Source organism: Rhinoderma darwinii, chromosome 7, assembly GCF_050947455.1.
Source record: "Rhinoderma darwinii isolate aRhiDar2 chromosome 7, aRhiDar2.hap1, whole genome shotgun sequence".
NCBI lineage: Eukaryota > Metazoa > Chordata > Amphibia > Anura > Rhinodermatidae > Rhinoderma > Rhinoderma darwinii.
The window spans coordinates 68,439,499-68,511,587 of NC_134693.1; the positions used below are offsets into that span (position 1 = coordinate 68,439,499).

Sequence of the window (72,089 nt, forward strand, 5' to 3'; positions counted from 1 at the left end):
CTTGAAGATTATACTGACTGGCATCGACTATTTAGGAAAATCAGCGAAAAATAACATTTGCATAATAATTTGGAACGCGGTGTATATTTATCTATATTATATGCGTATAAAACAAATGTGTACAGCTCTGTAACAATTAGTCTTCTTCTCCCTCCGTCACCCTGGATCGCTGTGAGGGGAGAGTGAAGAGGGCTATATACACACGACAGTAAAAATATTGGCAGTCAACAACGGATCGACTGTCAGTTTTTCATGACTGTTTTGCATCAACGTGTCTCAAAATGTGAATCAATTTCCCGGCTGTCTGATGCTTTTTAACCGCCATTTGCCATCCGTTTTTCATGGACATTAAAAAAATGTTTGAATTTTAATTGTTAGAGGTTTTTTGTCCCAACCCACTGAAAACACCACAGTGCCCATGTAGATAGTGAAGCAATACCACTGTAGATAGTGCCACATAGATAGTATCTACTGTAAATAGTGCCACAGTTCTCCCTGTAAATAGTGCTCACATAGTGCCACACAAAGTGCCCATGTAGATAGCGCCAGTGTCCCTTGTAGGTAGTGCCAATATAATGCCACAGTGCCCATGTAGATAGTGCCACACCTCCTGTACATAGCACCACACCTCCTGTATGTAGCGCCACTACCTGCAAATAGTACCACCCCCCTGTACATAGCAACATCCTCCCTGGAGATGGCACCCCTTTCCTGTAAATAGCACCACTGTAGCTCTCTGTAGGAGCGGAATCCCTCTGGCCGGGAATTCCGCTCCTACAGGGAGCCCCTGATGTCTTTGTCCATATATGGACAGTGATGTCAGAGGTTAACTCTGAAAGCGGAATACCCTGCCAGAGTGGGGATTCCGCTCCAGGAGTAGCCCCTGACGTCAAATCCATATATGGATAGTGACACCAGGGGCATCTCCAGTAGCAGAATCCCCGGCCAGAATGTCGGCTGGGTATTCCGCTCCTAGAGAGCCACTAACGTCACTGTCCAAATGGACAGTGACGTCAGGGGCTCTCTCCAGAAGTGGAATCCCCAGCCAGAGCGATCTGACACCGGAGATTCCGCTCCTAGAGGGAGTTCCGGTGGCGCTATCTACAGCGGGGATGGAGAAACAGCGGGGGCTCTCTCTAGGGGGGAATTCCTCGGCCAGGGCGCTGGCCGGAGATTGAGATGCTGGAGGGAGCTTAGGTGGCACAATCTACAGAGGGTTTTGCGCTACTTACAGGGGGTTGTATGTGGCGCTATCTACAGTGGGGGGTGTATTCCGGGGCTCTCAAAGCCCCGGCCAACATGAGAGTGCGGCACTGCTCACACTGAAGCAGCACTGCACTCATTAAGTCCCGTTCCAGGCTGTCAACCTCTATAGACATGACAACTGCACGGGGCATCGGCAGTTGGAACGTATATAACCGTAAAGCAGTCATGAAGGGGTTAATAGTGCATTTAAAAAATATATATATACATTTGGGGTCTCCTTGTTTTTGGAACCAGCCAGATACAATAAAGCAGTAGTATTACCAGGGTGGGAAGGCCTAACTTTTATTGGGCCTTCCCATCCTAGTGATGCGAGCATGCTAATGCATTATTGTATCTGGCTAGTTCCCAAAAAAAGGGGGGACTCCATGTCATTTAAAAAAACAAACAGCCAAACTAGCCAAATACAATAAAGCAGAAGCAGGCTCGCATAACCAGCGTGGGAAGGACCAATTGTGTTAGGGCCTTCCCAGCCTTAGAATGTCAGCCTGAGGCCGCCCGAGTGAACAGTCATCACTTAAGATGGTCAGGTACTGGATTGTACCCAGCTCTTCCCAGTACTCCTGGTGGCGATGGGTACCGGGGTATTAAAGGTGGGTTAGGGCTAGCCTTATTTTTTTAAAGGGTAATACTAAGCCGCAACTTAGTAAAGATGCCGTCAATTAGACTACAGCCATTACGGAGGTAGCGCTAATAAAACGTAAAAGAAAATCACAAACACATGTGAAAAAATATTTTAACTCCTTAACGACTGCCCACCATCTTTTGAAGGCAGTCGGGGCATGTCCTTAGTCTACAGCGACGTCTTTTGGCGTCTCTGTAGAAGGGGTTGATGAGCGCTCCTGTGAGCTGTAACTTATAGCTACTGATCTCAGAGCAGCCTACTGAATACAGCTGGGGTAGGAAAACATTTGAACCCCAGCTGTTTAACCCTTTGATCGCCACGGTCCGTGACAGCGGCAAGATCAAAGGGAAATCCCTGCTTTGATCTCATCATTGGAAACTCGGTGACGTGATCAAACACCGGGGAATCCCTCTGCAGTCAGCCCTGGGGACATAGAAAGGACCCCAGGGTTGTCTGTTCAATAAGCCTGCTGTTTTGGCACAGTATGTGATGCCCTAACAGCAGCCTGTGTCATAGTGACACAGTGTAATGTATTAGCATACAGGAGTATGCTAATACATTACAAGTAAAAAATAAAGTTAGAAATAAAGTTATCCCTTAATGGGATTAAAATAAAAAGTTTAAAAAAAAGTCATTATTTTGCATAAAATATATTTTATTGCCCCTACACTAAATAAAAAACAAAAACCTACACATATTAGGTATCTAAACGACCGTAATAACCGGAAGAATTAATAGAATGGGTTATTTAACGTGAACGGGATAAAATCTAAACAAGAAAAACTATGCCGAGAATTGCTTTTTCTTATATTCACGCTGCAAAAATATTTTTTCCTATAACTATGAACAAAAAATGATACAATTTCTCCCGCATAAAATAAGGCCTCATATGGCCACTTCAATGAAAAAAAAAAAAGTTATGGCTGCTGAAATACAGAGGTACAAATGGAAAAATGTAGCTGGTCACTAAGACCTTTTCAAGCCTGGTCATTAAGGGGTTAATGAATAAAGAAAACCCGACACAAACATTAAAAACAAACAAACAGGTCATCGCCGTACTCCAAAAACGCTCCGTGGAACCTACGGAAAAAATAATTAAAAATGTCACTTCTCTTGCTCCTGCCCCCCTCCCAGGTAGTGCCACACAATTCTTCAGACGTAAATGGAGCCATTTTCCATGGACTCCATGGAAAACCAGCTCCATTTAACGTCCGTAATGGACGCAGCAAAAAGCGCCTCAACATGCCATTACGGCTGAAATTACGGAGCTGTTTTCAGCCGTTACGGACGCTGCCGTGTGAACATACCCTTACCGTGTTGACTCAGTCATCTGGCGGGAACCAAGCTGAGCAGAGAGCGCTAGTCCAGGTGGAAGCGGCTTCTCACCAACGTTACGCTGTAGTTCACATCGGCCCGACGTACCATGAAACTGGCACAACCAAGAGTTGTAGAAGATTTTTGTGAGTCTCATTGCAGCCACACAACAATACAGGGGGAATTACAGAATGAAAGAGGACAAGCGGGGGCATAGCTAAAGGCTCATGGGCCCCGATGCAAAAGTTACTATTGACCCCCCCCCGCGCGAACTTCTCATGGCCGACAGCCCACAGCTTTAAATTGCATAGCTGGGTCTCCAAAATGACCCAACAATGCAGCACTAGCAGCCAGGGGCGTCACTAAGGTCTTAAAATGTAAGGGGAAATAGCCCCAATATATATGTCGTCCCCCCCCCCCAAGAAAATGTGTGTGTGTATATAGCAGACAGCATATCTATAGCACTATGACCCTCTGTTACTATGGATGGGATTAGATACAGTGGCTGAGCAGAGAGTATCACACATGATTGGATTAGATACACAGCTCCGCAGACAGTATCACACATGATAGGATTAAATACAGTGGCTCAGTAGACAGTATCACACGATAGAATTAGATACAGGGCCAAGCTCGCTGACATTGCGGCTCCAGCGCTGGATTCAGGAAAGGTAAGAATAATAATTGTTTTGCTTTTTTATGTGTTATTAATTTTTTTTGCGTGTTTGTGTTATTTTACAGGTTCGGTCGTTGGACTACGTCAGATTCGAGGACTACTTCAATGACAGCGTTTTTTTTATTCTCACTAAAATGGTTAATGAGGGTTGTGTGGGTCTTATTTAAATACATATTTTTTTTTTACGTCCTTGTATTTTTTTCAACTTTATTACCACCTTAGTAATAGCTGCTGGCTGATTAACAGTGTCCTCTACTAAGGCGGGGCTTAATGCTATCCCGCTGCAGAGGCTAACACTAACCCCCATTATTACCCTTGTACCCACCGCCACCAGGGGGTACTGGGAAGGGCCAGGTACGAACCAGTACCTGACCATCTGTAGTGATGGCCGGCCACCGGCTGGTAGTATTAGGCCAGGAAAGGCCTAACACAGTGGCCCTTCCCACCCTGGTAATGCTAGGCTGCTGTGTTGTATCTGGCTGGTTAAGGAAAACAGGGGGGACCTCACATCAGTCTTTCCAATTATTATTATTATATATTTTTTTTAAATGACGTGGGTTTTTTATAACCAGCCAGATTCAATAAAGCAGCAGCAGGCTAGCATTACCAAGGTTGGGGGGGGGGGGGAGGAGGAGAAGGGCCGCTGTATCTGACCATTCCCAGCCTAATACCAGCTCGCAGCCGCCCCAGTATCCGACCATCATTACAGACGGTCAAGTACTGGATCGTACCCGGCTCTCCTGGTGGCTGTGGATACCAGGGTAATAATGGGGGTTAGTGTTAGCCTCTGCACCGGCTAACACTAAGCCCCGCATTAGTAACGGACGCTGTCAATCAATCAGCGGCCATTACTTAGGAGGTAGTAATAAAGTTTAAAAAAAACACAGACAGAAAACATATTTTATTGAAATAAAAAAAAAAACACACAACCCTCATTAACCATTTTATTGATAATAAAAAAAAGCCGTCATCGAAGTAGTCTTCAAATCCGACGTAGTCCAACAACCGAACCTGTCAGAAAACACACAAAAAACTATTAGTAACACGTGTTAGGCTTAGATACAGGGCCCATGTGTGATACTGTCTGTGGGAACCTGTATCTAAGCCTACCACAAGGTAGACTTAGATAGCGGGTCCAACAGACAGTAATCTTATACAGGGTCCAACAGACAGTATCACATATGGGCCCTGTATATAAGCTTACCATGTGGTTATGTAAAATGCTTAGATACAGGCCCCAGCAGACAGTAATCTTATACAGTATAAGATTATGGTCTGCTGGGGCCCTGTATATAAGCCTACCGTGTGGTAGGCTTATATACAGGGCCCATCAGACAGGATCACACATGGGCCGTGTATCAAAGCCTACTATGTGATTGGCCTAGATACACACAATCTGTGACCCTGTCTCATAGGCTTAAAGGGGTTGTCCAGTCCCTAAACATTGATGGCCTATCCTCAGGATAGGCCATCAATAGCTGATGGGTCGGGGTCCGACTCCCGGGACCGCACCAATCAGCTGTTTTGAGGGGGCCACAGTGCTTGTACGACAGCTGCTTCCCCTTCATTTCCCTCACTTGCTCACACTGTGAATCGCCGACACAGATTCAGTGTGAGTAAGTGACCGGAATGAAGGGGAAGCAGCTCTCCTACGAGTGCTGAGACCCAGTCAAAACAGCTGATTGGCGCGGTCCCGGGAGTCAGACCCCGACCTATCAGCTTCAGCAGACCGGGATATTAATCATACCCTCCTCTTCAGCCGCAGCAGAGGTACTGACTCTATCCAGGGTCGGGATGTTATGCGCGGCGCATAGCGCTGTGACGTCAGGACCTTCGCTGCACTCCAGAACCAGGCAGGTAAGTACTGTTAGTTACTATAGTAACAGGGACCCGCAGCCCCAGTTTCTATAGTAACTTTTTATTGATGTGGTGCGGGGGGGCCGCAGGCCCCCCTGGCTTCAGGGCCCGGTCGCAATTGCAACCGCTGCGACCCCTATAGCTACGCCACTGAGGACAAGAGTAAACATAAAAGGGCTATGCACGCACTGTCCTACCTAATAGAAAGAAAAAAAAAAAAGCTTCGGAGTTCTTCTTTAAAAGGGTTATCCGGGACGTGAATTTTTTTTCTTAAATGAAATGAACAAAAAAAAGTAATTCTTACCTATCCTTGACCCAGCGCAGTCACTATGCTTCAGCTAATCAGAGGGCTCAGCGGTCATATGTAGTATTTTTGGCATTATGCCAGAAATACAATTAGTCACCAGAGACTCCCGCTAAGCCCTCTGATTGGCTGCAGCAGTTACACGCTACGTGCATGTAAACAACCACCAGAAGTGCAACTGGAGCGACAGCGCTGGATCACCGGGGTCAAGGTGAGGTAAGAATTGCTTTTTTTGTTTAACTATTTCATTTGCAGCCCTTAAGAAAAAAATGTTCACTTCCCGGATAACCCCCTTTAAGAAAAAAAAACACCACTTTTTTTTTAGCGAAATAGCCTTTATTGTATAGAAGTGAACATAAAGAAACGCAGCAGCATGTCAATTGTATTTGTATTAAACGCGGGTATTTTATTTTATTTTTTTAAACAACAAATAGCATATGTTGCGTTTTTTTGCCACGGAAAGCAGCGATTCTGCCGCAAAAAAACGCAATTTAGAGAAAAACCCTTATACTTACCCAGAATTCTGTGTTTCTTCGTCCAGGCCGGCCTCCTGGGATGACGTTTCATCCCACGTGACCGCTGCAGCGCTCACGCGGGATGAAGCGTCATCCTAGGGCTGCAGAACATCAGGAGGGATGCGTCGCCATGGTAAGTATCCATTCTTTTTTTCTGTGCAGTTTTCCGTAGCAGACATTCCGGCTGAAAACTGAACCACAATTTGTTGCGGTTTTTCGGCCGGAATTCCCTGCGACACACAGGGCTGTGTGCTTTTACGCAACGTATCCGGCCAGTGTGAACATACCCTTACTGTTGAAGCAGTGAGGCAAAATGAAATTATCAGCACACTAATAAAAATGTATGAAAATACCTCATGTATTAGGAAACCGTAGGTAGAGATCGCTCAAACATGGAGGAGGATGGGAAAAGGCAGCGGGGAAGAGCCCACCGGAGACATTCTCCCTGAGCCCGGCACATGACCGGTTTCATACATACACATATATATAATACATACACATATATATAACACACACACATTTTCCCCTCCCGTTGCAGGCAGCCGGCACCCACACAGTACACGTGTCGCACAGGAACCACCCGCAATCACACTGCTACATACATACAATACAGGGCCTTGTGGAACGGAGCGTCTCTACACCCGCCGCACACTACTACAACCCTGGTACACTGCCGCAATCAACGAGGAGAGGAACTAGTGATTATCACGGTGTCTAGGCCAATCGGTCACGTTAAAATGATGTCATGTGCGTCTTTCGTCACGTGGCTACACGTCATCAAGGTCCTTGTCTTAGGAAGCGATGGCTCTCAAGGTGAGCGCGCATGTTTGCTTGTTTTCTGCACTATGTTATGCGTGGATCTGCAATGGCGGCAGAACGTCTGGCGTGGAGTAGGATTGTAGAAGTTGTATGAAGAAAGTTAAGGCCAGTGATTAACCTCGTATTTGTCACGTCTGTTCTATGTTGGGTTGTGAGTACAATGAGGGAGATACACAGTACAGTGTGTTCAGTTCTGCGGGATTAATGACAGTACGGTTTTGAGCGTAAAACGGCCGTCAATCTGTGGAACTGTGCGGCTTTTAACAATCAATTTGAAAGCTGTCAATTTGCGGTAAAGCCACATTCTACATGTGAACTCTGCCAAAGACCAAGCTCACACTTCGGGCCTCTTTTATCAAAACTAGGACCTGCTCAATTTGAACCAGAACAATTTTTAGTTCTATTTTTTTGCGTTTTAATTTACATTCACGTTTATTTTGACAGAAATGCAGAAAAAAAAGAAATTCCACTGAAGTTTTTACTTTTTGTTTTTTTCTATCGCAGACACTGATCATCGTAAATGATTTAAAGAGTAACACGCCTTCAACTGTGATTGGTGCCCCGAAAAACGTCTGAAAATACGGGGGCTAAACGCCTCCAAACATCTGCCCATTGACTTCAATGGGAAAAACGGCGTTCCGTTCCCACGGGGCGTTTTTTTTATGTGGACATTTTTAGAAACTGCACGTATAAAAACGCCCTGCAAAAAAGAAGTGCAGAACTGCACAATTTGGTGCAGTTTTTGGAGCCGTTTTTCATTGGATCAATAGAAAAACGGCTGTACAAAGCGCATCAAAAAACGCTTGATGCTTAAAAAATGCCTGAAAATCAGAGGCTCTTTTCCCTTGAAAACCTCTCTGTATTTTAGAGCCGTTTTTTGTTAAGCATGTGAACATAACCTGAAGCTGAAGATGACTTCCATAGAACATCTTTGCAAGCCGTCTTTAGCCTGACGATGAGCGCTGATCACAGCCGAAGGAGCAAAGCGCTCAGCTGAGCTCTTCTGCCCCTTGTTGCAGCAACGGTGGGGTCTCAGCACTCGGACCCCCGCCTTTCCAAATGTTTAATAAGTCTCTGACATATCAAAAGTTTGATTCAAGTTTTTAGTTCCTATTTACCGTATATGTCGGCGTATAAGATGACTGGGCGTATAAGACCCCCAACTTTTACCCTTAAAATACAGAATTTAAGATATACTCGCCATTTCGTGCAGGAGCGCTTCACTATGGCCATCGGCGGCAGGACCCAGGACTCTCTGTCTCTTTGAACTCGCGCATGCGCAGATAGGCTGCTTCATCGCACGAGATCTGAGAGGCAGGGAATGAGAGGAAAGGGCGGGCCAGAGGATCTTACAGAGATGTTCCCTGGCGGCTAATACCGGCTTCCCTCAGATCCGTGGCGGATTCCGTGCATCCCGGAAGCCTGTGTACCGGACTGCAGGCTCACAAGGTAACACACAACCTGTGTGTAGACAATATGTAGACTAGGGATGTCACGATACCAGAATTTGGACTTCGATACCGATACTTCGTTTAGTATTGCGATTTCGATACCAATTTCGATACTTTTGCCAACAGTAATAAAAAAAAAATTCTTCAGTTTTCTGATGTGAGGCGCGACGTGTGATGAATTTTGAACGCACCTCACATTAATAGTAATTAATCCCATCATGTTTCTCAGTCATATTGGGTTAATGTGCGAGGTACATGATGGGGTTAATTACTATTAATGTGAGGAACATGGAGGTTAAATTCATCGCACCTCGCGCCTCACATTAATAAGTGAATGAAAGCCGTGTTTATTTCATTTTTTTACAGCGTACACATCATAAATGATGCAAAAACATTGTTGTCCGCGCCATTACTGAATGTGTGAATATTTTATGTATTGAGACTTATTTTAATGTTTATTGTAAAAAAGGTGAAGGTGTATTTTTTTTACAATTTAACAATACTTTGTTTTTACTTTATTTTTAAACTTTAATGTACTGACATATATCAGATATATCCCAGTACATTAACCTGTGGACGGATAATACACAGGCAGTTGTTAGGACATACTTGGGTATGTCCTAACAACATGAAATATGGTAAGACACCCCTGGGGTCCGTCAATAGACCCTGGGCTGTCTGCCCATATATGGTATGGCCCTCGATCGCGTCACAGGAATTCCCTGTGACGCGATCCAGGGGCATCCCCCCTTCTCACTTTCCCCTGAATGCTGCAGTCAGCTGTGATCGCAGCATTCAGGGGAATAACGGCGGAGATGAGCGGTTTCTCTGATCTCCGCCGTTATAGAGCGGGGCTGCGGCTGTGTAATACAGCCATTGCCCCGCTCCTGACAGGAAGTGCGCGCGCGGTCAGCATGAGGAGATGCGGCCGGCGCTGCACTAATGAGCGGCAGTTCAGGCACTGAAGACAGAACATGGGGGTGTTTTGTAGCGCGCCCGCCATGTTCTGTCTCCAGTGCCGCCGCTCATTAGTGCAGCGCTGGCTGCATTGCATCATCCTGACCCCGCGAACTTATCATGACTCAGGAGTGGGGCTGTGGCTGAATTACACAGCCGCAGCCGCGCTCCCATACATTAATGTGTATTATACTGAGCTGTGCGGCTGCAACGTGCATCCCTAATGTAGACAATATCCGGCATATAAGACGACCCCACACTTTTGACATTTTTTTAAGGGTGTAAAAAGTCGTCTTGTACGCCGATATATACGGTAAATTTATTGTGCAGCTGTTACGATCGTGATGATACCAAATAAATATATATATATATATATATATATATATATATATTCTTGTTTTGGGACACATATAGGGTAATTTTTGATTATTTTTTTTAACTATAATGTACTAGCATATACCTATATTCCAGTACCTTAGAGCCTGTTCACATCAGCGTTGGCTTTCTGTTCCAGGGTTCGACTGCGCTATTGATTCCGTCATTAAACCGGCCGGAATGGTGACGAACGGAAACTATTAGCAATGTTTCCATCACCATTGATATCAATGGTAACGGAAGCTGTGGTTTCAGTTTGACTTTCCGTTGCAGGGTTCACCAGACGGAAACCTCCGACGGAACCCCAGAACGGAAAGCCAACGCTGATGTGAACAGCCCCTTAGACTGCGTACTGGCAGTACACAGGCAGTACATACCTAAATATGCCCGAACAACAAGAAATATATTCAGACGGTCCTGGGGTCCTTCGATGTACCCTGGATTGTCTGTCCAAATAAGGCATAGGATTCCCTGTGAGTCTTTCCTTTTGAATTCAGTGATCAGCTTTGATCGCAGCGTTCAAAGGGTTAACGGCGTAGATCAGAAGTTTCACAGCCGTTGCCCCGCGCCTGATTGATCGATACGGCAACGTCCTGCCGCCAATGAGGAGCATACTTGTCACACGTCGGCAACTAGTTTGTTCCTAGGGTTGTCATCTTTTCCACCCAAAAATACCAGCCAGTTTTATGGTGTATTTACATGTGCTGTTTTTTTCTTTAACACCTTCCCGACCGCCCACTGTCTTTTGACGTCAGGCGGTGCGGGTGCTTAGTCTGCAGAGACGTCTTTTGGCGTCGCTGCAGATCAGGCTGATGAGCGCTCGTGAGAGCGCTCGTCCTCTAAGCAGGAGCTGTAACTAACAGCTCCTGATCTTAGAGCAGCCTCCTGAACACAGCTGGGGTCGGCAAACATTCCAACCCCAGCTGTTTAACTCTTTGATTACTGCGTCTCCGTGACCGCGGCATGATCAAAGGGAATTCCCCTCTTTGATCGCATCACCGGGATTCCAGTGATGGGATCAAACACCGGGGAATCCCTCTGCAGTCAGCCCTGGGGACCTACAAAGGACCCCAGGGCTGTCTGTTCCGTGTGCCTGCTGTTCGGGCACACTATGTGCTGCCCGATCAGCAGCCTGTGTCATTGTGACACAGTGTAATGTATTAGCATACAGGAGTATGCTAATACATTACAAGTAAAAAATAAAGTTACAATTAAAGTTATCCCTTGATGGGATTAAAAAAAAAAAAGTAACAAAACAAATAAATAAATAAAAAAAGTCCCAAAAAGTGTCTTTATTTTGCATAAAATACATTTTATTGCCCCTACACTAAATAAAAACTAAAAACCTACGCATATTAGGTATCTACATGACCGTAATAACCTGAAGAATTAATCTAATGGGTTATTTAGCGTGAAACGTGAACGGGATAAAAAAGAAACAAGAAAAACTATGCAGAGAATCGCTTTTTCCTATATTCACGCCGTAAAAAAAATTTTTTTTACCACCAAACTGTGGGAAAAAAAAAATACTATTTCTCTCGCATAAAATAAGGCCTCATACAGCCACGTCAATGAAAAAATAAAAAAGTTATGGCTGCTGAAGCGCAGAGAGGCAAAAACAGAAAAATTGAGCTGGTCATTAACGTCTTTTCAGACCCGGTCATTAAGGGGTTAAATCATGACAACAAAACAAGTTAGTGACCGCCCCATAGTGTTTTTACGGCGGCCACTAACGGGCTTTATTCTGATGCATAAGCCTTTTTAAGGCGCTGCATTGGAATACATAAACAGAGCAGAACTAGCTGGGGGCAGAGGTAGCTTGGGGCTTCCCTGCTCGAACGGGTGAGATCGATATCCGTAACGATCTCACCTGTTTAACCCCCTCAGATGCGGTGCTTAACCCCTTCCCTCTTTAGCCACTTTTAACCTTCCTGATCGAGCCTCATTTTTAAAATCTGACATGTTTCACTTTATGTGGTAACTTTGGAATGCTTTTACCTATCCAAGCGATTCTGAGATTGTTTTCTCGTGACACATTGGACTTTATGTTACTGCCAAAATTTGCTCGATATGTTCAGTATTTAATTGTGAAAAACACCAACATTTTGCGAAAAATTGCAAAATTAGCATTTTTCTCAACTTAAATGTATCTGCTTGTAAGACAGGCAGTTATAACACACAAAATTGTTGCTAATTAACATCCCCCGTATGTCTACATTAGATTGGCATCATTTTTTGAACATCCTTTTTATTTTTCTATGACAACACAAGGCTTTGAACTTTAGCAGCAATTTCTGACATTTTCAAGAAAATTTCAAAAGGCTATTTTTACAGGGGCCAGTTCAGTTGTGAAGTGGCTTTGAGGTCCTTATATATTAGAAACCCCCAAAAAGTCCCCCCATTTTAAAAACTTCACCCCTCAAAGTATTCAAAACAGCATTTAGAAAATTTCTTAACCCTTTAGACTTTTCACAGGAATTAAAGTAGAGGTGAAATTTACAAATCTCATATTTTTTTGCAGAAATTAATTTTTAATCCAATTTTCTTTATAACACAGAAAGTTTTACCAGAGAAATGCAACTCAATATTTATTGCCCAGGTTCTGCAGTTTTAGGAAATATTCCACATGTGGCCCTAGCGTGCTACTGGACTGAAGCACCGGCCTCAGAAGCAAAGGAGCACCTAGTGGATTTTGGGGCCGTATTTTTATTTCAATATATTTTAGGCACCATATCCGGTTTGAAGGGCTCTTGCGGTGCCAAAACAGGGGAAATCCCCCAAAAGTGACCCCATTTGGGAAACTACACACCTCAAGGAAATTATCTAGAGGTGTAGTGAGCATTTTGACCGCACAGGTTTTTTACAGAAATTATCGGAAGTAGGCCGTGAAAATTAATATCTATACTTTTTCAAAGAAAATGTAGGTTTAGCATTTTTTTTTCTCATTTCCACAAGGACTAAGGGTATGTTCACACGGCAGCGTCCATAACGGCTGAAATTACGGGGATGTTTTCAGGAGAAAACAGCTCCGTAATTTCAGCCGTGATGGCATGTTGAGGCGCTTTTTGCTGCGTCCATTACGGACGTTAAATGGAGCTGGTTTTCCATGGCGTCCATGGAAAACGGCTCCATTTACGTCTGAAGAAGTGACAGGCACTTCTTTGACGCGGTCGTCTTTTTTACGTGCCGCCTTTTGACAGTGGGCCGTAAAAAAAATGACCGTCTGCACAGAACATCGTAAGACCCATTCTAATGATTGGGCAGATGTTTGCCGACGCTATTGAGCCGCTATTTCGGATGTAATTCGGGGAAAAAACGCCCGAATTACGTCCGGAAATAGTGTGTGTGAACATACCCTAAAGGAGAAAAAGCACCACCAAATTTGTAAAGCAATTTCTCCCGAGTAAAACAATACCCCACATGTGGTAATAAACGGCTGTTTGGACACACGGCAGGGCTTAGAAGGGATGGAGCACCATTTGGTTTTTGGAGTTCACATTTAGCAGGAATGGTTTGCAGAGGCCATGTCACATTTACAAAGCCCCTGAGGGGACAAAACAGTGGAACCCCCCACAAGTGACCCCATTTTGGAAGCTACAACCCTTGAGGAATTAATCTAGGGGTGTAGTAAGCATTTAGACCCCATAGATGTTTCATAGAATTTATTATAATTTGGCAGTGAAAATAAAAACAATCCTTTTTCTTCAATAAAACGTTGCTTTAGCAACAAATAAAGGAAAAAAAAGAACCCAATATTTGTAAAGCAATTTCTCCCGAGAACGACAATACCCCATATGTGGTCAGAAACTGCTATTTGGACACACGGCAGGGCTCAGAAGGGAAGGAGCGCCATTTGGAGTGCAGATTTTGCTGGATTGGTTTCTGGGCGCCTGTGGGACCAAAACAGTGGAAACCCCCCAGAAGTGACCCCATTTTGGAAACTACACCCCTCAATGCATTTACCTAGTGTGGTGTTTTGTAGAAATTAGTGTGCACTCCATGTTGCAGAGTGTAAATGGGATTTTTTCCATAGATATGCCAATATGTGGTGCCCGGCTTGTGCCACCATAACAAGAGAGCCCTCTAATTATTATGCGGTGTTTCCCGGTTTTAGAAGCACCCTACATGTGGCCCTAATCTTTTGCCTGGACATACGGCAGGGCTCAGGAGTGAGAGAGTACCATGCGAAATTGAGGCCTAATTTGGCGATTTACAAAGTATTGGTTCACAATTGCAGAGGCTCTGATGTGAAATAATAAAAAGAAACCCCTGAGAAGTGACCCCATTTGGAAACTGCACCCCTCAAGGCTTTATTAAGGGGTGTAGTGAGCATTTCACCCCACAGTTCTTTTCCATAAATGAATGCGCTGCGGATGGTGCAAATTAAAAAAATTTATATTTTTCCCTAGATATGCCATTTCAGTGGCAAATATGTCATGCCCAGCTTATGCCACTGGAGACACACACCCCAAAAATTGTTAAAAGGGTTCTCCCGGGTATGACGATGCCATATATGTGTAAGGAAACTGCTGTTTGGGCACGCTGTAGGGTTCAGAGCGGAGGGAGCGCCATTTGGCTTTTGGAGAGCAGATATTGCTTGGTAGTAGTTTTGTTTGAGTATTGCTGGTGTTTTTCTGTTTATAATGTGGGGGTACATGTAAGCTGGGCAGAGTACATCAGGGGCATAGTCAGGTGGTATAATAATGGGGTAAAAAAACAATAAAATGATCCATAGATGTGTGTTACACTGTGAAGCAATCCTTTCTGCACAGGCCGGTGTCGCACTGATATATGGCGTCCTTTCTTATGCCCCTTTTGGTCCACACTCCGCACCTTTGCAGTTTAGAGAATTTTGCTGGGAAAGTGTTGTCTTGGTATAATACGGGCACCCTCGCTTCCAGCGGACATGTTTGGGCTCTCCCTTTCCTGGTTCCCAATTTTTGGTCCTTGATAAATCACCTCTTCAAACAACTGCATATTTTTTATTTCCTGACTTATTGGAGCCAGAACTAATTTTATTTTTTCATAGACTTAGTTGTATGAGGGCTTTTTTTGGCGGGATGAGCTGTAGTTATTATTGGTACCATTTTGGGGTAAATGCGACTTTTTGATCACCTTTTACCTTATTTTTTGGGAGGCCAGGTAAACAAAAAACCGCAATTCTGGCATAGTTTTATTTAGTTTTTTGTATACAGCGTTCACCAAGCGTTATAAATTACATGTTAACTTTATTCTGCGGGTCAGTACGATTCCAGCAATACCTAATTTATAGGACTTTTTTTTTTATGTTTTACAACTTTTTGCACAATAAAGCTACTTTTGCAAAAATAATGTATTTTTTCTGTCACCAAGTTGTGAGAACCATAACTTTTTAATTTTTTTGTCGACGGAGCTGTATGAGGGCTTGTTTTTTGCGAGACAAGCTATAGTTTTTATAGGTACCATTTTTGGAATACGTGCGACTTTTTGATCATTTTTTGTATTCCAATATTTATAGGTCAAAGTGACCAAAAAACAGAAACTCTGGTATAGTTTTTTACGTTTTTTTTTTATGCGGTTCACCGCGTGCAATAAATAATATAATATTTTGATACCTCAGGTCGTTACGGTCGTGGCGATACCAAATATGTATGGTTTATATATTTTTTCCATTAATAAAAGGACTTGATAAAACGCAATCCCCCTTTTACTCTTATTTTATTACTTGCAACTTTTATTGTTTTCAAACTTTTTTATTTTTTTCACTTTTTTTTATACTTTTTTTTACACTTTTTCTCAAGTCCCACTAGGGGACTTGAAGGTCCAGCTGTCAGATTTATTTTTTTCTAATACATTGCACTAGATCTGTCAGTTATTCACTGACAGCAAGCCGATTAGGCTTCGCCTCCCGACGGGGCCTAAATCGGCTTCCGTAATGGCAGAGCAGGAGACCATTGTGTCTCCTGTTGCCATAGCAGCAGTCGCCAGTCCCGATTTTGTGTCAGGGCTGGCGATCTGCTAGTAACCGCTATGATGCAGCAATCGCTTTCGATTGCTGCTTCGAAGGGGTTAATGGCAGGGATCGGAGCTAGCTCCGGTTCCTGCCGTTACAGGTGGATGTCAGCTGTAAGATACAGCTGACTTCCACCGCTGATGACGCCGGATCAGCTCCTGAGCCGGCGCCATCTTGCCGGCGGCTACGGAAGCTGATCAGGCTCCGCCGCCGGGCGGATCTTGACCGGTTTCCGTGCTAGGCAGACCGGGAGGCCAGTATTAGGCCTCCGGTTGCCATTGCTGGGGTTCTGATGAGCTGCAAACACCTTAAGTGCAGCGATCGCGTTTGAGCGCTGCACTTAAGGGGTTAATGGCGGGGTTCTAAGCTAATTTCGGTCCCCGCCGTTAGTCGGATGTCAGCTGTAAGATACAGCTGAGATCCGTCGATGATGGCACCGGCTCAGCTTCTGAGCCGGTGCCAAACATTTGGCGTATGGGTACGGCAAAATGCGGGAAGTCATGGCTTTCCATGGCGTACCCATACAGCAAATGTCGGGAAGGGGTTAATAGCGAGCGCCACAGCTGAGTTGTTTTGGAGAGGAGGAGGGAGCTCCCTCTCATCCCACCAGCACCCGGCGATAAAATCTAATCAAGGCCCCCAGGTCTGCCTGTAGTGTATGCCTGCTAGGTCATGCCTGAAGCATGGCCTAGCAGATGCCTGTCCGTTTTACACGGACAGGCATAATACACAGCAATACAGAAGTATTGCCGTGTATTATAAGGGTATGTTCACACGGCAACCTCCGTTACGGCTGAAATTACGGAGCTGTTTTCAGGAGAAAACAGCTCCGGCATTTCAGACGTAATGGCAAGTGCAGGCGCTTTTCGCTGCGTCCATTACGGACGTAATTGGAGCTGTTTTTCCATGGAGTCCATGGAAAACGACTTAATTTACGTCTCAAGAAGTGACAGGCACTTCTTTGACGCGGGCGTCTTTTTTTCGCGCCGTCTTTTGACAGCGGCACGTATTTTCGGACGTAATTCGGGGCTAAAACGCCCGAATTACGTCCGTAAATAGGGTATGTGAACCCAGCCTAAATGTGATCGGGCGGTCGCATGGTAAAGTCCCCTAGTGGGACTAGTAAAAAAAAGTAAAATAAAATAAAATATGAAAAACCCACTTTTTCCCCTTACAAACTACTTTATTATTAAAAAACAAAATAAAGTAAAAAACTTACACATATTTGGTATCGCCGAGTCCGTAATGACCCCAACTATAAAGATATTACCTCATTTAACCCGCACAGTGAACGTCGTAAAAATTTAAATAAAAAACAATGCAAAAATTGCTGTTTTCTTTGAATCCTGCCTTAAAAAAAAATTAGATAAAAAGTGATCAAAAAGTCACATCTACTCCAAAATAATCCAATAAAAACTACAAGTCGTCCCGCAAAAAAAAAGCCCTCATACAGCTGCATCGGCGAAAAAAGAAAAAAGTTATGGCTCTTCAAATATGGAGACACAAAAACAAATAATTTTTAAAAAAATGCGTTTTTACTGTGTAAAAGTAGTAAAACCTACAAAATCGATATAAATTTGGTATAGTTGCAATCGCAACAACCCGCTGAATAAAGTTATTGGGTTATTTATACCACACGGTAATCTGCGTAATTTTAGGACGCAAAAATGTATGGCGAAATTGCTGTTTTATTCTCCGTGCTCGGACCCCCACCAATCCAAACTTCTGACATCTCACTATGACATGTCAGAAGTTTGTCGAACGTTTAGCTACACTTAAAATTTATTTTGTGTCGCCAAATTCTGAGAGCCATACATTTTCTTTCCAGTTGATTGAGCAATATGAGGGCATAGTTGTATTTTTACAATTTAAATAACGTTATATTGTAATAGTTATGACTTTTACAAATGCGTAAAATAGCAGTTATGTTAATTTTTTATTTTAAAACACCACTTTAGGGAAAAAATATGAAGGTTTTTTTTTTTAACTTCATTTTTAAAAAAACAATACCTTTAACAGTTTTTTTTTTTTTTTTTTTTTTTAGGGGACTTGAACAAGCGATCGTTGGGTCGCTTGCAATATATATTTTTTCCTGTTAAGCCATGCATCTAACCCTCCCAATGCCCACCCATACAAACACAGTTCAGCCCACACACAGTATCCTGCTTCCAAAGTGCCTCTCCACAGTATAATGCCCCATAGAACCCCCAGACAGTATAATGACCCTGTAGCTGCTCCCACACAGTACAATGCCCCATGGTGCCTCCCACACATTATAATGCCAAATAACTGCCCCATACAGTATAATCCTCCCATACAGTACAATGCCCCCATACTGTGTATTGCCCACACAGATGCCCCCATATCTGCACCCATGCAGTATAATTCCGCCTTAAAAATCACAATGTGGTGTGGTTTTTCAGACGGAATTTCCGCTGCGTAAAACAACGCACATACTTACCCTTTCCCTTCTTTGACGTCCGCTCCGGCCACCTATGATGACGTTGCAGGCCATGTGACGCTGCAGCCTGTGATTGGCTGCAGTGGTCACATGGGATGAAATGTCATCCCATGAGGCTGGACTGCAGGAAGAAGGAGGGCGTTCTGGGTAAATATGATTTTATTTTTTTTCGGCGTAAAGACCAGAGCTGCAGGCCTTCAAGTTAATAAAAGTGTAAAAATAAAAGTTTCAAGTTAAAAAATAAAAAATAAAAACTGCTTTTTTTCCTATAATAAGTCCTTTAATTATAGGGAAAAAAAAAAACGTTAAAAAAAGTACACAAATTTGGTATCAACACGTCCATAACGATCCAAACCATGAAACTATAATGTTGTTAGAGTCTCATGTACCCCAAAATAGTACCAATAAAACCTACGACCGTCCTGCAAAAAATAAGCCCTTGCACAGCTTTGTTGACTGAAAAGTAACAGTTACGGCTCTCAGAATATGGTGACACACAAAATAGATTATTTAAAAAAAATAAAAATGATTTTATTGTGAAACGCTGTAAAACATAAAAAAAACCACTATATTCATATGGTATCGCTGCAATCGTATCGACCCGCAGAATAAAGTAAAATTGTCATTTATAGCCCATGGTGAACACTGTAAAAAAAGAATAAAAAACATTGTCAGAATTGCTTGTTTTCGGTCACCTTGCTTGCCAAAAAAATGGAATAACAAGAGATCAAAAAATCGCATGTACCCCAAAATGTAACCAATGAAAGCTACGGATTGTCCCGCAACAAATAAGCCCTCACACAGCTCCGTTGGAGAAAAAAAAAAAATCTAACACCGCTTACATATGCCCCCACATTATAAACTGAAATGCCAGTAAAACCCCAAATAGAACAAATACCTAGTAAAATCTGAACTCCAAATGGCGCAACCTCCCTTCTCACCCCTGCAGTTTGCCCAAACAGCAAATACATCCACATATATGGTATCGCCATATCCGGGAGAACCCGCTTAACAGTCTGAGGTATTTATCTTCAGTTGCACAAGCTGGGCACACTAAAATGGCATATAAGTGTTAAATTACAATTTTTTTTTTACCATCTGGGACTTACGTGCTGTGCTAGCAAGCGTAATCTCGCGAGATCTCACTGTAAATGACAGCACATCGTGATCTCGATGTGCTGTGTGAGTAAGTCACACACAAACGTTACCAAGTGTCGGGTGTGACTAGACATCCCTTCCTGGTTGGACGCGATGTCCATTTACTGTCAAGACACTTTCGTAATGTTAATGTGTGAGTAAGTGACTGCACATAGTGAACAACGCAGGATCACTATGTGCAGAGTAAATGAATGGGGAGAAGTGTATGACGCTGATTGGTCAGTGTCATACACTTCTCTCCACAACGCCTACTTGGTCAAAAGTAAAAACACGCCCAGTTGCCTATTAAAAAAGTCATTAGCATGAAGCTAAAATAGGTCATAACGGTGAAAATAGATTGTTTTTCAAATAAAACACTGCTGTAATCTACATTACGGCGCCGATCACATTATGTACAAGATAGGGGACTTATAATGTGGTGACAGAGCCTCTTTAAAGTACAATGTGTCACGAGAAGACATTCTCAGAATCGCTTGAAAAATAAAAACATTCCAAAGTTATTACCATATAAAGTGACAAATGTCAGACTTGAAAAAAAAAAGGCCTGATCCATTAGGTGAAAAACGGGCTGTGTCCTTTAAGGGGTTAAAGAGGATCTGTCACTAGTTTAGTAATGCCCAATCTCCTAGCGAATCTAATAGGCACCATCCTGCTGATCGTGCTAGTGAAAATTGTGTTCCAAAAAGTTTATTATTTTAAAAGTTATGAGCTTTTTTTTTCTCAATATGCAAATGAGCGATTCTCCTGAGGTGGAGCTATGTCACAGTCTTTGACGCTGTCCTATCCGCATGAAGCTGCTTCACACAGTGAGAGAGACTGAGGCTGGAGGGAAGGGGATCACTTCAAATAGCCATATCTCCGGCTGTGGACCACCTAGAACAGTGAATCGCAGTTCTAGCTGTGAAACAACCAGAGGTATCACCAGTTGAAAGCACAGTAGGAAATGGAAGCTGTATACTATATGATCACCTGTGTTGCTGGGAAGGGGGAGAAGCTGTACGTTGATTGGGCAGCTTCATACAGAAAACATTACACCGCCCAGAGTGAAAAAATTCACCTCCTATTTGGCTTTTATAGCCACATTAGCGTATTTAGAAAAATGCACACAAGGCTTTGTTCACATCTGCACTAGGGCTCCGTTCCGTCTGAGCTTTCCGTCGAAACGGAGCTCTGACAGACACAAACGGATACCATAGGTTTCCATCACCATTAATTTCAATGGTGACGGATCCGGTGCCAATGGTTTCCGTTTGTCTCAGTTGTGCAAAAGTTCAATCGTTTTGATGGAATCAATAGCGTAGTCGATACGTAATAAACGTTTTTGAAAAAAAAAAAATACACTAGTTAGCAGTAGCAAAGCGCCTATTAGATTAGTTAGGAGATAGGGCGTTACTCAGTTAGTGATAGATCCTCTTTAAAGAGGCTCTGTCACCAGATTTTGCAACCCCTATCTCCTATTGCAGCAGATCGGCGCTGCAATGTAGATAAGAGTAACGTTTTTGTTTTTTTTTAAACGAGCATTTTTGGCCAAGTTATGACCATTTTTATATTTATGCAAATGAGGCTTTCTAAAGTACAACTGGGCGTGTTTAAAGTTAAAGTACAACTGGGCGTGTATTGTGTGTGTACATCTGGGCGTTTTTACTTCTATTCACAACGCCCAGCTAGTAAAAGAAGTGTATGATGCTGACTAATCAGCATCATCCACTTCTCTTCGTTACAACCCAGCTTCTGGCAGTGCACAGACACACAGCGTGTTCTCGAGAGATCACGCTGTGACGTCACTTCCTGCCCCAGGTCCTGCATCGTGTCGGACGAGCGAGGACACATCGGCACCAGAGGCTACATTTGATTCTGCAGCAGCATCGGCGTTTGCAGGTAAGTCGATGTAGCTACTTACCTGCAAACGCTGATGCTGCTGCAGAATCAACTGTAGCCTCTGGTGCCGATGTGTCCTCGCTCGTCCGACACGATGCAGGACCTGGGGCAGGAAGTGACGTCACAGCGTGATCTCTCGAGAACACGCTGTGTGTCTGTGCACTGCCAGAAGCTGGGTGGTAACGAAGAGAAGTGGATGATGCTGATTCGTCAGCATCATACACTTCTATTCACAACGCCCAGCTAGTAAAAGAAGTAAAAACGCCCAGATGTAACACACATAATACACGCCCAGTTGTACTTTAACTTTAAACACGCCCAGTTGTACTTTAGAAAGCCTCATTTGCATAAATATAAAAATGGTCATAACTTGGCCAAAAATGCTCGTTTTTAAAAACAAAACAAAAACGTTACTCTTATCTACATTGCAGCGCCGATCTGCTGCAATAGGAGATAGGGGTTGCAAAATCTGGTGACAGAGCCTCTTTAATGTAAGTGTCTCTGGCTCTTTGCTGCCTTGCCAGCTGCAATCTCCCACCATTGATCTCACACTTGACCTAGTCCTGATTCTGCTGATGTTCCTAGGGCTGGACGGCCTGGCATAGTAGGAGTATTTAATGAACCTTCCTTAATTGAAACTTAGATTTTACTTCCCACACCTACAAAGGGTCTTCTCCCTTAATTGTACTCTGGGTTGCTTCTAAATAAACCCAGCTTTGTTCTTGTTTGGGAGAGAGAACTTGATTTAACTTTCACTAAAGATGTTTCTTGCCTAGTTAGACGCTCACATGGCTTCTCCAGCTGTGTGCGGGTACAGGAGAACTCTTACAAGACGGTAACTAGATGGTATAGAACTCCAGTGTTTTTACATGCTTTTGTTTTTTCCTCCCTGCCTTCAAAAAGTCATAACTTTTTTTTTTTTCGTTGACCGTCATCTGAGGGCTTCATTTTTACGGAACAAATTGTACTTTCTGATGGTACGATTTACGATGTGTGATGTACTGGGAAGCTGGAAGAAAATTCAAAATTGGGTGGAATTTGAAACAAAATAGCAGTTCCACCGTTTTCTTATGGGTTTCATTTTTACAGTGTTCACTGTACGGTGAAAATGACACATTACCTTTTATTCTGCGGGTCTGTGTGATCACGGTGATACAAAATTTATATAGTTTTTATTATGTTTCAGTACATTTAAAAAAAAAAATAATTAAAATTTGAAAGAAACAAAAATATTTTGCATCGCCATATTGTGACCCCCCATAACTTTTTATATTTCTGTGTACAGAGCTGTGTAAGGTGTCTTTTTGTATGTGCAAAGATGTCGTTTTTATTAATACCGTTTTGGAGCATTCTGGCAATTTGATAACTTTTTATTCCATTTATCCATCCGATTCGGCCATTTTGACTTTTTTTTTTTTTTGTCTTGCTATGGCATTCACCTTATTGGAAAAATATTGGGGATACCTAATATGTTTATTTTTATATGTGATCTATGGAAAGGGTGGTGATTTTGAATTTTTATATATTTTTATTTTTTAGAACTTTGTTTTTTACATTTTTTTTAATTATATTTTTTTAGTCCCCTAGGGGCTTGAACCTGCAATCATTAGATCGCTTATGCCATAGACTACAATGGCAAAATTAGTGCATTGCTATTGAGACCTGCCACAGTCTCATAATCTAAGGGGTTAAATGCTTGCGATCAGAAATTTTTATGTGCAACACAGCAGAGACATCGCGGCTAAGGCGCCTGCTCGGCTTCTGAGTGGGCGCCATTTTTAAAACTTATTTCCGACGTAAATAGGCATATTAGCGACGGGAAAGCATTAAAGTCCCCATGCAAGTCTATGGGGAAAATACACAACAACTCTGTGGCGATTCCCCAACAAAAATTGACGTTCTCACCTCGCACAGACATGTACTATGGGTTTTGGGCATGCACCAAAATACAGCCATTCTGGAAAGAAATGGCATCTTTAATGCAACAAATAAGCAGATTTAAGGGGCTCCTGGGGCCAATGGAAGTTTTTTTACATGTCCAGCATGATGGAGGGTCAGATGACACAGAAGTAACCCACTTGCCCCCCATTACACATGCGGCATTGATGGTGGCAAAACGATGCATACTCCAGAAATGGTTGGTACCAGATATCCCGCAATCAAGTGAGGTTGTACAGGGGATTAAAAACCTATTCTATTTAGATAGAATGGATGTTCTAAAACACAAGGATGCACAAGGGGGGAAATTTTGGGGGAAATGGAAACTATTCATAACAGAGCATTTCTCGGGGGAGGAGGTATGCAAAATGATCGATCCATTCACGGGATCACCTTGGTACCTGATAGAGGATCTCAAGGGCACCTTAGGAGTGTTGGGAACGCGTAGAACATAATATCTGTAACTTTGAAATGATATTTAGGCCAACTCGGTTAGGAATGTAGCTTCATGTGGCTCCAGTTTAGGTTATTCATGTTTACACTTATATTAAAAAAGTTTTATATGCATTGTTCCTCAGGGATATTCATTGTTAACGCTGTACACCAAATGTTATGGAAATTCTTGTAATGACCTTCAATAACTGTCACATAATGATGTAAACAACTATGAGCTTAGTGTCATTGTGGGAATGTGATTTTCATACCATCAGCAATAGGTGATTATATTCCTGTAACAGTTTATTGCATATTATGTTATGTGAAAAATCTTCAGAAAATCAATAAAAATGTTTTAAAAAAAAAAAAAATTGACGTTCTGTGGATTTAAATTCAACACGGTACTCTGGGTGGAATTTTTCTGCGGCGTGTGGATGAGATTTTTTCAAATCTGATCCACTTTGCTGCAGAAGTATGTAAAAGCTGTGGATTTTCCGACCGGAAAAGACAGCCAGAAAATCTGCAACATATAATCCACATGTGCACATACTCTTAGGGTATGTGCACACGATAACTGCAATTACGTCTGAAATTACGGAGCTGTTTTCAGGAGAAAACAGCTGCTGAATTTCAGACGTAATTGCATGTACTTTCATTTTGCGGGGCGTCTTTTACGGACGTAATTTGGAGCTGTTCTTCATTGGAGTCCATGAAAAACTGCTCGAATTACGTCCCAAGAAGTGTCCTGCCCTTCTTTTGACGAGGCTGTAATTTTACGCGCCGTCTTTTGACAGCGACGCGTAAAATGACAGGTCGTCGGCACAGTACATCGTAAAGCGCATTGAAAGTAATGGGCAGATGTTTGCCGACGTATTGGAGCCGTTTTTTCAGACGTAATTCGAGGCGCAAAATGCCTCCATTACGTCTGAAAATAGGTCGTGTGAACCCAGCCGTAGGCTTCCTTCACACACTTTTTATTTTTTATTTTTTTGGGCTTGTAAGAAAAACCATGAATTGAATGTGTTTGGTTTTTTTTTTGTTTATTTTTTTTGTTTTCTGTTTTTCTTTATGTGCATTTTTTTGGGGACCATGATGGGTTTTTTTTTCCAAACGCAGCAGCCATTAAGTATAAAACAAATTTCAGGTATTTATTTTTCCATAGGCTCCCCTATAGTAAATTGAAAATGCCAGACACAGAAAAAAAAAGTGGCCCCTCCAGAGTCTCTACTAAAGAATTATGTTTTTTCCGTTTTTAGCAAGAAGGATAGGACACAGATTTGACATAGTCTCCCTGTTGTCCCCTCCTTGGCAGGCGCACGGTGTCATATTGCAAATGCGCCAATAGCGTCAGCTTCTGTCACCCACCAGCCTAAGGAGCACCTCTCACACTTTTCCCACCAATGTCCCCTTAGCAAAGGGTGCAACACTGAGGAGGTGCTCCTGCTGCTCACCTAATCTGGGAGAAGGAGAAAGAAAAGCGCTGAGCTGGAGGGTGAGTGTTACCTCCTTTTCCAAACTACTGCTTGTATGTGATTTAGGTCCACTGGAGCTTTCCATCGTCCGCACAGTGTTTTGGGGCTCTATGGCACTTTTTTTTTTACTGCTGTACGCCATTAAATTTATTATGGTGCTATTTTTCGTTACGTAGAACTATACAAGCAGTGAAGCAGTTCTCCCTATCCTCCAATCGCTCTTCTCTTTTTTTTTTTTCCCACTATCCCCTTATGGGGTCTCAGCCTACTACTCCGATTGGCCAGGCTCCTCACATGTCCGCCGGCAGCCATTCGCGACACTTCGAGGTCGGAGCCTATCTGTCTCTCCTGCATTTGCACAACTCTGCCGGGGACACAGGACCTCCTGACCAGTGCTACTGCATCTTTGTCTCTGCAGGGACATCATACATTCTGAAGTTGGGTAGGACCGGCCCTTGACCTGTCTCTCCTTCCCATACTGGTGCCCTAGCCTCAATTGGTGTGCTTATCCTAGCAGAACTAGGTGAAGACAGTCATTAGTCCCTAAAGAGGAGTATCTATTTCTGTGCAGTACTGAGTGGTTCCGCACTAGCTGTGATTGGTTTAATAACCCCATCTACTGTAATTATGCATGTTCCAAGTTCAGTACAAAATTTTCTTGTGGTCCGTCTACTTCCTTATGTGATGCATGCTGGCCTCCTAGCCAAATGCCTGTGGCTTTTTCACCCCTGCCCCCACCCGTATTGCTCACCTGGTATGGTGGGTCTCGATCCAGAATGGTCTCATTCTCTTTTCAGAGCTGTTGATAACTTAGAGAACATCACTCAGTTCATATTTGGCAGGATGTCTAATCGCCCTCCCCTGGACTCTTGTTCAGCCCGTCCTCCCCTGGAATCTACGTCCATGTCTCCTTCTCGTGGCAAACTCCTGAAAGCAGACCGGCTCGTCTACCTTCACTTACACAGCATCTTCTGTCTCCTCTCCCCCACTGGAGGTTAGGTTCGGTATGTCTTTTTGTAACTAGGTTGGACTAGATTATCTCAGGCTACGGGAGTCAAGAGGACACCTTCTTCCCCAAAGGTTCAAATAGACGCTTGTTTTCTGTCTTTTCGTGGGTTCACCAACACCACGTCTTCCTGACCGCAGTCTCACTACGATTAGAAGGCCAAACCTTTTTTTTTAATGCTCACCCCTCCTGGTGACCCCCCCAACCTCAAGCCGCAAGGGCTGGAGCCAGCTCTGCCTGAAGGTGGGCCCCCTACTTAATTCAGTTCAAGTGGGGGGCAGGCTTCTACACTTCAAGGACTTTTAGCTCTCTCACATTTCATACGCCAGGGTTGGGAAGGTGGTATCCTCCATATACAAGATCAAATTTACCAGCCCCCGTCCAGATTGTTTCTTTCAGTCCTCTGTTCCACAGTCCCCCTCCAGGGCGGCCACACTTTTTCGAGCAAACGACTCTGTACTCTTTCAAGGGTTCATCATTCTGGTACCACCGACCCAAAGGTTTCGGGGTTTTTACGCCAACCGTTTTGTCTTATCACAAATTGACAACTTTGTTCAGCCCATTTTGAATTTCAAGCACCTCAACTCTCATGTCAGGGTCTGTCATTTTCGGATGGAATCCCTCCGGTCTGTCGTTGCTTCCATGGCACACATCAAGGATGTGTATCTGCATGTTCCTATTTGCCAGACCCCTGTTTCCTACTCTTTGCAGTGCTGTCCCATCATTACCAATTTGTGGCTCTTTCCTTAGGTCTGGCCACGGCTTTTTACGAAGGTTCTCTCCCCAGGGTCGTTTCTTCCTACCACTGAACTAGCTGATTATCTTCATGGATCCTAGTCTCAAGGACTAGAGGAGGCACCTTTTGAATCTTACGGCTCAGGGGCCGTGGTCTCCACAAGAATCATCCCTTTCCATCAACCACTTGGAAATGAGGCTTATTTCTTTGCCTGCTGCACTTGACATAGTCACTGTCCAGACATCCGGTGCAGGTTCAAACGGACAATGCCACGTCAGTGGCTTGTCTAAATCACCAGGGCGGCACTTGCATCGTGCAGGTAATGGCTGAGGCCGCGAAGATTGTGGTCTGGCCGGAAAGCTCACTTTCCTGCTCTGACGGAAGTCCACATTTACAGGGTCGACAACTGAGTTGCAGAAAGGTGGATCCCGTAGAGTGGTCTCTTTACCAGGGGGTCTTCCACCAAATATGTCTCAGGTGGGGTACTGCCGGACGTGGACCTGATGGTTCCCAGATTCAATCAGGTCCCCTGCATCGTCGCCCGAGATCCAGAGCCCTGCACTATGAACGCTCTTGTGGCGCCGAGATCCAAATTTAGATTCCTGGTTGAGGGAATTCAGGCCATCATGATAGCTCCAGATTGGCCACGCTGGTGTTGGTACGTGGACCTCGTGTCCCTGCTGGCCAACATCCTGTAGCCCTTGCCTCTCTGTCCCTACCTTTTCTCTCAAAAACCTCTTCCACCAGAATTTTAGGTTGCTACGTTAATGGCGTGGCCTAGTCTGCCTTTCTGAGGGCTCGTGGTCTCCCAGAGAGTCATTCTCACTATGCTCAAGGCTAGGAAGCCTTATTCAGCCCGCATTTACCATCGTATCTTACATATCTAGCTCCCTTGCGTTTTTCTCTCTCCAAAATTCTATCTATTCTGCAGGGTGGCTAATCTATCAAGATTTGGCACTCTGCTCCCTGAAGGGGAAGGTGCCTGCACTTTCCATCTTGTCCAGTCGCCTGCTGGCGTCAAAGGCTGATGTCAAGACTAAGGATATTTATTAGGGGGGGGGGGCGGTGTCAAGGGTTGTGGTAAGAGCTTTAAAAGTCATTTTGTATTCTAAAATGTGTATTGCAATATTCTGTTTTAAAAGTGATTCTATTCCTGTAAAAAAAGACTAAGGATATTTCGACACTTCACATGAATCCGGATGTAGTTTCTCCGTCCTTTTATCCATCTCCCAGTCATCCGAAGGAGTGTTCCCTCCACAACCTAGATGTTGTCTGAGCCTTGCGGACTTACATTTCTGTCACTGCTTCCTTCCGGAGGTCGGATTCCTTGTTTATCCTCCCTGAGGGTCCCAGGAAGGGTTTGGTGGCCTCTAAAGCCACTGTTGCTTGATTCGATTGACTGTTCGAAAGGCTTATCGAGTTCGGGGCAAGGATCCCACTTCTCGTGTCACGGCCCACTCTACCAGAGTCATTGGAACTTCCTTGGCTATATGCCATCTGCCCTTTTAGTTGTGCAATGCACCCACGCGGACTCCTTTGCATACTTTTGTCAAGTTCTATCAGGTACACAGGGGTCCTGCTGGCATCTGTGAAAAAGATTACCATGTCCTGTATTCTGTTTCCATCCTTGGGGACTGCTCCTAGGACGTCCCACAGTCTTGGTCCCCCAATGTCACGTATTTGTATCTGCTTCTCCTACTGCTTGCAGACAGACTGAATAGCTTAGTGTCTGTAGGGGAGGTATATCCTGTAGCAGGGCCACTTTTTTATTTCTTAATTTTAAGCCACCTAGTGGCAACAGCATATACAGTCTGTGTCCCCCAATGAACTGGACAAGAAAAGGCTTTTATGGCGAGTACTCAAAAAATCCTGTTGTTTTTATTTAACAAATAAAAAAAACATATCTAAAGGTTGCTGCTTTTTGAAAAAACACCTTGGTCACAAAAATCGCACCAAATGTGAAAACACCACAACAAGAAAATGCTTGGTTTGTAGTGTGTTTCGTATTTGCCTATTGACTTATAGCAACCAACTGGCTACAGCCTTTTTATTTCTTTTTTAAAGGGTAACTAAACTTTTAAATAACTTTATACATTTCACAGTGACATTTCAGAAGTTTTAAAGTGTGGGGGGACTGAGCACTGACACCCCCTCTGATCGCTAAAATGCTTTGTTTCTGATCGGCTTTCCTCGGAAAGCCGAGTGAACAAGGTACCGACTCCATAGAAAGCCTATGTATCCGTACACTGCACGACTTTCCGTCAAAAGCAAATCAGAAACTAAGCGGCAAAACGCTCACTCGAGCGCTTCTGCTGCTTAGATTTAGCGCTTGGTGGGGGTCTCATGTCACTACACTGATTTTAACGCAGAAACCGCTTTGAAATCAGCGCCAAGAAACGCCCCAAATCGTCCTTATTTATTTCAATGGGATGCAAAGTCTTATTTTTATTTATTTTTTCCCTGGGAGGCTTTTGGCCGATCGGGGAAGAAAAAAAAGCATCAAACGCTGGCAATTTCGAAATCAAATTCTTTTCTGCCTGACAAAAATCGCCATGTGAATTCTCACTGTAATGTCCAAATTTTTTTTTAAAAAGTTTAGCTACGCTTTAAAATAAAAATAAAAAAATGCATCAAAAAAGCCCAGGAAGAAAACCGCTTGTTTCGTAAAAACATAGTACAGTGTGTTAAGGCACCCGAAGAATGGTTGTTTTTGGTTTGTTTTTGTTGTTTTTTTTCAAAACCACAGCATACACCTGTTACATAAATGTGAATTGGAGTTGTCACATTTTTGTTTTTGAAAATCATTATCTTTTTTTTTTTTTCTTTTAGGGCTTAGCTGTCTGCTGTTTTTCATAGAAGTAGCTACAGGAAGAGTTCCTAGAGTCTTTTCTTTAACCCATTAGTGGCCGCCAATACGCCTTTTCACGGCGGCCACTAATGGACTTTATTCCGATGCATTCGCCTTTTCACGGCGCTCCATCGGAATAAATAAACAGAGCGGGCAGTCGTTAAATCTCCCTGATCTCCGCTACCTCTGGTAGCTGAGGGCAGGGAGCAGCCCTGCTCGAACGGACGAGATCGATATCCGTATCGATCTTGCCAGTTTAACCCCTCAGATGCGGCGCTCAATAGCGAGCGCTGCATCTGAGTGGCTTTGGAGAGAGGACGGTAGCTCCCTCTCACCCCACCGGCACCATATGTAAGATCGCATGGTGTTGGTGATTTCTATGACAGTGGTTTCTAATAAAGGCCCCCAGGTCTGCCGCTAGTTATGCCTGCTAGGCCATGCCAGAGGTTCATACTTTTCCTCTCTTATGGATTTACATCTGGCTCTGCACTTTATAGACTGAATGATGTGTGGACCCAGCCCTACAACGTGTAGTTGCTGGCACCTATGTCGGGTTCAAGATTTGCCGTGCTGTTGTTCTTGTTAAATTGAATGTAATCTGTGATGGAACAATATAGTCTTATTGTTGACTTTTTATTTCTCTTTCCAGATGGCACAGAGGTTGATGTTAAGACGATTTATTTCCTCATTTGGGAGACATTTAACTGGATCAGTACAACCTTTCTCTACTTGCCTTTCACCGCCGTGCACACAAACACGTGGTCTGCTATCAACAACCTCAACAAAACTTGTCCTTGCCGCTGCTCAAAAGATTCATGAATCCCCTTCTTCTAGAGTGACATTCAATATTCAGAATAAAGACGACTTTCAGGATCGAGTTGTTGGAAGTGAAACCCCAGTGGTAGTGGATTTCCATGCACAGTAAGTTCGATTGTAATTTGTAGACCTACAGCATAAGGGGATTTCCAACCAATATAAGTTATAGCACATTGTTAAACTCCTTGCAATAGAAAACTTAGCAAAAAATGAACAGTTAATGTGGTCCAAGTTAACTCCCTGATAGATGAAATGAAAAACTGGATGAGGCATATAAAAAAATCAGGTTTGCTATGATAGAACAGTTCAAGAGGCTAAATATTCCATCTAACCCCAGAGAAAAGAGTGGTATCTTCTTCTTCCTCAGATTCAGATGATGATGATGTTCAAGTCTCATTTGATAGAGATTCAGACAACTCATCTGACTCGGAATATAAAAAGATTTCTTCTGATTTATATTAATGAACTTGTTAAAAGCTATTTAGGCTACTATTAACATTGAGGATGAAGATCCCTAGGTCTGCCATCTTTCTACTCCGGCAGTGCTTCATAGGAGACGGTCAGTATAGCGATATAATGCAATACATTAGTATTGCAGTATATCAAGCAAGCCATCAAACGATTGCTGGTTCAAGTCGTCCTACGGGGACTTATAAAAAACAGTTGAATAAAGTTTTTGGGTTTTTTTCATACATTAAAAAAATAAAATAAAAAGTTCAAAAAGCCCTCTCTTTACTATTGTTTCCCTAAAGTATTGTAAAACAAAAAGTTACATAATTGGTATCGTGGCGTCTGTAAAAGTCAGAAGTATTACAATATAATGTTATTTAACCCGCACAGTGAATGCTCTAAAAAGTTGCATGTACCACAAAATAATACCAATAAAAATGACAGCTTGCCCTGCAAAAAATAATCTCTCATACCGCTCAATCGGCAGAATAATAATAAAAGTTATGGCTCTCAGAATGTGGCAACAAAACACTATTTATTTTTTAACAAATAGTTTTCTCTTTGTAAAAGTGGTAATACATAAAATAACAATGTCAATTTGGTATCACCAGAATTGTATCCACCCGTAGAATAAAGTTAACATGTCGTTTTTACTGAACGCCATAAAAACGAAACCCAAGAACCAATGGCGGAATTGCTGTTTTTTCCCATTTCACCCCACAACAAATCTTTTTCCCAGTACATTATATGGTACATTAAATGGTACCATGAAAAACTAAGTGTTTCGCAAAAAACAAGCCCTCATACGGCTATGTCGACGGAAAAATGAAAAAGGGGCTTTTGGAAGGCGGTGAGGACAAAACGAAAATGAAAAATCGAAAATTGGCTACGGAGGGAAGAGTTTAAAGTTCATAGATCTGTTTATGTCTAAATATTTAGTCGGCCTGAACAGAGTAAAAAAAAAAGGCAGTACACAAAAATGTACATTAAAGAAGCGTGGAAAAGACCAGATAGTTTTGTGTTGAACACTTTATCAGATGTAGACTTTCGTTTGAAGAGGAGGATATAAAAACCTGGGTTATTTGTACTAAAAGTGGATGTACCCCATGCGAAAATTTCAAGAAATAGTTTACTTTTTGAAGACATTCATTGTTTGAAAGATCTAATGGTTTAAAGGTAGGTTTGTGAGGAAGACATGAAAAGCCGCATCTACATTATTTAAACCTAATGTAGGCAGAATCTTAAAAAGCTGGCTAACTCAGCTGGAATTACTGCTAAGAGGTAACACTCAGGATATTCTGAGTTCTTTCCCATTATTACAAAAAATTGGTTGATTTTCTGTTAGATGAACAGGCAGAGGATCATCTCATGGTCGTGGAAAAGGAATTTAGCGGTAAGACTAATTCGGTTTTATGTCTTTAATAAGCTAAATGGACACTAACTTTTTAAGTATTTTATGCTAATCTAATAATATTCCAGATATAGATTCGTTTTGGAATTTATTTACTTTTAGAATTTGCATGGATAAAACAGCTACATTTTGTGTGAAATTACTGCCACTAGGTAATATGCTGTCAACCTCCTGTCGTCAAGCAAAGTCCGTACTTAGTTACAGAGAAGAATTGACAGGCTTACGAAGGTGGGGGGTGTCATTTTACTGCCTGTCCATACAAGTCTATAGAGGGGAGGGGGAGCAGAGAGAGAATGTCAGTAAGTGACCAGCTTCATACAAGTCTATGGAGAAAGGAGGGGTGAGCAAAAGATTTAAGCAGGAGCAGAGTGATTAAGACACAGGCGCTGGTAAGATTTCTATGTCACCCCAGTGCTGGATTCTTGGCTACACTTACCTGTTCTGCTGTATCATCTCATCTATGCTGCTGCAGTTTCTTAATATGTGAAGACATGCTCGCTGAGCTACACAGCTACACTGTTTCCGTAAGTCCCATATACGTGAATGGCAGTTACGGAAACAGCGTAGCTCGCATGCTAGAGTGTTTCCGTAACTGCCATTCACTACTATGGGATTTACGGAAACCGCATAGCTCAGCGAGCTTCACTGTTTTTCTTTTTACATAGTCAGGAATCCCAAGCGTCAGAGGGAACAGAGTGGTAGAACAGGGTTTAGGGGGTCCTGTTATAGGGATAGCTGCTGGTACCAGAGGTGGGACCCGCATCTATCTGACATTTATGACATAACCTATGTCATAAATGTCCCTGATGGGAAAACCCTTTTAAAGCTCGCTTTGCATGTTGATACTTTTTTTAAGTAAAATTTAAAATCACTATTGACTATGGCATGTTGTATATTACAGCCAGCACCCACTGCTGATGTCGAAGGCACAGCTCCTGTGCCCACATCATCCATTTAACGTACTGTTACTTCTATTGTGAGAAGTACACCGCAATTTGGATGAAATAGGTCCAAATACATGAAGGAGTTAAAGGGGGCATTTAGACTGGATTCACACATTGAATATTTGGAGCAGATTTTGATGCAGTTTCTTTTTAACCAAAGCCAGAAGTGGATCCAGGAGGAAGGAGAATTATAAGCTGTTCCTTTTATATTTCCCATTCCTTTTGAAACCATTTTTGGCTTTGCCTAAAAAAATCTGCAAAAACGCAGTGATGTGTGAATTCAGCCTAATAGACTTAAAAAAGAGTTTTGAGGAGCCCGGACTTTTTAGCAACCATTTTATTGGTGTCCTTTGCGGAAGGCCTGCAATTTCGTTTCAACATTGTGACTACAGGTCATGTGCCTAAGGCCTTCACACACTTTTTTCAGCACTTTTAAACGTTTGTAAAAAGAAATGCCATAACTGTTTCCGCACCATGATGTAATATCACGTAGTGAGGGGGGGGGGTGCGATTATATGTGATGTACGCTGTGGCTGCCAGCTGTGTATTGCAGCTGACACTGTGACTAAAGGCCAGGAATAGCGATCGCGCTGTTCCTGGCCGTTTAACCCCTTAAATGCTGCAATGACGATTGCAATCAATGACGATTGCAGCATTTAAGACGTTAGAAAGAGGGGAACGCCCTCTGACAACTCATCGGCCCCCCGGGACGCAATCGCGGTATGCCAATGTTTGTTATGGCAGCCCACGGGCCTAATGAAGGCACCCAGGACTGCCTTTCTTCATCTCCTGTTAAGCCCTGTCAGGGCTTAACTGGAGCCTGTAAAAATTACATTATACTGCAATAAATTAGAATTGCAGTGTATAGTGCGCTAGGGGGACTAATAAACTGTGTCAAATAAAGTTTAATAAAGTATTTTGTAGTTTAAAAAAATTAAAAATAAATGAAAAGTTAAAGAAAAAACCTTTTCCCATTTATCCTCTAATGTAAAAAATAAACAAAATTGGTATAGCTGTATTATTTAACCCGCACCGTGAAAGTCGTAAAGAATTCAAACGCCAGAACTGCTGTTTTTTGGTCCCTTCATATCCCACAAAAATGTAATAAAAAGTGATCAAAATTTCTCATGTAGCCCAAAATGGTACCAATAGAAACTACAACTCGCGCCGCAAAAAATAAGCCCTCATATCGCTTCGACAGAAAAATAAAAAAGATTTGACTCAGAATATGGCGACAAAACACAAATGTAATTTTTTTGCATTATTAGTAAAACATAAAAAAAATATATGAATTTGGCATCGCCGTAATCATGTTGACCGGTAGAATAAAGTTAACATGTAATTTTTACCGTACGGTGAAAGCCGTAAAAACTAAACCCCTCAAGATTTTTTTTTTTCTATTCCACCCCACAAAGAATGTTTTTTCAGTTTCCCCAATAAATCTTATGGTATGATAAATGGTGCTTTGAAAAACTACAACTCGTCCTGCAAAAAAAAAAAAAAAAACCCTCATATGGCTTTATTGATGGAAAATTAAACATTTTATGGCTTTTAGAAGGTGGGGAAGAAAAAACAAAAACGAAAATCCCAAAAATTTCTATGGTCGTTTTTCCAATCTTTTTTTTTTTTTGAGCGTTTTTTTATTTTAAAATAGGCAATTTTTCAAGTCTTGTAGAGAAGCCTATGGGAAGAACGTAAAAATAAACACCATACTCGGAGCATACAGCATTTTGAAAAAAATGGCACTTATCCCAAAAAATTCCACTGAAATGCCACAAACCAAAACTATAGATGTAGACTTCAAAAACGCTTCTGCCAGATTTAATTTTAATCTAAAACGAAAACCGTAAAAATTTTGCAAACTAATACATTTTAAAAAAATACAAAGAAAATATATTTTATTGAAATAAAAATCCCATGCACAATGCTCAATAACTATTTTATTGAGAATTAAAAGAAAAAAGGCTGTCATCGAAGTAGTCCTCGAATCCTATGTAGTCCAACAACCGAACCTGTAAAAAAGGACACAAACGAAAAATAAAAACCCGTTCATAACAGACAAAAAAGCGAAACAATTATCATTGTTACCTTTCATGGGTCTGTGACAATTAACGAAGCAGTGACTGTTCTAAGCTGTCATTGGTTAGTTTACATCACTTGGTCCCAGGTTATGTTCTCCCCGGGTGATTGGCCTACTTTTAAAAGTAGGACAATGAACTGCGGTAACCAGGCACCACGTGATGTAAACTAACCAATGACAGTTTAGAGCTGTCAATGCTTCGTTTACTGATGCCTGTAAGGGGCACAGGATCGACCCGAGATGTGCCAGAAATCTGGCGCATCTCGGGCGTGTGCGCCACTGAAAAAACCTAGTGCAGATACAAAGGAGTCCCTGCGCTTGGAGTTATTAGCGGTCATTCACCTACTTTCAAAAGTAGGTGAATAATCACTAGTAAGCAGGTAAGACCCTGTTCACATCAGCGTTTTGCATTCTGTTGTTCTGCTCTGTCAGAAGATCAGAACAAAGAAAATGCCAGATATGCAGGAGACAACTGGCGCGAGACAGAATCCATTGACTTTAATGGGTTCCATCGGGGTGTCCGTGGTTTTACCGGAAACCATAGCGCAGCATGCTGCACTATTGTTTCCGGTATTGTCGGCGGAATCTTCGACGGAGACCCCTAAAGGAACCTCCAACGCAGATGTGAATTAAGCCTGGGAGCCTATGGGCCACCGATGCAACTGTATGCCATCCGTCACAGGTATAAGTTAAATGCATACCTCGGGGAGCTCCCGACATCACTGTCCATATATGGACAGTGACATTAGGAGTAGTGCTGGAGACCGTGGGCAGAGCGCTAGTGCCTAGTGGCAAATACGGGCCTGTATACAGTTCCCAGCAGACCATATCACACCATGTGTGATCCTGTCTGAGGGGGCCTGTATCTAATCCTTCTGCATGGTAGGCTTAGATACAGGGCCCATGTGTGATATTGTCTGCTGGACCCTGTATCCAAGCCGACTACATGATAGGCTTAGATACAGAGCCCCAGCAGGCAGTTATCTTATACTTGCCCTCCTCTTGGGCCCCGATGCAGCGCAGGTCTTGACGCCATTCGGCGTCCCGACGTTATGTGCGGCACACGTAGCGTCATGACGCTGAAAAACGTCCGGAGCGGTGCTCTGTTACTATAGTGACAGGGGCCAGTGTAGTTTATTACATAGGCCCCAGTTAGTATAGTAACTCTGAATAGACATAGTGCGGGGGGCCGCGGGCATTCCTGGCCTCGGGGCCCGGTCGCAATTGCAACACCCTATAGCTACTCCACTGCTAACGGCAGCTGCAAGGTAGCTGCTGAAGATTATACTAAGGCATTGGTCATAGTGCAATTTCCTGGTATAGTGGTTGCCAACAAAAGCTTTGCTTAAAAACAAAAATGAACAGTTTGAAAAGTGTGTTTTAAAGTTAACGTGCAGTTTTATTGCAAATCATCGTCATCGTGTCGTATGTCTGCTCGGTATCTTGGCTACTACGTGAGGCCTTATCCTAGAACACCATTTTTTTTACATTATTTTATAAAATAATAATGGGATATTTTAAGTGCTTAAAAGTCCTCTGTGAAGTTTTGTATACAAATACTAGTAGTAATGTCTTTTCTTTGAAATAGTGGTGTCAAATTTTATCCTAGATAGCAGATGGATAGGTAACATAGGTTATATTGTCAGCATTTATCTGTAAAACATTTTTTGTTTAATCAGATTCAGATGTCATTGAAAATGTTTTGTTTCGCATTCGTTACATTGGAGAACAAAGATTGTGGATATATTCTGTTGCCACTAGGAGGCTTGACACTAAGAATCAAAATTGTGTCTGTAGGAGTCAGACACTCCTGCTATTGCAGCAGGATCTTTACCATATTTTTTAATGCTAGTTTATTTTTATTTTATTTCTTTTTTAGCTGGGAAATAGCCTTGACATTAGTCTCCCTGTTGCCCCTTTTCAAGGTTTGCGCATAGTGTCCTCCTACAAATGGGCCATTGTCCCCTTGCCTATTAAGGCAAGCGGGACGAGAGCGTCAGCTCCTCTGTCACACACCAGCCTAAGGAGCACTAAGTCCACACAATTAATTTCGATTTTCCCAGCCCGAAGGCCTTATCAGAGGGGGAACTTTCTGATTCCTTTTTGGATCCAGAGAACAAGAAGTCTTCCAAACGGTCCACTTGTGTTGAAGTTCTCATTAGGGCATTCCCTAACAATTTACAGGTCACTGATGCGGTACCTTCTCCTTTCCCTGATTTTAGTTTCCTTCCTTCAGCCTGAACCATCCTAGAAGGTCTTTTCAGCTCCTTCTGAGCTTGATGGGTTAGTTTCCAAGGAATTGATACAGAGACAAAAAGTTTCACTCTAGCGGTTGGATTTTATGTATCCTTTTCAGGAAGGGATTTCTTCCAAGTGGGGTAAGTCTCTGGCAGTTGACCCTTCGCCCATGGCGGACGCAAATTCGTTAAAAGAATTTTATGGATCGTCCTGTGGATTCCTATGCCAAGTCTGCCTCTGAGGCTACGGACTATGTCTTACGTCCTATTTTTTGCCTCTCTATGGGTACACCAAATTCATCATGGTCTCCTTTCAGGAGGAATTGTTTGATCTGTCCCATCACCTCTCTAATGTGTTCAAGTCCCTGTGCAGAGCATCTATTGATGCTACTTGTCTGGTAGCTTGTGCTACAGCCTTCACCATTGCTATACGCAGGATGGCCTGGCTGAAATGTTGGTCTGTAAATACAGCTTCCAAGCAATCCCTGACTCCCCTTCTTTTTTCAGGTTCCCGTCTCTTTGGAACCAGATTGAACGAAATCATCTCTGAAGCTACTGGCGGCAAGTGCACTTGTCTCCCCCAGAACAGGGTCAAACGAACCTCCTCTGTCAAGAATGCAGGTTCTCTTTTTTTTTTGGTCCTTTTGTGGGTTCTTCAGCACTCCGTCTTCCAGACAACCATCCCACCAGGACCAGAAGGTCAAACCTTCTTTTAAGGATCGCCCTGCCTGCCGACAGTGACCTAAGTCCACGAAGCCCGGAGCTGGTAATCCCAACTCCACCTGAAGGTGCACTGCCACTCGACTCGGGTGGGGCAGACTAATTTATTTCGCCCACTTTTCGGGCGCCCGGGTATCCCCGGGATACAAAATCAAATTTACCAATCTTCCTCCAGAGCGTTTCTTCCAGTACTCATAGCTGAGCAGACACGGCAACACCAGCAGCGGGAGGAAGTGCACGGCAATGAGGAGATCCAGGAACCATACAGCGTGTACCAAAGGCGCCATATCCCGAATTCGAAAAGGAGTGATTCTTTTCTATACAATCCATTGGATATTACCTTTCACCGGAGGATTTAGTGTCTACCTGCCGCCGGTGTTTACTCCAAGGGCCAGCATACTGTATGCTACGAAGTGTAAAAGTTGAGTTGTGCCGATGACCTTTGCACATCTGTATAGGGTGAATAAACATTTTTACCAGCTATACTCCCCCATGCTGATGGGTTGCTATCTTTTTCATCTATTTATACAAACTGGACATACAATATCACCTTAGAGCATCGCCTGTTTTTTTTTTTTTCCTTTTCCCCCTCCTCTCCCATTCCCCCCTCTCTCCTTTCCTCCCCCACTTTTTTTCAAGACTGCATTTATCATCATACCTGGAAGACATACTTTTGTTGATGTGAGGATTACAATCTCCTTCCCTTGTGATTTTTTCTTTTCAGAGTTCTTTCCTTCCTCCAGGGTGGCCTAGGTCAGGATTTGGCTCTCGGCTCCCGTATGGGACAGATGTCGGCACTTTCCATTTTGTTAAGTCGCCCATTGGCCTCCAAGTCCGACGTCAAGACCTTTTTATACAGGGGGCTGCTCATGCAGTCCCCCTTTATCGTCCTCCCTTTCTTTCAAGGGATCTCAACTTGGTTTTGGAGGTTCTGCAATCTGCTCCATTCGAGCGTTTGCGTGAGGTCTCCCTTTGCCTTCTCTCGTGGAAGGTGATTTTCCTAGTGGCAGTGACTTTCATCTGGAGGGTCTCTGAACTGCCGCTCTAAATTCCTGACTGTTCAGGAAAAGGCACTGCTCTGCACGGTACCCTACTTTTTGCCTAAGGTCGTCACCTGAATGAGGACATCGTTCTGCCGTCTTTGTCCATCTACCAGTCATCCAATGGAGCAAAACACCACATCCTCAATGTAATCTTGCGGACTTACATTTCTGTAACTGCTTGCTTTCTGAGTTCAGATTTTTCTTGGCTATCCTCCTGGAGAGCCCCAGGAAGTGTTTAGCGGACGCTACCGCTTGATGGATTTGGATCGCTATTCGCAAAGTTTACCAGGTTCGGGAAAAAATACCCCCATGGCCTACTCTATAAGAGTGGTTAGGGCTTCTTGGGCTGTGTGCAATCAAGCTTCTGCTCTACAGGTGTGCAAGTCAGCTACATGATCATCCTTTTTGTCAAGCTCTAGAACAGGGGTCTCAAACTCGGCCGGGTAAGTGGGCCGCATATAGAAAAAATGGGAAGTTGACGAGTCGCATTACTTTCAATTTTGATACAATACAAAATTGTTAATCAATTAGTTATTTTAACTACTATAACACTATATTACTAGAATAAGAATACTACATTCCTCTGTAGATAAGGCCACAGTGCCCTCTGTAGATAAGGCCACAGTGCCCTCTGTAGATAAGGCCACAGTGCCCTCTGTAGATAAGGCCACACACCCCTAGATAATGCCAGTGTCCTCTTCAGATACTGTCACACACCCACTTGTAGATAACGCCACAGTGCCCTCTGTAGAGGCTGCCACAGTGCCCTCTGTAGAGGCTGCCACAGTTCCCTCTGTAGAGGCTGCCCCAGTGATGTCAGGGGCTTGCCCAGAGCTGGAGTCCCAGGCAGAGCGCTAGTAGGCTCTTCCTGGGACTCCAGCTGTGCTCCTGACATCCCTGGGACTCCTGCTCTGGGGAAGCCCCTGACATCATTGTCGATGTATGGACAGCGATGTCAGAGGCTTCCCCAGAGTCCCGGAGCAGAGCCTGTACTAGCGCTCTGCCCGGGATTCCGGCTCTGGGCAAGCCCCAGCCATCGCTGTTCATATGTGGACAGCGATGTCAGGGAATTCTAGAGTCTCGGAGCAGAGCCGATACTAGCGGCTCTGTGTCCCGCGGGCCGCAGATGACAGCCTCAGGCCGCGGGCCTCGTGCTTGAGACCCCTGCTCTAGAAGGTGCACACATTTGCTTCTACAGGCTCTTCCCTTGAACACAAGGTTTTGCAGGCATCTGTGGAGTAGGTCACCATGTCCTTTCTTCTGTTCCTGCTTTGATGTCCTACAGTTCTCCTACTGCTAAAGGACAGACCGAATTAGCTTAGTGCCTGTAGGAGGAGCCACAATTTTGATTTCTTAGTGTCAAGCCTCCTAGTGGAAACTGCATATACCCAGGGTCTGTGTCCTCAATGAACTGGATGAGAGAGGGATTTTATGTTGGGTATTTAAAAAAAAAAAAAACCCTGTTTATACAACCAACGAAAACACTTGTAAATCATTTTTAAAGTGAAATATTTATATTCTATTATTTTTCAGATGGTGTGGTCCATGCAAAATTTTAGGAACTCGTTTGGAAAAGGTGGTTGCTAAACACCAAGGGAAAGTTTTGATGGCCAAGGTTGACATAGACGACCATACTGATCTTGCTCTTGAATATGAGGTATGTTTTGCATATAGGGTTGTCTTATTTAGACAACCACTATCCATATGCCCTATATTAACCCCTTCCCGACATCCACCATGTATATATATATTCTGCACACGTTGGGTGGGGGAGTATAGAGCGGGTTTACTGGCTGAGCCCACTCCATAGAATGAACGTGTCGGCTGTGTCTTACAGCCTACACTAGGGTATCGAGCGGGATACCGCTTGTTTGACCCGTTAAATACTGCGGTCAATAGGGAACGTGGCTTTTAAAAGACTAGAAACAGGGGGGCGGCCCTCTGCAACCTTTCTCAAGCTTGAGAAAGGTTCAGGTGTGAACCGAAACGTTTCTCATTCTTTTCACTTTGTGGTGAATAATCCAACATCTCCCCAATTTTGAAGTCCTGGTGCTGTTACTTGCTCTCTGTTCTTGTTGTTTGTTCCATTCCAAGGAGTTGATTCATCCTTTCACTGGTAACGTGCATATGGCCTAATGTTCACCTTGCTTAGAGTGCTGTGTTTTCTTCATTTGTTTTGTGATCATAAAGTCTCATGTACCCCAAAATGGTACCAAGTGAAACTACAGCTCGCAGCACAAAAAAATAAGTCCTCATACCGCTCAATCGACGGTAATAAAACAGTAATGGCTCTAAGAATATGGCGACAAAACTCAAATTTTATTTTTAACAATCCGTTTTTTTTTCCTTGTAAAATTAGTAAAACATAAAAAAAAAAAAAATTTGGTTTTACCGTAATCATATTGACCCGCAGAATAAAGTTAACCTGTCGTTTTTACTGTACGTGACCGCAGTTAAAACAAACCCCCCCCCCCCAAAAATAAGGAATCGCTGTTTTATTTTCTATTCCACACCATAAATATTTTTTCCCTAATTTCCCACTACATACAATAAATGGTGCCGTGAAAATCTACAACTCGTCCCGCAAAAAACAAGCCCTCGTACGGCAATATTAATGGAAAAATAAAGTTATGGCTTTTGGAAGGTGGGGAAGAAAAAACGAAAGTGAAAATCAGAAAAATGGCTGCGGCGGGAAAGGTTTAATAATACTGTAATGATCAGGCACGAGTTGTTTAACACCTTAAGTACAAACTCTATTTTGTCATTAGGGCTTGCAATAATTTTTGTGATTGCATCGCCACATTCAGAGAGCCGGAACTTTTTAATTAATCCGTCGACAAAGCCAAGGACTTGGTTTTTTGAGGGATGAGTTGTATTTTTCAATGGCACCATTTTGGGATACAAATAACTTATTCTGATACTTTAATATAAATAACTTATTAATTAACTTTTATTAACTCTTTCTGGGGGGAATGGAAAAAATCCAGCAATTTTGCCATTTTTTCAGTTTTAAATTTACACTGATATTACGCGAGCATGCTTCTGTGTGTGTTTAAAAACAAATGTATTGACATATTTTAATACCGCTGGCATGTTAGCCAGCTTAAAAGATAGCAGACGCCTGTGAAATGACTATATAGAAACGCGTAGGGTCAGATGAGAGAGGGGGAATTGGTGTAGGTGACTGCATTACTTCGATCCTGGCACTGGTATGCTCAGGAAGCTTCCTGATGCTCCAGGGATGTTAGAAATCAGAGACTGCACAGTAGAGCAAGAGAAATGCATACCGTATCGCGCAAGTACAGTAATGTCCCCAGGTGGATTTATTGAAGAAAAAAAAAAATACTGGCAACAATCTAATGATGGATATCTAATGATGCAGTAAACTACTAATATTTTCCCTTTAGCCGCTCCTGCGTCTTCATCAGTTCTCCAGCTGCGGTTTAGTCAGTCACTGCTTCATGCACCCCGGCCTCTGCCCATTAGTGCGGCGCCTCAGTCAGTTGCGCAACTTATTACAGTATAGTCTGTCACTTCTCTGTGTGCTCTGGCTATATCTGTCTTTCCTGCACATAGTACACTCTGCCTATGCTCAGAGTGTACGATGTGCAGGAAAGAGCGCAGCTGTGACCATTTCTTCCACTTTGGGAGGGTTTGGGAATAAAGACTGTCGTGGAGCAACTCCTTTAACTATATGCATCCAAATTTGAAAAATGCAACTCTTCTACTATGGCTATGTCGACAGAAAAATAAAAAAGTTATGACTCTGAGGGGGAGTTCACACTTGAGTTTTTTGGCACGGAAACCGTTGCCAATGCCTCCCTTTGAGTTCAAGAAGGGACATGCCCTATCTTCGCGCGATTACACCTCTGACCTCCCATTGACATCAATGGGAGGCAGAGAAAGCGTTCTTTGAAGTGTTATATGCCCGCGGAGCTCAATGGCCGCGGGTGAAAAACGCCGTGAAAATCGGCGTGCAGGCAGAGGAAAATCTGCCTCAAACTGCTAAACGGAATTTTGAGGCAGATTTTCTGCCTGCAAAAAACTCGGTGTGAATGCAGCCTTAGAGCTTATATTGGTCTATGGGGCCGTGCAGACATATGCGTGATTTTTACTCCGCGTGAGTCCGCTGAAAAAAAGTCACGACATGTCCGTTCTTTGGGCGTTTTTCGCGCATCACGCACCATGAAGTCAATGGGTGTGTGAAAACCACACGTCACATGGAAATACTTCCGTGCGAACAGCGTGATTCGCGCAACAGCTGTCAAAAGGATGAATGAAAACCGAAAAGCACCACATGCTTTTCCGTTTACAAACATCCAAACGGAGTGTCCTAATGATGGCGGCTGCGCGAAAAGCACGCAGCCGCGCATCATATGCTGAGGCCACACGGAGCTTTTAAGAGCCTTTTGCGCAGGCAAAATGCCACGTTTTTTGCGTGCGCAAAAAGCACACGCTCGTATAAACCAGCTCTTCGAATGCGAAGATGAAAAAACAAAATAGAATGCTTTAGTCATTAAAGGGGTCGCCCAGTCCCTAACAATTGATGGCTTATCCTCCAGATAGGCCATCAATAGCTTGATGGGTTAGGGTCTGACTCCCGGAACCTCCACCAATCAGCTTTTTTGAAGGGGGCGCTTTTTTTAGGTCGCTTGTATGAGAAGTACGTGACAGAACTTGATGAGGTACACAGGCCACCATATTCATACAAGGATTGGAACAATAAATTATTAGGAAAGACTAGATATTTTGGTTTCCACTCTAGAAAAAAAGGATAGTAAAGGAAACTAAACAAAAACCATACAAGGGTTGTCTGACATTAGAAAAAATATGGTTTACTTTACTTCTAGAAATAGGGCCACTTGTCCATGGGCTCTGTCTGATCCTGCAGCTCACAGATTCAAGTGAATTGGGATTAGCTGCAATACCAGACACAAATATGGACTGGTGCTTTTTCTGGATACAAAGCAGGACTTTTCTTTATAATCCTAGACAACACTTTGAGTCCCCTATTGTGACTTGAGCAAAAACATTTTAACATACGTAGATATTGTACACTCCAAAAAATGATTACGGTACTTCCCTTAGCAAGCATTACGTAATAAAAATCAATGATTCTTTAAAGGGGTGCTCCCATCTCCGACATTTCCACAGGATATGCTATAAATGTCCAGTAGATGCGACCTGCACCTATCTCTAGAATGGGGCCCCCTGACCCTCATCCTACCTTCTGTCGCTGGGCTCCGGCCACTGAGTTACGAGGTGGCTGGGAGTACATGGCCGCACGGCACATTATCGTTACAATCACTGATATAGATTTTTTTCTGTATGCCATAAATGTGTAGCGGGAAAACCGGTTTAGTAATACGGATTGTGCAGCCCAGAAATAAAGTGCGCTGCTCTGTGTGCATGCTCTGCTGTTTTGCATGCATACACTGCTTTGTGTGGCAGAATTCAGTGTATGACTCTACACAGGATTACAGATGGAAGACGGGACCACGTTGTGTGCGCTGCCTTACTGTTTGCAATCTGTTCGTGTTTGTTTTTATAAAAATGTATTGCCAAATGTTCTGTATACCTAGTCTGAAAATGAATAACACTTGTAAAATGTATTTAAAGATATGTATTTTTTTCTTTTTGCACATCTACAGGTATGTGCTGTGCCCACAGTTCTTGCTATGAAAAATGGTGCGGTTATCGATCAGTTTGTCGGCATCAAAGAGGAAGATCAGTTGGAGGCTTTTCTTAAGAAACTCATTGGACCCTAAATACTTTCTGCAGCCCACCTATAACTGTGATTTATAAACTAGGACTTTCAGATATTTTATTTTCTTTAAACCTTTCTCGTCCAAGTGTGCACCCCAGTCCAGCCTTTTGTCATGTTATCTTGTGGTTTTTTTTTTGGTTTTTTTTTAATGTGATGTAATAATGGAAGTTAATAAATCTAAAACTTTGACAGTACAATTGTTATTTTTTTAGTCATTATTACTCCTAATAGACCATTATAATGACACATTCATGGTTTCTCAACTTTCACGGCATTAACACGTTTTTACGCAAAATTAATGGTCCGTGTTGAAGTGTCATTATCGTCAAAAGTAACTTTGCATGTTTGTTTAAAATAACTCAAATAAAGTAACTGTATTCCTTTATTGCCAAGGGGGTCTCCATATTCAGCGTTTTCGTGTGCTGAATATGTTCTCTGTAAGGTTGAATTCACACACTGCATTTCTTCACATTTTTAGTGGCTTTTATTGATGGTGTTTTTTGCCGGTTTTTTTTTCTTCCCCCAAAAAATGCTCCAGTCAGATGTTACTATAAGTCTTTAATAAAATATGGACCTATATACATTTTGGTTTGTGGTGTTTTTTTGGGGTTAGTAAGATTATTTTTTTTCAAAGCTCATCATGCTCTAGGTGATTTTTCTGGTGTTTTTCTCATTGCCTTTTCTATAGTATTCAAAAACGCCAGAAAAAACACCTGTACTAAATAAAAAAATAAAAAAAAACACCAAAATCACAGGTTAAAAAAAAATTAAATGCTTGAAACACCTGTCATTTTTTAACATGCATTTTATTTATTTTTTTAATTCTTTATTTAAAGAAAGATTTTTTTTTAATATAGAATAACATACATTGAGACACACTTATGATCCCATTTGTCAGCAACATGTTGGGTACATACACATAGTGTAATTGCAATATCAAGTACAGCAGTGGAAATCGCAAAAGGTAACAAAACAGAGTACAAGAACTATATACTTAAGAAAAGTACTGTGCTCATATATTGGAAAGAAAAATAAGGCGTTCATGATATAAATACGATTCGGTCTAATTCCAAAATTAAATTTAGGAGATAGGAAGATAAAAGGTCATCAGTATAAAGGTAAATTGCCTCCAAGGGCCCCAAACCTCTTCAAATCTGGCGTGTTTCCTGTCTTCCCAACTGGCGAGCTCCTCCATCCTATACAAATGATCCATTTTATCAACCCACATTCGAATGGAAGGTGGATCTGTAGACTTCCATTTTAACCCCTTCAGGACTGAGCCTGTTTTTGCCTTGTGGACGCAGCCAATTTTTTCAAATCTGACGTGTCCCTTTATGTGATAATAACTTGGGAATGCTTTTACCTATCCAAGCGATTCTGAGATTGTTTTCTCGTGACATACAGTACAATATGTTAGTGGAAAAATTTGATCAATTCAGTATTTGTGAAAATCACCAAACTTTAGAGAAAATTTGCAAAAATTAGAATTTTTCTAAATGTAAATGTATCTGCTTGTAAGGCAGATAGTAACTATTGTTAATTAGTAATACCACACACGTTTCCCATATGTCTACTTTGTTTGCATCGTTTTTTGGACATTCTTTTATTTTTCTAGGCTTAGAATTTTAGCAGCAATTTCTCCCATTTTCAAGAAAATTTCCAAAACCTATTTTTATAGGTACCAGTTCAGTTGTGAAGTGGCTTTGAGGGCCTTATATATTAGAAACCCCCATAAGTCACCCAATTTTAAAAACTGCACCCCTCAAAGTATTCAATACAGCATTTAGAAAGTTTCTTCACCCTTTAGGTGTTTCACAGGAATTAAAGCAAAGTAGAGGGGAAATTTACAAATGTATTTTTTTTATTTTTTTTTTTGTGTGGTTTTTTTTTGATCGGAAAATCCATTTTAATCAATTTTTTTTTCTGTAACACAAAAGGTTTTACCAGAGAAACGCAACTCAATATTTATTGCCCAGATTCTGCAGTTTTTAGAAATATCCACAAGTTGCCCTAGTGTGCTAATGGACTGAAGCACAGGCCTCAGAAGCAAAAGAGCACCTAGTGGATTTTGGGGTCTTTTTTATATTCGATTATATTGTAGGCACCATGTCCGGTTTGAAGAGGTCTTGTGATGCCAAAACAAAGGAAACACTCCAAAAAAGACCCAATTTTGGAAATTACACCCCACAAGGAATTAATCTAGGAGTGTAGTGAGAATTTTGACCTCACAGCTGTTTCACAGATTTTATTAGAATTTGGACGTGAAAATAAAAATGTTTACATTTTTCCAAGACTATGTTTTAGCTTAAAACAAAATAAAAATTCCACCAGGAATAAATTAGAAAAAGCTTAGAAGGGAAGGCGCCAAATTTGGGCAGTGAAAATAAAACCAAATACATTTTTCCCAATAAGACGTAGTTTTAGCTCAATATTTATTTTAAATTTTCTCAACAAATAAAAGGAGAAAAAGCAGCCAAACATTTGTAAAGCAATTTCTCCCGAGTACGGCAATACCCCATATGTCGTCATAAACTGCTGTTTGGGCACACAGTAGGGCTCAGAAGGGACGGAGCGCCATTTGACTTTTGGAGTACAGCGTTTGCTGGATTGGTTTCTGGGCGCTTTGTCGCATTTGCAAAGCCCCTGTGGGACCAAAACAATGGTAATCCCCCAGAAGTGACCCCATTTTGGAAACTACACTCCTTAAGGTATTCACCTAGGGTTGTAGTAAGAATGGTAACCCTGCATGTGTTTTACAGAAATTAGTGTACACTCAATGTTGCTGAGTGAAAATGGCAATTCTTCCATTGGTATGGCAATATGTGGTGCCAGCTTGTGCCATCATGAAAAGACAGCTCTCTAATTATTCTGTGTTTCCAGGTTTTAGAAACCCCCTACATGTGGCCCTAATATTTTGCCTGGAAGATTGACGGGGCTCAGGAGTGAAAGAGTACCATGCGAAATTGAGGCCTAATTTGGCGACTTGCAAAGTATTGGTTCACAATTGTAGAGGCTGTCATGTGAAATAATAAAAGAAACCCCTGAGAAGTCCCTATTTTGGAAACTACACACCAAGGCATTTTATTAAGGGGTTTAGTGAGCATTTTCACCCCACAGGTCTTTTCCATAAATAATTGGTGCAAAGTAAAAATGTAAATTTTTCCCTAGATATGCCAATTCAGTGGCAAATATGTCATGCCCAGCTTGTGCCACTGGAGACACACCCCCAAAAATTGTTAAAAGGGTTCTCCCTGGTTTGGCAATTCATATATGTGGAAGTAAACTGCTGTTTGGGCACATTTTAGGGTTCAGAAGGGAAGGAGTGCCATTTGGCTTTTGGAGTGTGGATTTTGCTTGGTAGTAGTTTTGTTTGGAGTTTTACTGGTAGCTTAGTTTATAATGTGGGTGCATATGTAAGCTGGGCAGAGTACATCAGGGGCATAGTCAGGCGGTATAGTAATGGGTTAAAAAAATAAAATCCATAGATATTTGTTACGCTGTGAAGCAATCCTTTATACACCGGCCAATGTCGCACTGATAAATGGTCCTTACTTATCGACCTTTTGGTCCACACTCTGCAGCTTTGCAGTTTGGGGAATTTTGCTGGGAAAGTGTTGTCCTGGTATAATACGGCCACCGTAGTTTCCAGCATATATGTTTGAGTACTCCCCTTCCTGGTTCCCTAATTCTAGGGCCTTGATAAATCGATGCTAGAAACAGAAGAAATGTTCCCTGCATATTTTTCTTTTCTGAATGGCAGCCTTAACTTATTTTATTTTTCATAGACGTAGTGGTATGAGGGCTGCTTTTTTTTTCGGGACAAGTTGTAGTTTTTATTTGTACCATTTGTACTTTTTGATCACTTTTTATCCTTTTTTTTTTTTTTTTTTTTGGGGAGGCAAGGTGGCCAAAAAATAGCAATTCTGGCATAGTGTTTTTTTTATATATAGCGTTCTCCACGTGTTATAAATTACATGTTAACTTTATTCTGTGGGTCAATATGATTCTGGCGATACTTAATTTATAGCACTCTTTTATGTTTTACAACTTTTTGCACAATAAAATTACTTTTGTAAAAAGAATGTGTTTTTTTTCTGTCGCCATGTTGTAAGAGCCATAACTTTTTTAATTTTTTTCATTGACGGAACTGTATAAAGGCTTGCTTTTTGCGAGAGGAGCTATAGTTTTTATAGGTACCATTTTTGGATACATGCGACCTTTTTGATCACTTTTTTTTTAATTTCAATATTTGGAAGGCATAGTGACCAAAAAAACAGCAATTCTGGCAATGTTGGTTTTTAGGATTTTTTTACGGCATTCACTGTGCAGGATGAATAACAATGTTTTTATCGTTCAGGCCATTACTTACGCGGCAATACTAAATATGTATAATTTATTTATTTTTTTCAATAATAAATTACTTGATAAGGGGAAAAGGACAATTGTGTTTTCTTTTATTACTTGAAACTTTTATTTTTTACAACTTTTTTATTTTTGCTTTTACACGTTTTTTTTAGTCCCACTAGGGGACTGTTTGAGATTGCTGTTCTAATAGATTACACGAACTATGTAGTGCAGTGAATTAGAAATTACAGTTTACTGACAACAAGCCGAGTAGGCTCCGCCTCTGATCAGCACCTAATCTGCTTCCGTAATGGCAGACCAGGAGGCCATTGTTGGGCCTCCTGTTGCCATAGTAGCAGTCTGCAGCCCTGGGATCGTATGGCAGGACTGGCGATTTGCTACAAACCACTAAGATGCAGTAATCGCTTTTGATCGCTGCATCTAAGGGGTTAATGGCAGGGAGCGGAGCAAGCTCCGTTCCCTGCCGTTACAGTAGGGTGTCAGCTGTAAGATACAACTGACACCCACCACTGATGACCCCTGTTCAGAAGCTGAGCCGGCGCATTTTAGGCCCCGCCTCCGAGCGGAACATAGGCTTCCGTAGCTGGCAGACCGGGAAGTCAGTATTAGGCCTCCGGTTGCTATTGCAGCCACTGGCAACCCAGCGAGTACGTTGCTGGGGTGCCGGTAGCTAAAAACCCCTCAGATGCTGTGATCTCTATTGAGAGCAGCATCTGAGGGGTTAATTGGCAGAGGTTAGCTCCAGTCCTAGCTGTTACAGCAGGGTGTCATCTGTAACATATAGCTGACATGTGATGGTGAAGGCTCAGCTCTTGATCACCGCAACATAATGGTACTGCGCTTTGCGGGAATCCCTGCCCGATCTCGCTCTCTCCTATAAAGAGCCATAAAAAGTGAGGATGGTTGTATTTTGTAATGAAGAAAATGGAATAATAATAGAATAATTTATGCAGTTCCATGATAAACTGTATAAATCAGAATGTAAGTTGTCTAGATGAGAAATAGAGGCCTATTTAGATAAGGTTAAGTTACCAGCTATTACACCGCAGATTGGATATATTTGCTCCGATTTTACTTCTAAAGAGGAAATAACGTTTAGAGACACTCCCTCCCCCCCCCCCCCCCAACTAAAAAGGCAGTGGGGACTAATGGACTTCCAGGGGAATGCAGACCTGACGGGCTTTATGCCTGCCACCTATAATATCAGAAGAGTCTTTCTTAATTTGTTGGAGGGGAAGTGTTGGGGCGGAGGAGACTCGGCACTGCTCTTTCTAGACGTGAAAGCTTTTGACCGCGTCGAGTGGGAATGTATTTGGGAGGTGTTGAGCAAATTTGGCCATGGAGAAGATTTCTGTACAAAGGTGCCTGCGCAACATTCCGGGTATGTTCACACGTAGCGGTTTCAGGCATATTTCGGGGTGTTTATGCCTAAATGAAACGGAAGCAGAACACCTACAAACATCTGCCCATTGATTTGAATGGGAAATACGGCCTTTTTTACTCATTTTCAAAAAATGGCGCGTAAAATGACGCCTGTGAAAAAGAGGTGCATTTTTATCACTTCTTGAGATGTTTTTGGACCCGTTTTTCATTGACTCTATAGGAAAAACAGCTCTAAAATCAGGAGTGGTTTTCCCTTGAAAGCAGCACCGTATTTTCAGACGTTTTTGATTTTGCGTGTGCACATCCCCTCAGTATTAATGGTAATGCATCAACAGTGTTTGTATTGCAGAGGGGCATACGGCAGGGGTACCCACTGTCGCCACTCCTGTTTGCCCTAGTAATGGAACAATTGGCTGAGATTATAAGGGCAAGAAGGGATATAATGGTTTGGCAACTTTGAAGCCATTAAACTAAAATTCTCCTATATGCAGATAACCTGATTATCTTTTTGAGAGAGATAAATCAGTTAAAAAAATGAAACTAATTATTGAGGTATAAAAATTAATTTGACAAAGTCTGCTCTATTGCTGGTAAATACAGAGGGAATTACAATACAGGTGCCCTCCAATATTTTAGCTGTGGCTGAATTTAAATATTTGGGAATAATTATTGGAAAATTGAGGACTTTCTGTCCTTGAACATTGTACTGTGGATTCACAAGAAACTAAGAGCGGAAAATTAAGGTGTGGCGTAAATTGCTAATTTCTATTTCAGCTAGAATACTACCAATCAGCAAAAATTATAGTTCTCCCACAAGCACTATATATTATTCAAAATTCACCGCTTTAGACCATGTGGACAGGTGAGCTGATCTCAGGGAGAGCTAGAGGTGGAAATTCCCAAAGGGGGCATAGCTTCTATATTCCACCCCTGTATATAGTTAACATCCGGGTCTGTATTGACCTAAATTTCATTAATTGAGACATTACGTCATCTTAAAATTATCTCCTGGAATGTGCGGGGACTTAGTGACAAATTTAAAAGGTCCCTAGTTTTTAATTTTCTCCAAATACAATCCGCAGATTATACTTTTTCAAGAAACTCATTTAATTGGTCCCAAATTGCGAGCTCCTGCACGACTATGGGTCAGGCATTGTTATCATGCTTCTTATTCGAATTACTCCTGCGGGGTCTCTTTGCTGGTTCACAAACATTTACAATTTAATATTACATCTGTTAAAACTGATCCTAGTGAGAGGTTCAGCATGTCATATCCATTTTACGTCCTTTATTATAGTTAATGTCTATAATCCCCCTCCGGCCACCGTCAAATTACCCATTGATAGAATGATTCTGGTAACAGAGTTTGGTCCTGCTCCCCTTCTGCTTCTCAGGGATTTAAATCTTTTGATGTGCTCTAAATTAGACAAATTGGGGGGAGTCCGGGCCGTGGTTACCCCTTAGCTAACTAGGCTACAACATATCGTTTAAGGGAAATTTGGCAGGCTCGCTACCCTCATTCTACAGGGTGGGCCATTTATATGGATACACCTAAATAAAATGGGAATGGTTGGTGATATTAACTTCCTGTTTGTGGCACATTAGTATATGGGAGGGGGGAAAATTTTCAAGCTGGGTGTTGACCATGGTGGCCATTTTGAAGTCGGCCATTTTGTATCCAACTTTAGTTTTTTCAATAGGAAGAGGGTCATGTGACACATCAAACTTATCGAGAATTTCACAAGAAAAACAATGGTGTGCTTGGTTTTAACGTTACTTTATTCTTTCATGAGTTATTTACAAGTTATGGGTGATATTATGGGTGTCAGGTCCGAGCATTCCTAGATGAACAGTTTCCTGGAAAGTGGATTGGTCGTCGTGGGCCAGTTGAATGGCCCCCTAGGTCTCCCGATCTGACCCCCTTAGACTTTTATCTTTGGGGTCATCTGAAGGCAATTGTCTATGCTGTGAAGATACGAGATGTGCAGCAACTGAAACTACGGATACTGGAAGCCTGTGCTAGCATTTCTTCTGTGGTGTTGCTATCAGTGTGTTAAGAGTGGGAGAAGAGGGTTGCATTGGCAATCCAACACAATGGGCAGCACTTTGAACACATTTTATAAGTGGTCAGAAACTTGTAAATAACTCATGAAAGAATAAAGTAACGTTAAAACCAAGCACACCATTGTTTTTCTTGTGAAATTCTCGATAAGTTTGATGTGTCACATGACCCTCTTCCCATTGAAAAAACTAAAGTTGGATACAAAATGGCCAACATCAAAATGGCCGCCATGGTCAACACCCAGCTTGAAAAGTTTCCCCCCTCCCATATACTAATGTGCCACAAACAGGAAGTTAATATCACCAACCATTCCCATTTTATTTAGGTGTATCCATTTAAATGGCCCACCCTGTATAGCTTATTCGTGCCACTCACCTGCCTATAGGTCCTTTTGCAGAATTGATTTGGCGTTTGGCCATGACGCTTCTTTAGTATTTGTGATAGACGCACAGTACCTCCCTCGGTGAATCTTGGATCACTTTCCCCTTATGGTCACTTTGGGATTACCTAAAGCTGCAAAACATAAAATCTGCAGATTGCAACCCCAGTACAGGAGAGCCATAGGGGACTCAATCTCCTTAGAAAGAGAAATTACAGATTTTTGGAATATTAATTCAGGTTAGCAATCTGGTATTGTATGCCTTCAAGGCATATATCAGATGGGTGGTTATACGTTCAATATCCTCACAAAGGAGGGGCCTGGCTAAGCAATGTACAGTTTTGGAGGCTGAATTGGTTGCAGGGGAGGAGGAATATCTCAGGACTAGCGACTTTTTCGGTTTACTACCTTCTCCGCAAAGAAATGCAAATAAACAGCTCATCAGGAAGAAAACGTACTCCCAACAGAGGATTTTTGAGCAGGGAGATAAGAATGGTCTTTTGCTGGCTTACTTGGCTAGAGAGGACACCACCCCAAACCCCATTTTGGAAATCACCTCTTGTACTGGGATGAGTGTTAGTGACCCCTGGCCATCAATGACATCTTTGCTACATTTTACTTCATTTATACTCCTCTAATGTCTCAAATAATCAACCTGACCTAGAGGCATACTTAGACACTATTGTCTTCCCCACTCTGGACAGAGAGGATGTTGATTTTCTGGAGGCTGACCTGACTATGGAGGAAGTTACTGAGGCTATTAGCTCCTTTCCAAACAGGAAAACACCGGGTCTAGATGGTTTTTAGGACGAGGGACGACTAGGCCCGAGGAAGCATAAGGTGGGCCAGGGCGTCCCTGATGAGGGTGGGTATAGGAAGCAAGGGATATAAAATGGTGCTGGCCACATGGCCAATGGCACCAGCATGGCTGGAGGGGGAGGGTGAACTCATTGTTCACTGTGAGATAAGGGGAGTGATAGTGGAAAGAACTATAGGAGCGCATAAGTAATGAGGATAGGGGAGGGGGAGCAGGATAAGGGTTTATAAGTCCAGAAAGCAGAGAGGTAAGACATTACTTACCAGGAGAAGAAAAGAACCACACAACCCTCCCTTGTTAGAAATGGAACCGTCCCAAAAGAAGTCGTTTGGCGAGGTTGTCGCTGGAATGGAGCTGATGGCTACTGCTGGAGCAAGTCCAAGGCGGAAGACCGTGGTCTCCAAGCGTCTTCAGGATTCCATTAGGCCGGGTAAGTCGGTCCCATACCGTAAGCGTTCTTCTCTGGCCCCCTGCCCCACGCCAGTCCCAAGGGCCCCATTATTCTTCCTCCCACCCCATCTCAGCCCAATTTTTCCCAAACAACCCCCCCCTCACAACATGTAACCATGTCACCCCCACTCACATAGGTTCCCTGCCACCCCCCAGCAGGGTTTTATTCTTTTAATGGGCCGCAGGTACACAGGGAGGGTAATTTTCAAGGTGGACCTATGGGCATGCTAAACCCTCACCAATTTAATAGTGTCCCCGGTAGTTTCTGGGAAGCCAGCAGACCCGGTAAGCCAGAGGTACAACGGCAATTAGGATCAGGTGCCAGCAAGCTATATTCAGCCTAGCCGGGGGGTGGTGGGGAGGACATGGATATTTCTTCCCTTAAGCCGGGGGGGGGGAGGGGGTTTAGCAATGGGCTATGGGGCCTTTGAGCGATGGAACAGTAAGGAAGCATTATCACAGAGCCAAGGGGAAAGGTCACATAGGAACACATACTCGCACAATATCTTTTGTTGCAGGGAGCGAAGCAGCGATAGAGCACAACAAGCACAGGAGGGATTGCAGCAAGCCAGCCCAGCGACCAGCAACCTAGGACAGAGTCATTACGAGCCTGGAAGCCGAAGTATGCAACAACTGGGTGAGTCTGATTCCAATGCATCGGATGGCCATTATTTGCGTTCAGATGAGGAATAATGCAGTAATTAAGGAAAAATGCTCAACATGTAAAAATAAATTAATAAAAACATTTAAAGGTAGTGAAGGGAAGAGCAAATAAGTAAAGAATTTGTTTCTGTAGGGGGTGTAAGAATTTTTCTCTTCCACCCTCTTTACTGGGTTAGACTTTAAGGGTAAGTGCAATAAATGAAATAAGAGTGATGTATAAAAATGTATTGTTTAAAGGGAATGTGTTGCCAGCAAAACATGTTTTTGTTTTTTTTAGTTAAACAATTAGTGTGTAGGTGATTAAACATTGTTCTAATTTTTTTTATTTTTTTCACGAGTCAGGAAATATTATAAATTGGATTAAATTTATAATATTTCCCAGCACTGGTCACTAGATGGAGCAATTCCCAAAATTGCAGCATTGCATGTGGTAAAGCAACCACATTGCTTCATGCTGCAAAATTGGGAAAAAATCCCTCGCTCTAGTGAGCTCTCAGAATCCCCCCTCCTTTATCCTGGCTAGTGCCGGGAGAAACGAGGGGTTTGAATGGTCTAACCTCCTACACTGTGTGTCGCCATTTTTTGAGCTAACACACAGTGTAGAAGGTTTACATACACTAGTAAACACCCACTGAAACACGAACATACATAGAAATCACTTACCTGCTCCAGACGCCGCCGCTCCGTCTGCTGCCGCTGCTCCATGTTCACAAGTCCGGAAGCCGCGACCGGAAGTAGTAATCTTACTGTCCGGCCGCGACTTCCGGTCCACAGGAAAATGGCGCCGGACGGCGCGCATTTCAAATTGGACTGTGTGGTAGCGGCGCATGCGCCGTTCCCACACACACGGTGTACACCATAGTGGATGGAACGGGCCCCGTTTGCATTCCCTATGGGACTGGAGCTGCCGTATTCCATGTCTGTATGTGTCGTTAATCGACACATACAGAAATGGAAAAAAAAAATGGCAGCCCCCATAGGGAAGAAAAAGTGTAAAAATAGAAAAAAGTAACACACAAACACACAAATAATTCTAAACATTTTTAATAAAACCCTAACATAAAACTGATATAAAAAATTTTTTTTTGGTGACACTGTTCCTTTAAAGAGTAAAATTACTGTTGCAGTTGTTCTGGGATTTATATTGAGATATGTACACAGGGACAGTCATGAGCAATAAACTTTACAGAGACACTTTTTGTTTATCATCAACAATAGTTCTATTGTCCACACTACTGGTTATCATATGTAGGAGATACCTGTGAATGTCTGGGTCCTTTGTTGGGAGAATCAGATTAAATAATAGGTGTCTTGCATACTGATGAGACACATTTCATTGAAACATGCGACCCTCCATCTTTGATTCATTCAAATAAAATACACTATATGATATAATATAATATATAACATTATATAGGCCTTCAAATTCAAAATCTTCATTTGTACAGGCATGGGGGGTTCAGAACAGTGATCTAGTAGAAAAAGGGCTAGCGGCTGGGGAAGCAGGATACCTATGCCTGTTCAGTGTTGCCCACATATGCAGATTTACCACAACATTTTATTTATTTTTTTTTGGGAAGGGTTAGAGAGGAAACGTATGTGGTTGTCTTTGTTTTGTCTAAGGAAGTGGAGGTAGCTAAGGAGAAGGGGCTTAGCAAGGCAGATAGATAACAGGAGAAAACTATTGTGGAAGGAATTAAGGTTTTTTTCTGGTGTATGCCAGAGTGTGGGTGGATGGTAAGCCAAGCAATATGTGGATTTGTTAAATACATGGATCTGGTGGTGAACGCACATGCTACTTATAGTGGAATAGGGTGGTATGATAGGGCCTTCAAAAAATAAAAAATAAAAAAAAAGATGGGGAGGGCAAATGTTTAGCTTGGTGAGAAGGATTTGGATCTGTAGTCAATATTTAAAACGATGCAATAGGGAAGGAAGTGAGCGAGGTAAATTATCAGTCATTTGAGTCAGCGGTAGAAAGTGTAAGAGGATGGGGAAAGGGGGCATTGATGTCCAAGGTAGATATTGAATCTGCTTTTAGATTGTTACCATTGCATCCAGAGAGTTTTAAATAAACAGGGTGTCGTTTGAAGCATTCAGTTTATTTTTGCATTAGGGTTGTCAAAGAGTTTGTGGGAGGGAGTCAATTGCCCACTACCTGGGTGATTTTTTGTTAGTAGGGCCAGCAGGGTCAGAAATTTGCCAAGTAAAGTTTATAGCGCTACTTCAAGATTTGAGGGTACCCATAGCACAAGAAAAGGCAGTGGAGCCAGTAACAAAGTTGTCATATTTAGGCATCGAAATAGACTTATTAGAAGGCCAATGTAGATTACCTGTCGAGAAGGGAAGGCATTGTTGGAGGAGGTAAGGGAGGTGAAAGCCAGCGAGAATGTGACATAAAGAAAGATGCAGTCGCTCTTGGGTTCCCTTAATTTTGCGTGTAAGGTGATTCCAATGGGCAAAGTATTTTCCAGGCGTTTACAGCTGAGTATGGCAGGAGTCAAGGCAGGACAACATAAAATTAGAATAATGAGGGCATTAAGAGAGGATCTGCAGTTTTGGGAAAGTTGCCTGGTGAACTTAATGGAGTGCGGATTTGGCTACGGGAACCATGCTCCAATCAGAAGTTGAGATTGTTCTCAGACGCTTCAGGGTCAGTTGGCTTTGGATCCTTTTTTGACGGAAAGTGGTGAGCAGGGGTATGGCGAGACGTTGGACAGAAAGGGGTGGTTGAGGAACATGACATTGATTGAACTATTCCCAATAGTGGTAGCAGTGGAATTATGGAAGGAATAGCTGAGGAACAGGTTGGTAATTGTTTGGCCAGAAAATATGAGTGTGGGGTCAGCGGTGGACAATCTATCCAGTTTCTCCCCCCCCCCCCCAGTGTTGGCACTATTAAGATATTTGGTAGGGAAGTGCATGGAGTGGAATATCAACTTCAGAGCTGAACATGTCCCAGGAGTCAATAACTTGATTGCAGATGCTTTGTTAAGGGGGAAGTGGGAGGTATTTTTTTTTTTCAATTGGTACCAAATGCGGAGCGAACAGGATATGTGTGCCCTAACAATATTTGGCAGGTACTGACTCGATTCTAGAAAAACTGGTGGAAAAATCGTTGGCGCCAAACACATGGATGACCTACATGAAAGAATGGAAGAAGTGGGAGGTTTTCAGGAGGAATGAAGGCGGGAGTACGGTGCAGTGTTTATGGAAGCTGCTGGGTAACATGTGGAGGGATGGCGCAGCAAAAGGTAGGGCCATCACCTTGGTGGCGGCAGTATCATTTATTACGAAGGTAAGAGGGGAGGAGGACCCTACAAAGGTTTTTTGCAATTAGACGGGTGATGAAGGGTTGGTCAAGGTCACAGCCACGAGGAGTAGACAAGAGGGAGCCATTAGACTCAGGCAGAGTAAAGAGGCTGGTGGCAGCATTGGGGGCCACATGTAGGGACAGGCACGAAGTGCTGCTTTTAAGGCTGCATTCACATTGGCTTTTGCGGGTGCTTTCAGGTTAGGGGAATTGGTGTCCACTTCAAAGAAGGGTAAAGATGGGTTACAGCTCGTAGACATAAAATGGGATGGCACAACCGTTAAGTGCCTTATCAGAAGGTCCAAGACTGATCAAAATGGGAAAGGGACATGGGTGACTATGGTAAGGAAAGGGGGGGCAATTTGTCCAGTGGGGGCAGTGAGGGATTATTTGGGCTCACGATGAGCAGAAGTAGGAGCTTTCCTTAAGCACAGGGATGGTAGCGCCCTGTCCAGGTTCCAGTTTTGTCAGATGCTTAAGAGGGCAGCAGTGGCAACGGGGCTAGAAAAGGACAGAATTGGTTCACATTCTTTCAGAATTGGGGCGGCATCAGAAGCAGCAGCGGCGGGATCAGATGTGGGGAGCAATAAGCGTTTGGGGAGATGGAAATCCATTGCCATGTTACTGATTGTATGTTGTCTCTCCCACAGAAGGAAAAAGCGTATGGGTGATTGGAAATTCCTTCATGTACTGGGCCGCGGAGAGGGCAAGGATGAGACCGTATGGATTACAACTGGGACTGCCGGGCGACGGGGTCAAGGTGAAGTGGTTCGGGAGACGTGGTCTTCGATGGTTCCAGATGAGAAAGCTGGTGGAGGAAGCGGCAGAATGGGGGCGCCTGCAAGTGATCGTGATACATACCGGGGGGAACGACTTGACGAGTACCAAAGCTTGGGTACTAGTTAACAGGATGAAGGTGGATGTTGCTGCATGGAAAGAAAGGTGGTAAAGTTTTTGTGGTCAGAAATTATTCAAAGGCGGAGTTGGATGGGGGCAACATCAACAGCGGCCATTGAAAAGGTTAGAAAGAAGGTCAACAAGGCCATGAAGGACTTTATGGTGGAGATGGAAGGAGTTTTTATTCAGCACAAGGACATCGACTTTGGGTGCCAAGGAATGTACAGGAATGATGGCGTACACTTATCTGATGTAGGACTGGACATATTTAACATCAATCTGCAGGAAGGACTGGAGGACTGGTGGTAAGGAGTTTTTATGGGGTAAAAAAGGTAAGATCGGCAGAGGAGCCTACCTTTTTTGGTGGCGGATCGTGGCACTGCACTCCTCCTAAGAGCGGTTTCGGTGGTGGACCACGGCGAGTTACCACTAGTTATACGGCGGGGTGAACTCGCACGTGGAGGGACACTAGTTATACGGCAGGTCCCCAGGATGTTTTGGGCCTGGGCAGTCACGAAAGCTGGACGACGGTCCGACGGCTGCCTGGGGGGACAGCCGTGGCAGGGGGCACGGCTGTCCTTGTTTACAGGATGCGAGCTGGGGGCAGGCGGGCCCCAGCTCAGGGAGTGCCGTGTCGCGATTGAAGTCAGGCTCCTCTTGCGCTGTATTGCCTATGGTTAATGTGTTTTTAATAAATCGTGGCGCATGCCACAATTTACTTGCCAATTTAAGAATGATGTGTTTTTAATGTTTAAAGTTGTTACTAAGGGTTTAGCACGTGCACACCTTATTTAGGACGAGGGACGACTAGGCCCGAGGAAGCATAAGGTGGGCCAGGGCGTCCCTGATGAGGGTGGGTATAGGAAGCAAGGGATATAAAATGGTGCTGGCCACATGGCCAATGGCACCAGCATGGCTGGAGGGGGAGGGTGAACTCATTGTTCACTGTGAGATAAGTGGAGAAAGGGGAGTGATAGTGGAAAGAACTATAGGAGCGCATAAGTAATGAGGATAGGGGAGGGGGAGCAGGATAAGGGTTTATAAGTCCAGAAAGCAGAGAGGTAAGACATTACTTACCAGGAGAAGAAAAGACCCACCCAACCCTCCCTTGTTAGAAATAATGTTATGTTATGTTATGTTATGCTACGTTATGGTAGGCTAGGGTATGTTATGCTATGTTATGTTATGCTATGTAATGCGATGTGATGTAAAGCCAGGGCGGATCGTGGCACTGCACTCCTCCTAAGAGCGGTTTCGGTGGTGGACCACGGCGAGTTACCACTAGTTATACGGCGGGGTGAACTCGCACGTGGGGGGACACTAGTTATACGGCAGGTCCCCAGGATGTTTTGGGCCTGGGCAGTCACGAAAGCCGGACGACGGTCCGACGGCTGCCTGGGGGGACAGCCGTGGCAGGGGGCACGGCTGTCCTTGTTTACAGGATGCGAGCTGGGGGCAGGCGGGCCCCAGCTCAGGGAGTGCCGTGTCGCGATTGAAGTCAGGCTCCTCTTGCGCTGTATTGCCTATGGTTAATGTGTTTTTAATAAATCGTGGCGCATGCCACAATTTACTTGCCAATTTAAGAATGATGTGCTGATCCCCAAGCCCCGTAAGAATCCTAAAGACTGTGGCACATACCGACCTGTTTCACTCTTCAATTGTGATATCAAAATATTAGCCAAAATATTGGCGATGCGTCTGCAAAAAATCATTTCTCATCTCATTCATCCAGACCAATCTGGTTAACCCCTTCACGACCAGCCCACGTAGATTAACGGGCTGCCGTGCTGGGCTTTTCTCCTGCAGCCCGTTAATTCACGTGGTGCCAGAACAGAGTGCACAGCGCTCTCCCTGTGCTCTGAATCTCTCAGCACACGCTGCTACTAGCAGCCTAAGTGCTGAGAGAACCTGGGATACAAACAAGGTCCCAGGTAAGGACAACAACTTGGTAGTGAATATTTCCTCCCTTACCTTGGATCCTGCTGAACTTTCACTTTTACAAAAAGGTCTATCCTTTTGCCCAACCGCTTCATGTAATACATTTACTTTGGATCAGGAACTTAATAGTTTTTATAGAAGTCTTAGATTGAAAACTCATTTTGGTTTATCAGATGTCAATTTATATACTAACCCGATTGTATCCACAGGTAGTCCCACACCACTATCTATAGACAAATTGGACTTACGTAACCGTAGTAATTTCTCTCCTCCTAAAACATATCATGCCACTGAGGCATTCATAGATCTGGTCAAGAGAGATACTGCATCTCTCCTGACCCAATATAGATTGGGACGATTTCCACATAAATATAATCTATCTAGACTCGAACTGGGTGCTCTTAGATCTTTGAGTGACAATAAAGAAATTGTCATTAAACCAGCCGACAAAGGTGGAGCGATAGTGGTGTGGGATAAAAAGGATTACATTACAGAAATAGAGAGACAACTATCTGACAGTAATACCTATATTAAAATCGATAGTGATCCAACAATGAAAATTCATGCCAAAATCTCGGTCATTTTAGATGACTTCAAAGGAAGGGGAACAATTGATGATAAAACACATAAGTTCCTGTTGAATCCATATCCTATTATACCGGTTTTTTACGTTTTGCCCAAAATCCACAAGTCCTTAAAAAATCCACCAGGCAGACCTATAGTAGCATCTACGGATTCTATCCTCTCACCATTGTCCATCTTTCTTGAGAAAATACTAACACCCTTAATTAAATCCACTAGATCCTTTATTTTGGACACAGGCCATTTTCTACGGAATATAAAGGAGCTCTCAAGGGTTGATCCCATATGCATTCTAGTCACTCTAGATGTCAATAGCCTCTACACCTCCATTACCCATCATAGGGGTATGCAGGCGGTTACCCATTTACTTAACTCAACTACGATGGATACTGATTCAATATCCCTGTGCCTTCAACTTCTCTATTTAATCTTGCATGAGAATTTCTTCCTATTTGGTGATGACTTCTATGTTCAGGTTTGCGGGACAGCCATGGGCTCAAATGTAGCACCTCCATACGCGAATGCCTATATGTCTCTTTTTGAGGAAGAATACATTTATACCAATCCTTTATTTCTAAAACATGCATTATGCTGGCACAGATATATCGATGACATTTTTTGCATATGGGATGGTCCACAAGTATCTCTTGATAACTTTTTTCATCATATAAACCAGGTTAGAGAAGAATTAAAATTTACACTGAATCAAAGTGATGATAATATCTGTTTCCTAGACACTACTATCACAAAGGACCAAGATGGATTTTTAACTACTGACCTTTACTCTAAACCAACAGATAAGAATAGTTTACTATACTATAATAGTAGTCATCCGAATAATATGATACGATCTTTACCAAGATCACAGTTCACTCGAGTTTCCAGGATTGTATCCAATATGGATACAAGAACTACAAGATTAAAACAAATGTCCGCTAAATTTGAGGAGAGAGGATATCCCCCATCACTTCTATCGCAGGAACTGGATAGATCAATTATGACAAATAGGACCACATTATCTACTATTAAACCTAAACAAAAAAGATTTCCATTAGTACTCACGTACCATCCGATTATACCCAAACTATACCAGAGTATTCGGAAACATTGGCCAGTACTGCACACGGCTTATCCTGATATCATAGAATTTAGTAGTCCAGTAATGATGTGTTCCAAAAGATCATTTAATATTCGTGATCGCCTGATTAGAGCTGATATCGGCAGCTCCACGAGGGTTCCTCGACAATCCTTTCTCCAAACGAAACGCCATGGTACCTTCCCTTGTCTGCATTGTGCATGTTGTTCCAACATCATTAAGGGTGATAAGATTCAACACCCACACTACAACAAAACCTTTCCAGTAAAAGGATACTTTACATGCAATTCCAACTTCGTGGTTTATCTCATCAAATGTCCATGTGGTCTGGTCTATGTAGGCGAGACCACACAACACATTAAAGATCGGTTATCTAGTCACAAATCCACTATACGATGCAAGAAAACTTGGTTACCTCTCCCTGACCATTTTGAGAAATTCAATCACAATCTTTCCCAATTAAAATTCCAGGTTATTGAGCAGGTACACAGACCTAGAAGGGGTGGCAACCACATTAAATTATTGAAAAGAAGAGAATCATATTGGATACATACACTGGAGACTCTTGCACCAAAAGGTCTCAATAGGGAATATGATCTTCTGTTTTGAACACTGTTCACATTTTAGTTCACCTTTGTATTTCCCTATATAATATCTATATTCATCTTTTTCAGGCACGATAGGCAACTTGAGATCGTTTAGATGACCAGATACAGGTACCTAAAACCGGTTCACCTTTCTACCTTTTCTCCCCTTTTTTATTAAACATATTATCTTCTGTATTATTCCCCCTTTTTCTTTTCTCTTCCCTGACACATACATTGGTTACACTAATTTACTTGTACATTATTTGTCACTTTTCATCTTTATTATCAGTACTCTAATTTTATATTGGAATTTATCTACATAACCTCGGTTTTGCTATCCCAAATACGATAGTGTAGTCAGACCATAATTGCATCCATAAGGACCTTCTTGTCCCCTGATATCGAGAAAATTAGTTACCCGACTTGTTGGAGCATCTCAGTTCCATCATGTTCTTCTCAATTAGCGATTAGATCCATGGTAATACCAGCTCTTAGCTTGCGTGCCAAACACACAGCTACGTGTAGTGCGCAAGCGCTAGATTCCGTGTGCGTTCCAAACACCGGATATCCGGCAGTGTCGCGCGGTATTTAAACATCTCCTCGGGGCTTCCATGGTTAGACCACAATCTGAGAGCGTCTGGCAGACGCCGTTACATATCGTATTCTAACTACTAACAGGTATGTTTAATCCCTTGATACAACTTCATTGGCTTCTCTTTCTTTACTGTGCACTTATTATGATTACCGGTTTTATGGTATGGTCTGAGGACACATCACATCCTCAGCCTCTCCTGGGAAAACTTACTATAATACATATGGCTGTTACAGTGTTTAGTTGAGTATCTCAATACCTTATTATATGCTGCTTATAAGATAGCTTTAATTTATCATCAATTCTTACCTCTATACGATAGTATTATAATACTGCGTTGTACAAATATGTATGTCTTTTCAACCCTCATGGTTGATATATTTCTTTAAAATTTCATTGAATATATATGCTCTATTGACCATCATGTTTGGATTTATTTGTAGAGTTCATATTATCTGTATATCTCATTCAATTGTTCGTTACGTTTTATTATGTTATTTTCTTATATGTCATGTTATTATTATTGTCTATTTATAGCGATTACGATAAAGACCTAGGTTAGGTCGAAACGTCGAGAGAAATATCGCCTATACAAGAAATATCACTTATGAACAAGAATAACGTGAATTGTTCATAATAAAATCATTTTGAAAATTGATCATTGGAGTGCTTCAAGGTTGTTTTTGATCTTAAGTGCTGAGAGAAGACATCAGGACCGGATTGGTGTCGGTCCTGATGACGTGATCACCATGATAAATCTATCATGGTGTTCACAGCAAAGTTTGTTGCAGCAACAAACTTTCTGTGCTGTTCGTTACAATGTTTCTCCTCCCTCCCTGTCAGATCGTTCTGAGACCGTGGGGGAGAAGAAGCTGTGCGGAGCAGCTGCTCTGTGTCTCGTATAAAGACACACCGACTGTAAAAACACACAAAACCACCTCCACATAGATAGTTTAGTGTAGGCAGCTAGTTATAGTTCAGGTAGTCTGTTAGGTAGATAGTACTCAGACTAGGACAATTAATTAGTTAGTAATCAATTAGGGCTTATAATGTGTGTGTGTGTGTGTGTGTGTGTGTGTGTGTGTGTGTGTATGTATGTATGTATGTATATATATATATATATATATATATATATATATATATATAAATAAAATCCTATACATATATATATTTATATATATATAAATAAAATCATATACATATATATATATATATATATATATATACACACATCTATATTATATATATATATATAATATATACACACACACACACACACACACACACACACACACACACACGTAATATATATTATATATAGACATATATTTGAAATTTGTTAATACAAAAAATTAATAATTAGGGATGTTATATATCTATAACATCATATAGATATATACGTACATGTAATTTATACGTATACACACTTATACTTATATAAATCTCTTCATATATTTTACACGTCAAAAAATTTAATTGTATGTAAATTCTAAATACATTGATTCATTGTTAGACTGTGTTCACACGGAGTTTTTCGCAGGAGGAAAATTCCTCTTGCAAAAACTGCTCCAGACGGTTTTTTGCAGTGGTTTGACAAAAACTCGCCAAAACACTCGTCGAGGTGTATTTTTTACCCTTCTGACTGATTGAAATGGGGTTTTGGAGGCGGAAACCGCCTCAAGATAGGTCGTGTCGCTTCTTTTTACCGCGATGCGTTTTTTTTGCTCACGGTAAAAAAGCTTGTCCAACTCCCATTGAAATCAATGCGAGACATTTTTGGGCTGTTTTTGACGAGTTTTGCGGATCGGTTTCGGCGCCGGAAAACTCGTAAAAAAACTCTGTGTGAACAGGGCCTTAGGGTTGTTCATAAATTTATTGATCAATGGATTAGTGGACTTTTTCTTTGTTACTTTTATTAAAACTGTTACAAAAAATAAGTTAAAAAAAAAAACGTAAAAAATGGCACGCAAGTTATATACCACTGAAGAGGCATTTGCTCTCTTGGATTCTGATAGTGAATCACTTTTGGGGGTTTCTGCTGTTTTGGTCCCTCCAGGGCGTTGCAAATGGGACGTGGCACCGAAAACCATTATAGCTAAATTTGAGCTCCAAAACCCAAATGGCGCTCCTTCCCTTCTGAGGGCTGTAATGCTTTAAAATATAAGTTTATGACCACATATGGGGTATTGCCATAATCAGGATCAATTTCTTTACAAATGTCGGGGTGCTTTTTCTCCTTTATTCCTTGCAAAAATTAAAAATGTCTATGTTTCTTCAGAAGAAATGTAGATTTTCATTTTCACAGACTAATGCCAATAAATTCAGCAAAAAACCTGTGGGGTTAAAATGCTCACTATACAACTAGATAAATTCTATGAGGGGTCTAGTTTCCAAAATGCGGTCACTTTTTGGGGGTTTCCACTGTTTAGCTACCACAAGACCTCTTCAAACCAGACTTAGAGCTTAAAATATATTGTAATAAAAAGGAGGCTTCAAAATCCACTGGGTGCTCCTTTGTTTCTGAGGCCGGTGTTTCAGTCCATTACTGCACTAGAGCCACATGTGGGATATTTCTAAAAACTGCAGAATCTGGGCAATAAGTATTGAGTTGCGTTTCTCTGGTAAAACCTTCTGTGTTACAGAAATTTATCTATTACATATGAATTTCTGCAAAAAAATTACATTTGTAAATCACACCTCTACATTGCTTTAATTCCTGTGAAATGCCTAAAGGGTTAAGAAACTTTCTGAATGCTGTTTTGAATACTTTGAGGGGTGAAGTTTTTAAAATGGGGTGATTTATGGGGAGTTTCTAATATATAAGGCCCTCAAAGCCACTTCAGAACTGAACTGGTCCATAAAAAAATAGGTTTTGGAAATTTCTTGAAAATGTGAGAAATTGCTCCTAAAGTTCTAAGCCTTGTAACGTCCTAGAAAAATAAAAGAACGTTCAAAAAACAATGCAAACATAAAGTACACATATGGGGAATGTTAACTAGTAACTATAGTGTGTGGTATTAATATCTGTTTTACAAGCAGATACATTCAAATTTAGAAAAATTCAATTTTTTGCAAATTTTCTCTAAATTTTGGTGTTTTTTATAAGTAAATACTGAATTTATCGACCAAATTTTTTCACAGACGTAAAGTACAATATGTCACGAGAAAACAATCTCAGAATCGCTTGGATAGGTAAAAGCATTCCCAAGCTATTACCACATAAAGTGACACATGTCAGATTTGAAAAAATCGCCTGTGTCCACAAGGCCAAAACAGGCTGTGTCCTGAAGGGGTTAAATGCCAAGGAAGGCCACTGATGTTAGTGAAGAGCCTTCGAGGTTAACATATCATCTACTGTAGGATCGAGTGGCTACAGAATTGTGGCCTCTTTGGACCGTGAGATGGCGTTCGACTCGGTAGAGTGGTCTTATCTGTGGTCTGTACTAGGTAAATTTGGATTTGGACCCAGGTTTATCTGATGGGTGCAGTTATTATACTCCCAACCTATAGCGAGTGTTAAAACCAATTGTCACATCTCCCCCCTCATTCACACTAGCCCGAGAGACTAGACAGGGTTGACCACTATCCCCTTCTCATTTTGCACTAGCTTTAAGAGCCTCTCTTGACATAAAGGGTTTTGAGATGGATGAACGAGAAGAACGTGTGTCTCTCTACTCGGATGATACGATTCTATTCTTAACCCCTTAGTGACCAGTCCATTTTAGGCTTTTCTATAGTCGCATTCAAAGAGCTATAACGTTTTAATTTTTCCGTCTACATAGCTGTATGAGGACTTGTTTCTTGCGGGATTAGTTGTACTTTTTAATAGCACAATTTTTGGGTACATATAATTTTTTTTATTAACTTTTATTAACTTTTTTTGGGGGGAGTTATAAAAAAAAACCTGAAATTCCACCATTGTTCTATGCGTTTTTAAATTGACACCGTTCACTGTGCGACGTAAATAACGCACATGTTACCTTTATTCTATGGGTCGGTACGATTACAGCGATACCACATATGTAGAGGTTTTTTATGTTTTACGACTTTTCCACAATAAAAACTCTTTTGAACTAAAATTATTTGTTTTTGCATCGTTGCTTTCCAAGAGCCGTAACTTTTTTATTTTTCCATCAATGTAGTGATTTTGTGGGCTTGTTTTCTGCGGGACGAGACGTAGTTTTGATTGGTACTGTTTTTGGGTGCATGGGACTTATTGATTCATTATTATTATGACTTTTTTCGGGGGCAATGGAAAAAAATATCAATTTCGCCATTGTTTTTTTGCGTTTTTTTTTACGGTGTTCACCTTGCGGTTTAAATTACATATTAACTTTATTAATGGAGTCATTACGGTCGCGGCGATATTATATATGTGTACTTTTATTTATTTTTTACACTTTTACTAAATAAAACCACTTTTTATGGGAAAAAATGGTTTTATTTATTTTTTTACTGTAATTTTTATTATTAATCTTTATTTCACATTTATTATTTATTTCACTAGTCCCACTAGGGGACTTTACTGTGCGATCTTCAGATCGCTGCTATAATGCTTTGGTATACTTCGTATATCAGAGCATTATTGCATGTCAGTGTAAATCTGACAGGCAATCTGTTAGGACGTGCCTCCGGCGCGTCCTATCAGGCATATGTCCAGGGCAGACCTGGGGGCTTTTATCAAGCCCCCGGCTGCCATGACACCCCATCGGAGACCTGCGATTGCATTTGCGGGCCGACGATGGGTGACAGAGGGAGCTCACTCCCCCTGTAAACAAAGTTAAATGCCGCGGTCGCTATTGACGGCGGCATTTAACGGGTTAAACGGCCGCGATCGAAGTAAACTTCGATCGCGGGCGTTGGAGCAGGAGCTCAGCTATCATCAGACAGCTGAGCCCCGGCTCCAGCCTGCACGGGAGACCAGTGCAGGACTTACACTAGGCTCACGTGAAAAGGCGTATTGGTGGTCACTAAGGGGTTGATCCAGGTCCATCGCTACAGGCGATGTTATCTCTATTTGATTATTGTACGTCCTTCTCTGTCCTTCATGTGAATTCGTCAAAATCTTTAGTAATGGCAATAGACGATGCGGCTAGAGAAACTGCACTTCCTTATCCATTACAATGGGCGGATAAAATTACTTATCTAGGTATAGTGATTAGCTCAGATATTTGTACTTTTATACCTGGTAATGTCACTCCTTTGGTACAACATCTTCAAAGGGACTTTAATAGATGGAAACACCTCCCCCTTACAGTTACAGGCAGAATTTATTTGTTTAAAATGAAGTCACTACCTAGATTCTTGTACCTCTTTCACAATTCTCCAGTACTTTTATATTTTTCAGTCAACTTTTTTTTTTTGCAGGACAAGTTGTATTTTATAATCGCACCATTTTGGGGGACATATAATTTATTGACTAACTTTTTATTAACTTTTTTTTGAGTGGGGCACTAAAACAAAAACAAATTTTTTTTTTGCATCTTAATTTTACGCTGTTTACTGGGTGGTATAAATAACATAACTTTATTCAGCAGGTCGTTACGATTGCGGCGATACTAAATGTATATAGGTTTTTTATGTTTTCCTACTTTTACATAGTAAAATCACTTTTTTTTTTTCAAAATTATTCGTTTTTGTGTCGCCATATTTTAAGAGCAATAACTTTTTTTATTTTTTGACCGATGCAGCTATATGAGAGCTTTTTTTTTTTGTGGGACGACTTGTAGTTTTCATTTGTACCATTTTGGAGTACAAGCGACTGTTTGATCACTTTTTATCAATTTTTTTTTTACGCTAGGATGAATAGAAAACAGCAACTCTGGCGTTGTTTTTTAGTTTATTTGTTGCGGCGTTCACCGTGGGGGTTAAATAATGTAATCGTTTTATAGTTGGGTTACGGCGTTCACCGTGGGGGTTAAATAATGTAATCGTTTTATAGTTGGGTTCGTTACGGACGCGCCAATACCAAATATGATTAACTTTTAACTTTTTTTTCATAATAAAGCATTTCGTAAGGGGAAAAAGTGGGTTTTTAATTATTTTTTTTAACTTGGAGAATGTATTTATTTATTTCAAACTTTATATAACTTTTTTTTTTTAGTCCCACTAGGGGAAGTTACTGTGCGATCTTTTGATTGCTATTATAATACACTGCAATACTTCTGTATTGCAGTGTATTTTGCCTGTCAGGCAATCACTAAAGGCAGACCTGTGGGCCTTTGTTAGGCCCCGAGGCTGCCATAAAAACCATCGGCACCCCGCGATGCACGCGGGGTGTTTCAGCGGGATGAGAGAGGGATCTCCCTCCCTCTAAAATCACTCAGATGCGGCGCTCGCTATTGAGAGCCACATCTGAGGGGTTAAATATGATCAGAGACCACTCCTAGTGGTCTCCGATCTTTGCCCGAGCTTCAGCAGCACCCCACAAGATGCGGGAAAAGTTCTTCTAAAGTGCCGACGTGAAAAGTCGGCACTTCAGAAGAACTACCCCGAACGGCCGACGTAAAAGGCTATACACCGGTCATTATGGGGTTAATGTCATCATTTATTTACCCCATTATTATTACTCCTTACTATATAACCTGATGTAATTTGCCCGGCTTACATATGCCCCAAAGTACCAGTAAAACTCCAAACAAAAGTAGTACTTCTAATTATACCCCTAGGTGAATACCGTAAGGGGTGACATTTCCAAAATGGGAGAACTTCTGGGGGGGTTCCAACAGTACTGGTACCTCAGGAGCTCTACAAATGCGGCGTTGCGCCCACTAACCAGTCCAGCATAATCCTCACTCCAAAAGACAATCGGTGCACCTTCGCTTCTGATTCGTGCAGTGTGCCCAAACAGCAGTTTACGTCCACATGTATGGCATTGCGGTACCCAGCAGAGCCCATTTAACCTCTTCCCGACATTTGTCGTAACTGTCGTGTACGTCATGAGTGGCAAAGAATTGCCGGCACATGTAGTACAGTTAAGACAAAATGACAGCGTGGGCTCAGAAGCTGAGCCCGCACCATCACCAGCAGGTGTCAGCTGTATATTACAGCTGACACCCTGCTGTAACGGCACGTACTGGAGCTAGCTCTAATCCCTACCATTAACCCCTTAGATGTTGCGGTCGCTTTTGACCGTTGTATCTAAGTGATTTGTAGCCGATCAGCACACCCGCGACGCGGCTTAACAATGGCCTCCTGGTCTGCCAAATACGGAAGCCTATTGTACAATAGGCTTGCTGTCAGTGTAAGACTGACAGTTCTAATGCATTGCTATTCTAATACAGTACATTGCACTACCTATATAGTGCAATCAGACAGTTGGACCTTCAAGTCCCATAGTGGGACTAAAAAAGAGAAGTAAAAAAAAAATTTACAAAAATTTCAAGTAATAAAATAAAAAAATCGCTCTTTTTCCCTT

At 42.2% G+C, this 72,089-nt stretch overlaps 1 protein-coding gene across 2 annotated transcripts; it reads left to right on the top strand.

Annotated features, from left to right (window-relative positions):
- The first annotated feature begins 7,118 nt into the window (after positions 1-7,118).
- Positions 7,119-45,745, top strand: TXN2 (thioredoxin 2). Of its 2 annotated transcripts, none has more exons than XM_075832270.1 (4): positions 7,119-7,367; positions 30,730-31,001; positions 41,315-41,438; positions 45,433-45,745. In XM_075832270.1, the coding sequence occupies exons 1-4, from the start codon at positions 7,356-7,358 to the stop codon at positions 45,547-45,549; spliced, it is 525 nt and encodes a 174-aa protein (XP_075688385.1). In that variant the 5' UTR covers positions 7,119-7,355; the 3' UTR covers positions 45,550-45,745. The 2 variants fall into 2 exon arrangements, with proteins under 2 accessions (XP_075688385.1, XP_075688384.1); XM_075832269.1 differs by lacking the exon at positions 7,119-7,367 and adding an exon at positions 7,374-7,478.
- The last annotated feature ends 26,344 nt before the right edge of the window (positions 45,746-72,089 follow it).

Bases quoted from the DNA above. Each gene is read 5' to 3' on its own strand.
- TXN2 (XM_075832269.1), top strand. The intron at 31,002-41,314 runs GTAAGTTCGATT...ATTATTTTTCAG, and splicing joins GTAGTGGATTTCCATGCACA to ATGGTGTGGTCCATGCAAAA. The intron at 41,439-45,432 runs GTATGTTTTGCA...GCACATCTACAG, and splicing joins ATCTTGCTCTTGAATATGAG to GTATGTGCTGTGCCCACAGT.